We start from the raw sequence: 68903 nt of genomic DNA, 5'->3' as shown, positions 1-68903 counted from the left end.
TGTCAGGAGGACTGGTATCCCAGCCAGGGTTGCCGAGTCCTCGAGGGTTTCAATTAAAACCCCCCAAAGCACAAGGTGCCTACCCGTTGGAGAACAAAGGGCCGAGGGGCGAGCGCGAGGCGAGTCCGCGCGCGCGGCTGCCCTTGGCTGGGCCCACCTCGGAGTCGGGGGCGCGAGCAGGGCCGACTCCGGGCGGGAAGGGAGGCGGCGGGCGCGTTGCGGAGCCCGCAGCCCCCGCCTTCCTGGCGGACAGAAGGAGCCCCGTCTTCAAGCCAGAGCTGCCATGTTGTATTCGCGGAGAGCGCCAGTAATTTGACGCTCCCGAGGCAGCAGCATCCCAAACCCAAGAGCCCTTAGGGGCCCTAAGTGCCGCACAGCCGCGGTCACAGCCCGAAGGGACCCCGGGGCGCAGGCAGGAGCACAAGCGCTGCAGGCGGCCGAGCCGGCGCGGCCGCGGCGCCGCAGCGTTTCCCCTCGCCACCTTCCTTCCAGGGGCTGCGGGGCTGCGCGCTCGGAAGAGGCTCGGTTGCCAGTAGCAACCACACGACGGCGATTTGTAGCCGGGGCTGCCGCCGCTGGTACCGCCGCCGCCTCGTACACCTCGGTGTCCAAGCATTTGGAACTCTGCGGGTTGCCCCGGTTGACATCTCTCGTCCCCGCCCCGGTTCCTCATCCTCCGGGACCCTCAGCTCCGTTCAAAAGCCATCTTCTCCGCCTCAGCCCTGCCCCCATGGCAGACAATAGACAAATAGGCTCGGAGCGCACACAGCCGGAGCAGGCACCTGAGCCCCCAAGATCCGGGCGCTCGGCCTCGTCCTAGCCCCAGGTGCCCTGGTCTCCAACTTGAACCGAAATCCTTTGTCAATGGCCAGTCCATTAAAAAGCTCTTCTCGACATCAGCAATATGGATGATGGTAAGGAAAGAAGTCAAGAGAAGACCCCCACTCCCTTTCTAGTAACATCGACACAAAGAGCTTAGGGTTGTGCCTGCCCTTAGGAACTGGGGCTTTCCTCTGGGTTAGAGCCACAGGCAAACGCTACAGTCTTCCCTCTTCTTTGTCTACCACGAATATTTTACATGAAATTCATGATATAGCAGCTTGCATAGCTCAGACATTACCTCCAGATGCTTGTTCTTATACACATGTGGATGGAGCACCTTTTCTCTCTCACTTCATTTGATGAACCACACCAGCTCTTGGCAGTGTGGGCTGAGTGGTCTGATGCATAAAGAAAATGATTGACTTAGGAATCTTTCTGCCTTTTCTAATATCTGGCTCTAGGACACTGGTTTAATTTTTAACAGAACTCTTACTAATGTTGTAAACAGGTTTTTATTGAAGAAAAATCTTCAAAGTATCCAATAAAGTCTTCTATGAGCTATTAGGATAACCCGGGAAATATGCGAATTGCCAAATTTCACTCCTAATAATTGTCCCGGCCATAAATAGCCATTAAGTTAGTCGAGTGTTCTTCCTAGATTGAAATTTAATGTAAATTACAGATGTTATAGAAATTTTGAAGTTTAAAGCTCCTTGAGGACAAGCACCTGTCTTATTTATCATTATATGCTCCAGAGTCCTTTTAACGTAACAAATATTTGTTGAATCTCTAGAAGAATCCAGAATTTCAATAACTCTTATGAGAAATAAAACTTACTAATTACTAGAAAGCTTAGATATCTTTAATGAATTCAATAAAAAGGTAAATATTTACCAAGCTAGTAGCTCTAATCAGATATCCCCATTCATGCATATTTTTACCTAATTATATTTCAAATGTGGTAGATTGTACTAAAAAATATCTGACAGATGTTTCCAGAATTCCCAGAATGATAAGGGCTTGTAACTTTACTATTTTCCCACCAAAGGTATCTGGAAATTGGTTAAATAGGCATAAGTAAGATGATATTTTAAAGTGACTGTCATACAACACAGGTGTGGCATTAACTGCCTTCACTGTTCAACAGAAACTCTTAGTATTGGATACTGCAAATCTACTAAGACAACACACCTTGAAGTATCCTATTTAATTTAAATAATCTTTAAAACATACTGAGAATGGTTAATATGTCTTAATCATATCTGATGGTAAACTTAAATCAACATTCCTCCTAAAATGCCTCTTAGGTATGTTGTTATAAAAGGGTTTCATCTTTAAGCTTCACCAAATGTCAGGTTCATTAAATATGACAGTTTACTTAAAGCTTAGCACTACTTGGCCCCTGGAGGCAACATAATGACCTGTAGCTTGCACAAACACCACCCCCCACCACCACTACCACCTGAAAAATAGGAAAGCAAGGCTTTAGTGAAAAGTTCTTCCTATCGTCTTTCAAGAAAGAAAAGCCCCAACAACTTGCTTTGGACCAAGTTAAAGAGATTATCTCCCTTTTTTCATTAAAACTGTCTTTCAATGAATTAATGGATAAGATCAAAGTGCATTCATATTCATGTGAATTATCGCTATTGACTTGAATAATGATGGATTTCATTGTTTTATTTAAACTGAAACCAGCAATGCTGCTGCTTTTGAGTCTACACCTCTAAGGCAGTAGAATTTCTTCTGAGGACTCAAACGCCAAGCAATTAGGTCTGACAACCACGTCATTTCCACAATGTACTTCCATACAGAGGACTTTTTTAAAAATTGGAATTGGTAACATTTCTATAGAATCTTACTGCACAATTTTTGACTCCTTCCCAACCTTCTGAACAAAACTCCTAAGTTCAATAAACACACATCCAAAATATTTCAATATAAATGGTACTGGGAAAAGAGAGTGATGTTTAGAAACATCTAGTTGTTCATGAATCAGAAAATTAATGCTATCAGTAATTAACTCAGGAGAATGTTTTTCCTTTGAATGAGATTCATTATAGTTTGTTTTCTACTGTAACTGAAGAACTCAGAGTAAGCTTGGGAAAATGTGTTTACCAGCTGTTCTTTCTAAATATGCCTCATGACAATTATCTTAAAATATTTTCACTTGGGTTCTCTTCAAACTATCTCATCATTTTCTAAGGAGACAGAGGTAACGAGATCCTGTGGACCCCACTCACTTTTACCAAATAATCATTCTGCTCAAATTATTCACCAATTAAAGTTCTTTATCACTTTGGAAACACTTGAAAGGAAACTCATTAAAGTAAGTTTACAACATAATAATATAAGCAACTTTAAAATAGGCATAAGGAAATGCTTTTTTATGAACTTTAATATACACTATCCATAAAGACTCTCTATACTTAAAGACAGAGCTTAGTGTAACCAAGACTATTATATTATCATAGTCAGCAATGGGTTCTGGGAATATCCTTTCCAAGAAAACTAACTCACATCTTGGTTGACATCTTAGTTGGTATCATTCTTAAATGTTTTACATATATTTAAAGCATTATGCACAAGCATCTTTTTTTTTTAAATCTGTTTTTATATCTGACTGTGCTACAAGAAGTCTGTATCTTCACTGTCCCCACTTGGTGTCCTTAGTATTGCAAGGCACTCATTAAGCCAAGAGTTTGTTAGTAAGTTTGATTCCCTTTGGGACTTGACCATAAATATATTGACATTACTTGTATACGTCTAACTTTTTATGTGTAAACTTTAAGACCTTTGTCTCTGACTTAAAATAAGCAATTACTTATTATTTCACCAGGAAAAAAAAAACACTCCTAGAACAAAAAGCATTTCTTTACAATTCATTTCCTGCCTTACTAATGGGAAAGACATTAGTGTTTTCTTCATGTAGGTAGTCATAATCTTTTCGTACGTTGTCCATATGAGAACTTTGTCACTTTAAAAATAAATATGAGGCAACATTGGAGGAGGTCAAGTAATTCAGCATTAGCACTATTCAGATGTTTCCCTGAAATATCAAAAATAAGATGATAGGAGTTGTGTTGTATAGCTTACTTGAACTAACGAGGATGCAGATCGTAGTGCAAAAGAAATTAAAGAATGGGAAGATGTGCCACTGCGTCTTCCAAATTTAGCCTACGTTTTAGCGGAGCTCTCTCTCGGCTCTGATAATCTCTAAACCGACTTGCACGGTGGATAGCCTGTGACATTTTTGTGAAAGCAGAAACCTTGAGCACCTTCTCTTTGTACTTTTGCAGTATTTTCCAGGAGCTAGAGCATACAATTATTTTTCAGAGTAATCAATGAGCCTGAAGTTTTGGCTTGGGGACTTGATGTAGAGAAATGACGTCAAAAAGTTTAAAAAAAAAAAGAGGCTCGCACATGCGCAGTGAGATACAGCTTTTTTTTTTAAAGTAAGCTTTGGGCTCCTCACCCCGCCTCTGGGATCCGGCCTGCGCGGCGGGGTCGGGAAGCTGGCTGATGTAAGGTGGTGTAGGATTCCCACACCCGACTCCCGGCAAAGAGAGTCTCACCGCCCCCAATATCACCACCACCACCACCACCGGGGCTCTCTTTAAGTCCGGAGAGGAGAAAGTCAAGGGGAAGCAAGGCCGACCCAGGCGGCCGCCGCGAGCTTTTCTGGCTGCGCAGAGCTGCGGGCCTCCGCGCCCGGGGTTCCGGTCTCTGCCGGCTCCGGGCTTGCCCTGGGAGTTGGCCGCACCATTCCCCGGCCCACCGGTCAGCCGCGCCGCGGGGAGGCTCGGGCCGGGACCTCTCCGCGGGAGCCCGCGCGGCAGTGCGGTGCTTGCTGGAGGCCTGGCCGGAGAAAGCAAAACGAAAGGACAGAGGCCTTCTTCATCTTGCAGCTCGCTCCCAGCAGACGCTGGCTGCGACATCCACGGCCCCTTTTCACCCCATCCCCAGGCCGGCAGCCCGCGGGGCTGCGAGCAAGCGGGAGAGTGGGACCCCCCCCTTGCTCGCACCCGCCGGCCCCCGCTGCCCCGGAGGCCCCGCGGGAGGGAGGCCGCCCGCGCCGAGCCTGCGCCGCGCTTCCGCACTCGCGCCTTCGGGCCGCGCGCCCCCGCCCCTTCCTCCTGCCCGCGCTCCCGGCCCTGCCACCCCTGCGCCCTCTTTTCGGCGCAGCCCAGCTACCGACGGTGGTGGCCTCGCCGGTTTCTGATCCGAATGACAGCCTGACCCCAGCCTCAACCGATTCCCGAGCCCCCTCCCCGGTTAGAACTGCGCGGAGACCGCGGAGGTGACTGTTGGAGTTTGAGAAACTTCGGCCTAAAGGAAAAGCCAAGGACATTGGCGGAGCATCACGTTCTTCCCTTCCTCTGGGGCCCCAACAGCCCATCCACACTGAACGCAGTTGCCTGCCGTCGAGCCGGGGACCCCGCGCCCATGCTGCGCGGGGATCCTCCTGTGTTCAGTTTTGCGGCGTCAGCCCAGAACTTTCCGCTCCGGGCTGGCGGAGCTGCAGCGCAACCCTGGCGGGACCTGCGGGTCTTGGCCCGGATGCCGGCTTGATAGGGTCCGGGGATCTTTTCTTATGTGGCACCTTCTATCTTTTGTCTCTTAAGTCCTCTACTAATAAAGAGATGGGAAAGGACTAGCACTGACCTTGTCTGGGACAAGTACAACAAGCCCAGGATTTCAAAGGGGGTAGGGGGGCCTGTGGGTGTTGAGAGGGAGTGGCTGACAGACTTCTGTGGTAGGGCGCCTAGAGGGTATCTGATGGTGCGGGGGTTTGGGTACAATTTTAAAGAAAAACGCAGTCAAGTCTTTAAAAAGAAGATATTGACATGATACACACACACACACACACAAAGCAATAATTTGGTTTTTATGCATGTCCCATTGCCTTAGAAAATACTATGCTGTACTTAAGACTTGTACATTAGAAGCATCAATTTTTAGTATCAGTCACTTCGTGCCATATGGTGCCTTTGGAGGTGAAGTTATTCATGTGTGGAATCCCCCTGATCCGGTTTACTTTGGTGGTGGAAAAGATGAGTTCGATTTCTGCATCCACTGAATTACTGGAAAAGGAAGCCATGTACAGGAGTATCTAGAACTTTGGGACCAGCAAACTCATTGTCATTGTAGCATTTTATTGGCCTTAACACAAGGAAACGTAAGAATTTTAAAATGTAAGGAGTTGACTTAAAAAGGCTTGAAAAGCAAAGAATGGGATACAAGACACAAACACAACCCCAGCATAGAAATGTTAATCTTCCTCTCCTGGATGGAACTGTCTCCTCTGCTCTGTTGACAAACTTGAGAGCACATCCCGTTGGTTTGCTGAAACCCAAAAGTAAAAGCCTGACACTTTTTCCCAAAAGGGGCAGAGCAACATTTAAGATGTCATATGTTCGCTTTCTTCAGTACAGATCATATTCTGAGTCCACTAACTTGGTTATAGGGTATTATTATGCCTTTATTTTTTAATTGAAGTATGTAAATATGGAGTTATATAATTAATTTTAGATTTGCTGTTGGCAAAATGATTATTGTATTCTCATAAATTACATGCAGTTGCCAAATGAATGCATATTTAAATACCACCATTATGTTTTAATTCTTTGGGGGAGGAGGGAAGGAGATTTCATATCTCGATAAAACTCAGCTAAGTTTTCTTAAAAACAAGACATCTTTTATTAGTTGACTGATGTTTTGGATACTCTCACCTCTTCCCCTAAGCCCCTCTTCTTTGCTCCCAAAGCACTAATAGCGCTGAGTGCAATTATAGCCCTTAGAACAGGGCAGACTGCAGCATATGCTTGTTGAATGAATTAAACTTTACTTAAGATGTCTGTCTCCCACTAGATTTTCTGTCCTAGAAGACAAGCGCATTCTTTTATTAGCAAAGTGTCTGGCACACATTGATATTTAATGTTTTTGTCTTAGATGAGGAATATATATATATATTCCTTAGAATAGGAATGTGTACACACACACACACTTGATTCATATCAACAGCAATTTTTAAAATGTGGATATCTAATTAGCACATATAAAGCTTTAACTTTTAAAATTCAACTAAAAACTAAAAAAAAGTCTGTTAAAATTAGTAAAATTTAATTTTAGGCGTGTGTAGAATATATTCCCATGATAATAGGATTTTCTGAATTTCCAGAGCAGATTTTTAAAGAGAAACAAAACAGGATTTTTAGACTGACTTTATAATATTGTCTTTTTGAGTCTCATTTTCATAAAAAGAGAAAATAAATGCAAAAATGATTTTGAAGTTACATGTAATTAGCTTTGTATAAGGAGCCAAAGGCTTCCACACAGATCTTTCATGGAAGCATTTTTGCAAGTTCCTGAGACAATATGTTTCATTCTCAATCAAATGTATAGTTTAATGTGTCAAGTACATTGTATATCTGTATTTAAAGTCACTAGCGCTTCAAGAAGAGTAATCTTAAATAGCACTCTTTCTAAAAAAATTGAAATATCCCTTTGAATAGTTTTCTTTCTCACTGCTTAACTGTTAGAGGTGTGAATGTCATCTTGGGGCATACAATTAGCTTTGTAAAGCAGAATGGTATTTTAAAGTTAGTAATTTGAAAGTGGATCAGAAAATATAGATTGGCTTTCTTGTCAGTAAAGGTAATCTTTCAATTTTTCCATTCTTTACATTTAAATTACTAACAATTCATTTATGTTTTATGATTATTCTATGTTGAATTTCTCCATTTAATTTTAAAGACTTTGAAAAAGAAAGCCAGAAGAAAGAGCAAAGATCTAGCTTGTTTAGGATGTCCAATTTCACTTATAAAGTAGGAATTCCTTATTTTTATCAGGAACAATTCAACCCATAGACACTGTTAATGACAAATACACAGACTCTATAGTTAAGAATAGTTTATATAGCATTTGAACTTGTTTTCAAACTTTGTAGTGTTCCATAAGTAGACTGTTACGTTTATAGGTTTAGACATTTTTTTGCTATTGAACTTTTATCTCAACACTTTCAAAGCAGAAAATAAATAGTAAAAACAACTTCTAAAAATGGCAGCTCTGGTAGCTTAGGAGTTTGAATTGTTTAAGGACTGAAACCAAATATGGAACTTTTTAGTTTTAAGGGGATTTCTTTTTTCATAATGCAACAAGGAACTGAAAACAAAATTACAATGAAGGTTTATGCAATTTTAATTATTTGTCCAGTCTGTTTCCCTCCACACACACCACACACATCTCTAAATTGGAACACACAAAAACTTTAATTTTAAAGGACCTTTCTCCTTGGGGAAATGTGGAGATCACCGTGAAACTTTATGCCTCAGGGTTAAGTCAAGGGATTGTGGGTGTCAATGGCTTCTGAACTGCAGAGTTAAAATATGAACCTGTTCTGGGGGTAGCAGGGTCCTGGCTGAATATACTTTTTCCTCCCTCTGAAGTCCCAACTATTTGGGGCTTCACAAAATACCAGGACTTCATCAGAGAGCTCAAGTCAGAGTGATCTTTCCAAGATTATTATATAGCACTCACCCCAAATATGAGACCAGCTAAGTTTGCATGCTCCCTTCTCTTAAAGAACAGATATCAAGAGGTTTCCTGTCTTGGCACTACCCGTCAGCAGCTGTGACTAGCTGTTCACTTGACACCTGGTGAAATTGTAGTTTCTGGTGGAGAGACATTTAAAGTTGATACCTGTCACTGAAACATTTGGTATACAGTTTTCTGACAAGCTGGAAATCAGTAATAGACTACTTAACTTTTGTTAAAAGGAACTGGGTTAAGAATTAGTTAAATAAGCTAGGGAAGCTGGTTAAGATAATTTGAATCAGGACTTTCCAGGTAAAGATTCTCCCTCTCTTTTAGAAACATTTTTCAGCAACAAAGTGAAGCCTAAGTTTAAAAGACAAAGTGTTTAAAAATCACATAAAAGTGAGGAAACAATTAAGTTAGCAGTAATTTGGAGAAAGTCAGAGGACAAGACGTTTATCAGATTGTTTCTTCGTCTGCTTTTCTCACTGAATCTCTAGGAAGGCTTATTAAATGCTTTCTATACGGTATAGTTAAAGATATGAACATAGTTGTCTTGACCCTCCAGGAATCCTGAAACCCGAAATGCCAGGTGTGTAAAAGCAGGATTAAAGGGGGAAACATTTGACTTTGAGGTTGCACTGACAAGAAATGAATTTATGAGATTTACACAATGACACACGTGTGATTTCTCTCGACCGTCGAAGCCCAGGCGACTGCATCGCCGCAGTTTGCTCATCTCCCTGCATTTGAACCGGTTCCCCGGGCGCGTGAGGCTCCCTCCGGCCCCGCCGCGGTCCGGAAACCGCGCGGGTCTGGGTTCGGGTAGTGACACTCGACGGCGCACGGCTCTCGGCGCAGCCGGGCCAGCTCCGCACCTCCGGGGACCCCCCCAGGCGGAGTCCCCCCCGCGGCTGCGGACCAAGCGGGGCGCCGGGGAGGGGGGCCCCGTGACGTCACTCCCGGGACTGCGGTTGCCGCGAGACCGCCGCGTTCCGGTTCCGGCCGGTTGCCCCGGAGACGCGGGTACACAGAGAGAAACGGCTCCCGTCGGAGGCCGAGTGGTCGCCGCGATCGCCCCCTCCGCGGACTCGCCGGCCGGGCGCCGCCGAGCTGGTGGCGGGCGGAGGGCCGTGGGCGCCATGAGTCAGAGGCAGGTGCTGCAAGGTAGGCCCGGGCGCCCCGACGGGGGGCGGCGGGGCCCGGGGCCGCGGGCGGCGCGCTGCAGCCTGTCTCTCCCGCAGTGTTTGAGCAGTACCAGAAAGCCCGGACCCAGTTCGTCCAGACGGTAGCGGAGTTGGCGACCAGACCCCAGAACATTGAGACGCTGCAGAATGCGGGTGAGCCCTCACCCCGAAGCCGCGTCGCTCCGTGCCCCTGGCCTCGCCCCGCCCGTCGCCCCGCATCCCTTGGCGCCCCAGCCTCGCCCCGCACCTCCTTTCCTAGTGGCCGGGGTCCTCGGCCCTGCCTCGCCCCTACCCCCGGCATCCCCGGCCCCTCATCGCCGGTGTCCCCTGGCCACCCTTAGCCCCGGGTCCCTGTCGCCTCGCTCCCCTCGCGGCTGGGCCGTTGCGAGCGGCAGGATGGGGACAGGAGGACGGCGTCCCTGAGTTTCTCCAAATCACTGCGAAGGCTGTAGAAGCGTTCTGTCTCTTTAGCGGGTCTTTGCTGCTGAAGTTTCCAAATTGGCTTGAGAGGGGCCCGACGTCCTTATTTACATCTTTATCGCAACCAAGCAAATGTAAGGTTGAAAGTCAAGACCATAAGAATTGCCTGGAAATCATTTTACGTGAATGTGAAATCTACCCTAATCAGAGCCATTTTATCCGGATGCCCTGCCTTTGATCACTTTCGACTTGACTTTCTCATGCCAAAGGAATTCCGGAGCGGTTGACACGTTATTTCTAGTCTTGCATTAGTGAAAGAGCAAAGATATGCTTAAATATTTTCCAAGAGTTTCAAAGAAGGCAGAGACCTAGCCTTGAGAAATCCTTATGGTGCTATTATTCCACCTCTGTCCAAAGTCACGTAGACTCTATAGAGAAAGGAAGAGTGTGTGTGTATGTGTGTGTGATTTTTCTTATCTTTTATCATAAACAGAGAAGATAATGGTGGTCCCGTCTCTCCCTGCCTCTGTTTCCTCCTTGGCTCTGTCTCTGTCTCTGATAAAGAATGATTCCACCACTATCTGAAGGTCGCATTTTATCACTACTGTGTTACAAGAAATCTTCAGTTTATAGGATGTGATCATTAAAACTCATTTAAATTAGCACAGAATCAGAAGAAAATTAAGAACATTTTTCAGGGCAAGAATGTTTAGACATAATGTTTAATCTGGATTTCTGTGAGGGGCATTACTATTGTGCCTAGGTGGTCATTTCTCTTGTCACTAGGAGGGGTTCTGGTGCTTATACATTGCATATTTTAATTTTGGTGGTGGTAGGGGATGTATTTAGAATAGGGAAAGTGAATTTTATAATCATTTTTTAAACTGTTAATTTTGAGATAATTGTAGATTCACATGCAGTGGTAAGAAATAATATGGAGATCTCATGGACCTCAAAACTGTATCACAACCAGGATGTTGACATTGATAAAAATCCATCAGTTTCTTTCGGGTTTCCCCAGTTTAAGTGTATGTGTGTGTTTAGTTCAAAACAATTTTATACCATGTGTGCCCATCACCACTGTAGTCAAGATGCCACTTTCATCACCACAAAGATCCCTTGTGATGCCTTTTTATAACTACACCCAATTTGTTCTTGTCCCTAACTCTGGGCAACCACTAACCTGTCCTCCATTTTAAAAATTTCAACTTTGATAATCTTTTGTTCCACAGCTGTTTCACCTGGACTGGTTTTCTTTCCTATGCATGTGTGTGTGCTTGTGTGCATGCATATATACAACTCAGAGTACCCAGAGCAGTGCTGGTCACACAGTGTTGCATATACACTATTGTAACTTTATTAAAGCATATTACATTTTTTGAATGCACTTATTTTTTCAGATTTTTTTCCCCTCAGCTCTACTCAGTAGCCTTTGTGAATGGACACTTGCTATTTACAAATGTTTAATTTTCTTGACAGTGTGTATACAGCTAAACTAAAACATGATTTTTTAAAAAGGGGAAATGATTGACATTCTTTTAGAAATTTGATACTGAAACAGAGATGTACAGATAACACTTAAGATACAGAACATCATGTTTTAGTGTAATAGTGACAAATTATCTCTTCTCATAAGTGTACAGTGTAGAATGTATTATGGAATTTAATCAATCCAAACAGGCTAAATCATCATCAAAGTAGAAGTGACTTAGGTATAACATTCTTTTTTTTTAATTGAGTTATAGTCAGTTTACAATGTTGTGTCAATTTCTGCTGTACAGCACAATTAGATACAACATTCTTAAATAGCCACCTGTTTCCACTTATTGTCTGGCTTATGAAGGAATGGAATACAAAAGGAATAGAACTTAATATTTTGAAGTTACACACTTGACTATTATCTTGATGGAATTACAAGATTTTTCTTTCCCCTGAGGAACTTATTTTTAACATATTTCATGTTATCTAAATTCAACTTAAGCACCCTTTTAATAACTTTAAATAGAGACAGATAATGAATATTCCAATATATTTATTCTTTTAATTAAAAAATCCCTATAAGCTTTGTTGTGAAAACTTGTCTTAATAGTTAGCCATCCAAATGGTTCATTTTTTGAAATGCACCATCGACTTAAAAATACATTTGAATGAGCCACAATATGTGTACATCAATTATATATTTTGATTAAGCTTTGTTGTTGTTTTGTGTTTTTTTTTTTTTTTGCCCAGTCAGGTGACTTCATTTTGGTAGCATGACACCAATGCATTTTTGTTCCTGACTTTAATATCATACTGTCCACATACCTAGGAGGGTTTTGTTTTGTTTTCTCACTTTTCTCCCCTAATAAACTGTTTAAATAAATATGTATCATGGGTCCAAAATAATATGAAAAAAGTTTTCCATATAGGCATCATGATTAATCAGTAGTTGACTTGTTAAGAAGTTTTTAATTCATTCAAGGTGAAAGGAACCTTAAAAGTAAAAATTGTCAAAGGAGTTTTAGTTCATTTAAAATCTCTGATCTTTTCCATTGTGTTTTTGATGTGCTAATGAGAGAATTTTCTTTATTAAATATGTCCAAAGTAATTATAAAGCAAACAAAGTTTTACAAGATATCTTCTTCAGAGTATTTGGACAAAAATAAGTTTGAGTTGTCCAAAATTGTTACTAGCAAGAACTGTATACAGTGTGTCCAGAACCTAGAGTTTTTTTTTCTTTTCTCATTGAGATTTTCTTCCTTATAAATCAAAAGAATGATATGTGAAAACATTAAAAAGTTTAATGTTTGTTATAAAGTCTCTTTATGCACCCTCAAACCCTGTATGTTTGAACCATTGCATCTTGCAGCTATTTAAAAATGAATTTGGATACTTCCACTCTTTGAATAATTAGTAACATGACTGCAATGATAGAGATAATACCCTGTTAACTTCTATCAGTTGTAGAATTTCAGCAATTGAAGGTGGTTGTTGTAAAATATAAGAAAAGTGTTTTGTGGTATATTGGAGTACGAGGCCACTCTTAGGTTGGTTAGAAGGTTTGTTTTTTTTTTAATTTTAAATAAGCTAATAAAAGCTCCAGGAACATGATTTTTAAATTGCTTAGCTATATAAAATAAAGTTCTGAAGCAGTTACTTATGTAAGAAGAGTGGAGGGTAAATTTTTAAATAATACTTTGTAATATTTCACTTGTTACCTGTAGCAAAATGGTAAACATGGCAAATGAGTATAGTAGTTATGCACATTTTCAGAAGAGTAGAAATCTAAAAGGTTGCCTAATACTTTAAATATGCATCTGTATGAAGCTAATTTGCAAATTGAGGCAATTTATTTGGTTCAGAATTCAAGAAAAAAAGTGATATATGTTGACATAAAATGATTTTAAATTACATGTGTCTGAGGCAGGGTGAAAATCTTCAGATTAATGATCTAGGACTTCAGTTTACTATGAGAAGGAAAAGCCTGTAGTGTACTTTTATAATGTATTTAAAACATATCCTGAGAGGTACAGGCACCATGATTTCCTTACAAAAACTACTGTTCCAAAGGATACTGGAACTGAAAAAATGATTAGTAAAGCAACTTCAAAAAACTTAACCAATTATGCTATTTAAATTTGATGTATTTTGTCAATATAAAAGAAATATTACAGTTGTGAATGTATGTAATTAACTCAGAGCACTGACTTTTTTTAAGGACAGGGATAGAGTTGGTTTTTTAAAAATATATACTTCAGTGGAAAATATTCTAGAGAACTATAAAAATTCAGAACTTGTGTGCATCTAACAATATATCCTAAAAACAAGATCTTTCAGAATTTTAGTCTGTGTTGCAAATCATTGTTCCTTCATGGACATTCATCTGTTTTGTTATCCAAGCATTGGTACATAAGTAGAAAATACTATAGCCAGAGCTAAGATCTCACTGTTTTCTTAGGAAAAGCTGGGTGACTAAAAGGAATCCAAGCTCTAGATGAACATGTAAGAGTGGGTTTTGGAAATGGCAAATGATGTGGGTTAAATTTTAATGCCACAGATTAAATGTTTTTAAAAAGTTATTTGTTTCCTACAAACACTTCACATTAAAATTTTTTTTTTTGAGGCCTTTGCTCCTCTGACTAGAACCTTTCCCTCCATTTCTTTGCCTGCTTAGTTTCTACTCATTTTTATGACTCTATTTGGAGCCTGATTCCTCAGGGAAACCTTCCCTGAGCCCTCACAGTGAGCTGTCTCTTGATTTATCTTGCCTTGATTCTGATACTTCTCTTTCATCATCCTTATCACAATTGTAATGATTTAGTTTCTCCACTAACTGAATTCCATGCCCAGCACAACGCTTAGCCTAGAGCAGATGCCAAACGTGATTCAGCAGAACAAGGAAGGAGTCATTGTTTTTCCAAGTGTTTGCATATCTCTTAAAAGATGAGATTTTTATTAACAGCTCAGGTTGATAGAATGGGTATCTTCTTTCAAAGAAGGGTGGATAATTGCCCGCATCACAAAGTGAGTTAGTGGCCATACTGGGACTAGAACCTGTTTCTTACTTGCTGTCTGACCTTGTGCTCTTTCTATGTTGCCTCATGGGTAGGATGTAAGTTATTCCTAGATGTTCTGGGAGTTCCGAATAAACCTCACTGTTAACTGTTAAAATGAGTCATCTGTTTAGGCCTTTGGGTACCAATGCCCATCCAGTCATTGTGCACAAAGTTCTTTTGAGGTCTCCTTGAGGACCATCACGGGTTGTTGAGTGGAGGCCGGATGCAGAGGACCAACTTTAGTTGATACATACCTGGAGGTTTGAGGGAGTTGAAGTTGTATTTAGGGCTGAAGCCGGCTTCAGAGCTCTAGAAGACCTTTTGGCTTGCTCTGGCTTCTAAGGGAAGCCTTATCAAATCAGAAGCTCTTTAAAAGCACCCGGGGAAAGTGTGTAATCCACTGGCAGTTGAGAACCAAGAGAGTACTTCAGAGAGCTGTTAGACTGAGTCCCACCATTATCAGGGAGCATGCTGAGAAGGCTTCCTCAGACCCCAGGGTGCCCGGTGCCCTGTGATAACTGCCTGCTCTCCAGGCTTTCTGAGAACACGTGAGGTAGAACATGAGGAAGAGGGCAGCCCTGGGTCTTCGTCGGTTGATTGACGTGAGTGTGTACTCAACTCTTCCCTTTGGTTTTTTATCTAATCATACATTGTGTGAAGGGCTTTTCTTCACTGTTCACTGGGAGCAGACCTTCGGGGTTTCTATGGAGTAGATGTACTGGCCCTGGGAGAAATCCTGGGTCATACCTTGAGAAAAAATTTGGCCTTTTCTTGTAATGGGCAGGATGGCCATCTGAACACAAGTCAGCCTTCTCTAATTTCCAGAGTGAAACATTGGTTTTGCTGTATACCTCAAGTTTTCTACTATGAAGGTGGCTCACTTTTAAATTTATTGTTTATTCAAGTTCTAGTAAAAATCTTGTCTCAATTTGCAAATTAGCTGTTACAATAAACCAAGTTCTATTAAAGATCAAGTGATATTGATATTGTGTCCATGTGTCTCCAAAGGAAATGATCTCTATCCACTTTTCTGTATATTCTATCTCTGTGTCACGTGAGAATCATTATTAAATTATGTACATAGACTAGATTACATTATTTTTCCATAGAAATGTCTTTGTAGAATTAGTCTCGTAATATGCCCCTGCCCTTCTTCAGGGCTTATTTAAAAACAGATTTTTTTCATAACTTTAAAAATCTATCACTGAAGACATTGTCCATTCTGCTGTTAAATTATTTTTAATATAAAGATATACTCATTTATTCTACCAATCTTTCTTAACTATCATGTGTCAAGCCAGGCCTAGGTATAAAACATCAGGAAAAAAATTGTTCCTGTTTCCTTTTATTTCATAAAGTGGCTCCCTTTTTAAATTTTGCTGCCAGGAAACTCAGTGCTATGTTCAGAGTTCACTTGTAACAACTCTCCCTAAATTACATTTCTAGTAAAAAGCAACAACCCTAAAAACCAAAAAACCCTTTCCATGACATGGCTCTCAGTTACTCTCTTTGTATCCATACCTTTTAATCTATCTCAGAAAAATTTTAAGTAGGTAGAATATGAATAAAACAAACAATTTCATCTGAAGATAGATTTTTGAACTGATGCCTTTCAAATGTTTCCTCTTCGAATATTACCCATGACATCTCTTGGAGCAGGCAGTGCTTTTAGAATTGTCCTTTCATCCTCTGCACTGACTCCATTCCTAGACGTTCAGAATTGTCCTTTCATCCTCTGCACTGACTCCATTCCTAGACGTTCCACTCTTCTCCGGGTAGACGAGTGTAACAGGTGTGTGTTGCAAAAGAGAAAGCACACTGACAGAAGACAGGACTAATTTAAAATTTGCAGCTCTCTAGAAGACTTTTAAATTAAAATAGAATTATATTTATGTGGGGTGGTTAGATGAGGGAATAGGTTAAATGACCCACTTGAGTTCCTTAAAAGATTTATGAATTTATGATAACAGTGACATTTATGTACCTGACCTCATGTAGTTAAAGAAAAAACTATGAAACATGTTATCCATTTTGTTACTTTAATTAAAATTTACCTGGAAAGAGAAAAATGCACATTAATTTTCACAGTTTGTTCATTCATCATTCAACACACATATACTGAGTGTCCAAGTGCCAGGTTCATGCTTAGATGCTGACCATGCAAAAACAGAAGGCAGAGACTCCATCCTTAAGGAGCTTATTTGCTTATGGAGGGATATATAAATAAAGTACATTTTGATAAGTGCCTAATGTATAGACACATGGAGCACACATGAAAGGTACCGAACCGAGCTTTAGAAATGAAGGGCACCGGTCATGGGAGGCTTCTAGGAGGAGGTGTTATGTGTGCTGAATTTCCTAGGAGTTAGCTAGATGAAGCAGAGGGAGAGGAATCTGCATTCAGGTAGAGGGACCATTAAGTGTAAAGGCAAAGAGGCCAGAGAAAAGGTGGTACTCTGTAGAAAAGGCGGATGTTTGGGTGTGGCTGGAGCTTCTGGGGAATGGGACAGGGGAGAGGCAGGTCAGTGGCTGGAGAGGAAAACAGGCCTAATTAGGAAGGCCCTCACCTGAAGTTTGGATTTATCCTGAAGTTACTGAAAAGTTTTAATTAGAGGGATGATGGGGTCCATTTTGTGTTCTAGAGAGATGATTTTCGTGGCAGGGTGGAGAACAGACTGAAGGGGGCTGAATCAGGATGGGGAAGGCCAGGTGCCCATTTCGCTACAGCAGTCGTGCTGGGTAAGGGGTCTGCACCACTTGTGACTCAGCAGAAGGGGGCGGGCGGGGGCAGGTGAGGAGGGGGGAGTTCAAAATGACTCCAAGGCTTCTGGTTATTTAGGCAAATTAGCACCATTCATTAATGGAAAAGGGACACAAACAGCAGCCAGAAACGGTGTTTCACTCTGTAACGGCATTGAGGCTGCCGTGGGAGATCTCTGTGCCCGTGGTAAGCAGTTTGGATACCGGGTTCTGGAGCTCAGGAGAGAGATCTCAGCTGAAAATAAAGATCTGGATATGTGGAGCTTACCTGTTCATTTGAAAATATATTGAAAGCCCATTTTTTATTTCTTTATGTAATTATAAACATGTTAGTTCCAATCATTTTGCCTAAAGTATCATGTAAATTGAACAGCCCATTACTTTTATGCTCTGCATACTCACTCAGGGAAAAGCTCACATGTCAACAGTGGTGGCTGTGACCTAGTCAAGAGTCACACTTGCACTGGAATGGGATTTCCGTCTAACACAGCAGTCATGGAAGAGACCAACAGGAATGTTAGTGGCAGAATAACGTGAATTCAACAGGTGGTGTACATTCTAAACCTGGCACAGGGGCCAGTTTTCACTGGTAAATGGGCTGATTGATATTGGGGAGCAGAAACAGGAGGGCGTAGACTCTGGAGCTATAAATAGCATCTACCTCATAGGATTGTAATGAGCATTAATAGGTTAATACTTATAAATTTTTAAGGGATGTGCCTGGCACATGGTAAATGTTCTTTAAGTGTGTGTTCAGTCAGTAAATACATACATAACATGCTTCCTTCCCTCTTAGAGGAGTTGCTGGCTGCCAGAGAGTCAGTGGTCTCTGTCCCCTCTTCCTCTCAACAATGGCCTGTGAGGCGTGGCAGCCCTTTGCTCACAAATGACTGAATTAGCAGTGAATCACCAAACAAAATTCAGAGGATACTATAGTTAATGAGAATAAATTTAAAAGGAGGACATAGATTATTCTTGATCATCAGAGTTTCTTGACTGTTTTACCATTGCAATTCAATTTTATGTGAAAAAGACGATCCATACATTTTGTGATTCATTCTGACCCTTTGAATAAATGATAAAGCTCTTTGTGTTTTGTCAGGAATATAACATCTAAAAATCATGATTGACTTTATAAAATGGCAGTGAAAAGTTGTTTCACAGAAAACATGCCAAATATATATGATACCAAAATTTATTAATTCTTAATCAAATGCAGGCATAGTGGCCAGGGGTATATAATCATAGAGGCTGAAAGAAATCAGATCAAGGCCTGGAAATTCTTACTTGGAAAAAAAAAAAAACAGGAAAGGGACAAAAATATTTTAAAGTAAAAACTGACCAGTGAAGGAAGATGAGAACATATTTTATATCAGTGTCATGAGACTTGCTTCAGTAAAACTATAGACATGTAAATGTAATAACTTATGATAGAAATTAAAGATTTAAAAGCACAGTAAATCTGATAAGTGTAATTGGAGTTCCCTGTAATAGGAAACGAGGTGGTGCTTGTAGTAGCAAAATCAAAGGGGATGGTGGTTTTCTAGAGTCAGGACCACAAGTGTTTCAGTAAGAGTTAGATGTGTGTTCAGAACTGTGCCAGGTAATTTGAGAAATGGAAAAGAAGTATAAAACAGAGACACTGCTCTAGAAATGTTATTTTATTTAGGAGGTAAGGCATTTTTCCCTATAAAACGAACTAGAGAACCACATAAATATCAAAGATGCCTTCTATGCTTTGCACAACTTCAGCAGTGCCATTTGCATCATGTGAATGGCAAATCCTGGATTTGTGCAGTAGACAACCTGCCCAGCCATCCATGGTAGGCCTGGGAATTATTCAAAGTCTTCATTTTCATTTATTTCCTGAGAGTGAGTGGTGCAAACAATAATGCTCCTCATGGTTTCCCTTAGAAAGTAACACCACAGAAATCTTAATTTGACCTATAATAAATTTGATCTGGTCCCAGCCAACCTCTCCAGCTTTATCTCTTGCCACATCAGTCCCCCTCCCCTGCCCTTTATGTTTCAGATCAATGTGCATTTATCAGGACTTCTTCAACAGTCTGCAACAATCATGCATCACTTGTCCAAGCCAGAAACTTGGAGTATTAGTGATTCCTCCCTCTTCTTCACCACAATCAGTTTGTCTGCTAAATATCTCCTTAGACCTTTCACTTTCCTCTTTCCCTTTGGCCATTGCTATTCTCCAGGCTGTCTTCACATCTGGCCTCGGTTTCTGCTACAGCTTCCCAAGCGGTCTTCCTGCCTCCTCACTTCTCTCTTTCCATCCTTTCTCCCCAGTGTAATCAGAGTGAGCCTTCTTTACAAAGTGCAAATTTGATCTGTCACCGCACTGACATTAATGCTCAGATTAAATTCAAAATACGAAACTCGTCTCTCATCTCTTAGACTATAGTCAAACTGCGTTCTCAGTTTTGTCAACATATCTAGCTCTTTTTGGTTCTGACCTTCATGTATACAGTTCTTTCCAGTTGGAGTCCTCTCCAATCCTGCCCCTCTTCACTCCCTCCAATTTTTTTTCAGCAGACAATTTGCCTGAGAGCCTTCAGACCTCAATTTCTTTATTTTTTTTTTTATTTTTAAGGGTTTTTTTGGGGGGGGGTGCTGGGTAAGTAACTAGGTTATTTACTTATTTATTTGTAGAGGAGGTAGTGGGGATTGAACCCAAGACTTCCTGCATGTTAAGCTTGCGCTCTACTGCTTGAATTATATCCTGTCCCCTCTCAGACCTCAATTTAGATGTCAGTTACCCTTCGTGCCTTCCCACTGTCCCTCACAGCCTGGGTTAGATGCTCTCCTGTAAGTCTGCAAGCATCCTCTACTTCCTCAGTTGCACGCGTCGTAATGTGTTGCATTTGTTTATCTCTCATGACCCCTTTATGAGTTCCTTCAGGTCAGAGACAATTGTCTTATATAACACCTTGTGTATTCTTGATATTTCTTAAATGAATGGTGAATTAATTATTCCTTAGTAATTCTAAAATATGTGATAGAAAAGGCTCAATCCATGGGGCGGTGCAACCTTAAATATGTCTTCATTACAATGGAAGGTATTGATGAATCAATGAGTCATGTGTGTTAATAATAATAAAATTGTTGATGGAAAACATGGTCCACAAAGGGAATTGATTCCTTCAGTGCTTTTGTTGGTCAAATACTTACTGGTGTTTATTTTGTCCCAACTGATCTTTCTAGCCCTTTAGAAATTTTAACTCATTTTAATTCTCGTAACTTTCTGAGGTAGTCTTGGAATTTGTCACCATTTTGTGTACGAGGAAACTGAGACACAGAGATGTTAAGTAACCTCCCTGAGGCTTCACAGTCAAGAAGTAGCGTAGTCCAGATTTGAACCCAGTCTCCCTCCAGACACCTCAGTCATTTGTCTCTCAACATAGGCAGTCATGTAACAAGTAGGGCAAGATTCCTTCTATTTCTAAAGCATGAAGTTTCTTTTATGTTCTCACGGGAGCCCAACAGAATGCCTGAGTAACACTGACAGTCAAAGGTGAACCCTTTGCTGTGTATCAGTTAATTGTACGCAGAAATCACTTCCAAAACTTGAATGAACTGTAGTAGCAAATTTCATAGTAAATAGATATATAGAAAGTAGTTTCAGGTTAAAATAAAACATGTTGTTGGAATTTTGAAGTTTTAAAGGTTTGTGAAATTTACAGCAACATATTTTTAACATATTTTGTGTTTATGATAATTTTGAATATTATAGGAAAGTGAAAATATATAGTAGAAATCATTTCATTTTTAAGCGTAAAAAAACAAAGAGGGACATCAAAGGATACTGTCAGAGAATGAAAAGACAGCTGACAGAATCGGAGAAAATATTTGCAAAGCATATATTTGATAAGAGCTTAATATTCAGAATATATAAAGAACTACAACCAACAACAACAAAAAATCCACTTCAGAAATGGGCAGAAGACTTAAAACGATTATATTTCTCCAAAGAAGATATACAAATGGACAATAAGCACATGAAAAGATGCTCAGCATCGCTAGTCATTTGGAAAAATGCAAATCAAACCTCGGATAGATACCACTTCACACCCATTAGGATGGCTACTAAAAACAACAATGAAACATAAGTGTTGGTGAGGATGTGGAGAAATTGGAATTCTTGTACTTTGCTGGTGGGAATGTAAAATGGTGCAGCTACCATGGAAAACAGTTTGGTCAAAAAGTTAAACACAGGTTACCATTTGGTCCAGCAGTTCCACTCAAATGGATATTTGTACACCAATGTGCACAGCAGCCTTATTCACAGTAACCTAAAGGTGGAAACAACCCTAATGTCCATCAACACATGACTAGATAAACACAATGTGGTGTATACATACAATGGAATATTATTCAGTCTTAAAAGGGAATGAAACTTTTATACATGCTACAACACGGATGAAACTTAAAAACATTATGCTAAGTGAAAGAAGTCAGATAAAAAAGAACAAATACTCTGTGATTCCACTGATATGAAGTGTCTAAAATAGGCAAAATCACAGAGACAGAAAGTAGAATAGGGGCTCCCAGGGGCTGAGAGCAGGGGGATGGGAAGTTACTGTTTAATTGGTAGAGACTGTCTGTTTGGGATGATGATAAGTTCTGGAAATGATAGTGGTGATGGTTGCACAACACTGTGACTGTACTTAGTGCCACTGAATTGTACACTTAAAACGGTTAAAATGGTAAGTGTAACATTATGTTTATTTTACCACAATTTAGAGGGGAAAAAAAAGATGAGCAGTAACCAGGGCAACCAGAAATCTTTACTTTGAGTTAAACGAACCCAAAGACCTAGTTTGCAGGTACTTGTCTTTAACGGAACAAAGTTGAGACATTAAATATCTTTATAGAACTCCTCAGACTGAGATAATATGTGTATAAATTATACAAATGTAATATGAGAATGAGTGAGTTGTCTTTTTTGTATTTGGAAGTGCTTGATGTTTCTTTCCTGATTTATTTACATGCAGTTGGTAGGCAAAATTAAAGTGACTAGGCCCATGTTGTATTAAAAGAGTTGTGATCATTTTGAAGCTATTTTATAATCCCCTCCCCTAGATTATTAGTAGGAGCTGCCTTTACTTGTGTATATGATCCTATTTCTTGCCACTTGCTAAACCCTCATCTATTTTTTGAATGAATGACTGTGGGCAGGATCAACAAGGCTGTTTTTATTCTTGTGTTTTGCATAACTGGATGACGATGAATTAGAAACAATGTCTTCAATACAGCACTGGAACAAGAAATATAGAAAAGAAACTCAAAGTCGGGATGGGGGAAGACTGTAAAGATCTGGCCCACAAGTTACATTTCAGAAACATTTTCATACCATTTTATCAGTTTATATGGAGAAGACAGAATTGTTTTGTAGATATTAGAGTAGAATATATGAATTATTTTTACGATTAGTTATAATATTGGATAGGACGTGCAGACTCCTTCAGGGGAGGCCCCAGTGAGGTCATTAGCTGCTGCCCAGAGACCCTGTCTGTCAGATACTGTAGCATCTCTTCCGATTGTAATGTATGGGCTTCCATTTTCATGCATTCACTCAGCAAGGATCAATCATCATGGATTCCTAGTGGACAGGCAGGTAAGGAGAAATTTCTTTTTATGTTATATGTGCTTCTCTTTTTCCTTCCTTTCTTCCTTCCTTCCTTCCTTCCTCCTTTCCTTCCCTCCTTCTTCCCTCAGTTCCTCTGGCATCATTTTCTGTATTTTTAGGACAAACCTGCAATTAGAAAAACGAAGCCTCTAGGCTTCCTCCATGTAAGAGACAAAAACATGTTCCTGGGGCCTGATGACTGTGAAGCACTAAGAGGCAATACAAGGACTGGAAATTTGGGGCAACGTTTTCTCCAATAAGAATGACCTTATTCAAACATATTTTAAATGGAAACTTTAGCTTTTACTTTTATAGATCCAGAGATTTTAAATGTTTTAAGCTTCTTATTGTGCTACTGTCTGAATGAAGGAATATGAGGCAAGTGTGGGAGAGCGGACGCGTCTGGATGGAAGCCCCACTCTGACACTGATACAGGAGCAGAGGGAAAGGAATTGGGTGCCATTTTGCTGGCCTTGTTTTTCCCAGGCTGGATACAGTAGAAAAAGGGAGGAGAAAATATATAAAGTAGAAATTTCTGTTGAGTATATTGACAAATGAAATAGCTTTTGGGAGGTAAAATATCCTGTTGCTAAAATGGCAAACTAGAAATATCCAACATTGGGAGACTTGTGGTATATTAGCTCTATTAAGCTGTTGATGATCATGATCATCGGAAAAAATAATATGAAACATATTTGTGATTCTTTTAAAACTATTCTAAGCATACTTGTACTTTATTTTTTTGGCCTCATTAACATATTTATTATGAAACTTAAAATCTATGATAACAAATTTAGCTTTTCTCTTTTAGAGTATTGACTCGTTTTACTTAAAATGTTATATACTCACTATAAAAATATCAAGTTATATTCATCAACAAAAACAACCAACCCAACTAAAAAAATGGGCAAAGGACTTAAACAGACATTTCAACAGAGAAGCTGTACGAATAAGCACATTCAGCATCATTCATGCAAGGGAAATAAACATCAAAACCGTACAGGGATAGCACTTCATACCTATTGGGGTGGCTACTCTGAAAAAATAGCAAGTGTTGAGGAGGAGGGGGAGAAATTAAAACCCTATGCTTTGCTGCTGGGAGCGCAAAATGATGCAGCCTCGGTGGAAAGCAGTTTAACAGTTCCTGGATAGTAGTGATGATTACACACCATTGGAAATGTATTTAATGCCACTGAGTTGTACACTAAAAATGGTTAACATGTTAATTTTTATGTTACGTATATTTTACCACAATTAAAAAACCTAAATGAAGTAATAAAGCAACTATAGAGAAGAAATCAACAAATCATTTTAAATCCAACCTTCTAGAAGGAACCCGTGTTAATATTTAGTAGTCATTCTAATACTTTATCTGTGCTTTACACTTTTTGTCATGAGAAATGTCAGAAATTATCTCTTTAAAAAAGTGTAGCGAATAGTGTAAGCAACACTTAGGTCCATGGACATGCTGATCTGTTTAACACGAGCTGGGGCCTGGGCTGTGTGCCTGCAAAGTTGACCCACCTCCGTGGGCTGCAGACTTGTACCTGTGGCCTTACGGAGACTGATCTGACCAAGCCAGCTTAGACATCAGAATGATCGCTAACCTGGAACTACGAAAAACGGGAGGTCACATCATTAAATGTTTCAGTGATAACCATCATTATTCTCTGCTCATGTTATTTGGTAGTATTATTTATCTTATTTTGGTCTAATCCTAAATGTTGTAAATGTTTTCCTTTTATTCTGTTTCACATGTTTCTGGATATAACATTATAAACTATATATATATATATATATATATATAATATATATATAATGTTATATATATATTATACATTATAAAAGAATATTGGTAAGATGTATTTGCTTTTATAGGTCACTGGGGTATGTTTTTAAAGAAAAGAAAAGATATAATAACATCAAGTTGAATAGCCTGCTATAAATTAAGTTTAGAAAGTCAGGGAGCACTTTGTTCTAGTTTGAACTCTGTCATTACCTTTTTTGTAATCTTAGACTAAAACACCATCATCAAGGCACAAACAGCAGTGGACTATTTTGCATATTTTATAGTAAGGCCAAGTTACTATAGAGTTGGAATACCCAATAAAACGACCCAAATGCAGTTATTTTCCCCCACCGACTCAATTTCCCAGACACATTATTTATTTAGTAATTACAATAAAGAATGTCTGAATTTCTAACCTTGCTCCCCCATTTTAGTTGTGTGACAATTTCCTTAACCTTTCTCAGCCTCCATTTTCACATCTGTAAAACAGACATAAGAACAGAGCCTACTTCATAGGTTTGTTATGAGAGTTCAGTGAATTAATACGGAAAACAAATCCTTAGAACAATGCGTGCACATAATAATATATAAGCTACTTTTATTGTTGTTGTGATAATATTCCTACTATGTGTTCATTCAACCCTAGAATAAATATTATGAGAGCCAGTAACATGATATACTTCCTTATCTCAAAGAATTTATTTATCTGGAGTTAATGTCAGAAATCTGAATTTGCAGCCCTTTATGAATGTGAGACCCTAGCCAAATGGCCCTCCTGGCTCACCTGGCCCTGAAATAGGTCCTGATAAAATTTCTGTAATAGACTCCAAGTTTTCAGTTGGAATCGGAGAAAAGACCCAACAGTTGGAATCAGAAAAAACAAACAGAAGTCTTGATTGAAAGGAAATGGCTGATCCGAGGCCTGAAAACAGGATTGTCAGAGGCTGTGGTGGGGGATCCCAGCTCCCCACAGCCAGCTCCACACGCTCGGTCGGCCTTCTGCTGTGTGGTCACAGCGTCTCTCTGCCCTCCTAAGGACAGCCCCGTCATGTCGCACAGCTAGTGTCTGCCAAACCAGGGATTTAAACTCTCGTTCTCCAAGGCCTTTCTTACTTCCATGCTAGGCTGCTGCTCTGATAATTACATGTTGTATGATTCTATGCCTTGGCCAGTTAGGCGCTGCTTAATATCCCGTTAGTTTTTAGTGATGATTGTTTTGTTTGTTTTTACCGATGTTTTCCCCTTAATTTTCCTATCTGCATATGCACTGAATTGTATGTTTGCTTTTTAATGTAAATTTTGCTGATTTCTGTTTTCTCATAACTCACCTCAGGTGTGATGTCTTTGCTGCGGCCTCTTCTTCTGGACGTGGTCCCAACGATTCAGCAGACTGCTGTGCTGGCTCTGGGGAGACTGGCTAATTATAATGACGACCTAGCAGAAGCGGTTGTGAAGGGCGGCATTCTTCCTCAGCTCGTTTATTCATTGGCAGAACAGAATGTAAGAAGTTTTAAAAAAATTAGTTACATGGGTTTTTTTTTCCCCTTTTGTTTTGGATTTTAAGATTTTTGATAGTTTGGGTACAGTTGCAAATTTGTAGGCATAGAAATATTAGGATGTTAATATAACCTTCAATTCTTTGAACTGCACAGAATAATATCTTTAGGGTATTATATCTTTGGAGCTGATTGGCAGCTTTTCTCTATTAGTGTTTATATAAGAAGACGACAATAAAATTTTTAATGGAATTATACAGAAGGCCATATTCCTATATATGGGCATATTAAAGTTACAGGATCAATCTCAGAAAGGTATATGGAGCCCTGGGCAAATAAGAGACAGCTTCGAAGCCAGGGGGAGAGAAGCATCCAAAAGGAAGGAGAATGCATGTAAAGGAAGGTTTGACAAAGCATTTTTTGTCAAGGAGACAAGCCTGCCTAAGCGTCATCTAAGCGCACCTCCATTCTTCCCCAGCCTATCTGGCTCCCTCTGTGTTTCTAAGAATAGTCAAGGACCTTCCTCTAGGTAGGGTCTCGGACTGTTCATCCCAACCTGCTGTTTTACCATAACCTAGGGATATATGTTTCTTGACATGTCTTTAAGATTAAATTCCTATTTGTGTAGCCAAAGGACAAACAATCCAATTCAAAAATGGGCAAAGGACTTGCATAGACATTTATCCAAAGAAAATGCATGAATAGCCATTGAACACGAAAAGAGGCTCGACAGCATTAGTCGTTAGGAAATGCAACTCAAAAACCATAAGGAGATAGCACTCTACCTACCAAGATGGTCACAGAAAATCAGAGAAAGGAAAAAAATAAGTGTTAGTGAAGATGTGGAGAAGTCATGTAAAATGGTGCAGCTGCTACGGAAAGCAGTTTGGCAGTTCCTCTGCAAGTTAAACACACCACATGACCCTGCAATTCTATTCCTTGTTATAGTTCTGAAAGAATTGAAAACAGGTGTTCAAACAAGACTTGTACACAAATGTTCATTGCAGCATTATTCATGATAGCCATAAGAATGACTAGGTTAAAAAAATGTTACATATGCATTACAATGGAATACTGTCAGCCATAAAGAGGAATGAGGTTCCGATACATCCTGCAACATGAGTGAACTTGAAAATGTTATGTTGAGAGAAGGAAGCCAGACAAGTCTACATATTGTATGATTCCATTTATATGAAATATCCAGAATATGCAAATCCATAGAGATGGAAGGGGTCAGTGGTTGCCAGGGCCTGGGTGCAGGTGAGCAGCAGTAAGAAGCAGCTGCGTAACATATAGAGGGGTTCTTGTTGGGGTGATGAAAACATTCTGGAACTAGATAGGTGTGGTTGCACAACCTTGTAAATGCACTGAGTGCCACTGAATTGTGTGCTTCAAAATGGTTAATGTTATGTGTTTTACCAAGAAAAGAAAAATCCTAATTGTTTGAAAATGTGCCTTAATTTTTAGATTGGAGAGTCATTTGCTAATGACTGTCTTATCCCTAGAAGGAGTTCTAGAAATCTTACTTTTCTTGTAGGCGCTCCTTCTATCATCAGATGCTGTTAGACTGTCCTCTTCTCTGACTCCTAGCTCCTTCTCTGAGTGCAGGGTCTGTGTTTGGTGTCCAGCGTAGTAGGTTCTCAACAGAGAAGTTCTCTAAGTGTGAATGAGTGCCCACTAGTTACAGAGAGACAAACAGTGCTAGGGCCGAAGTGAGGGCAGAGTGGGAGTGCAGGGCACTGTTCACAGGCTTCTGCCTCCTTCCCCTACCTGTCCCTTAGCCCATTTCTCCCAGGAGATTTCATCTCTTCTTTATGAGGGGCAAAGTCCTCTGGTTTTGCTCTTCCTTCCTTCCTCCCTCCCTCCCTCCGTTCTTTCTTTCTTTCTTTCCTTCCTCCTTTCCTTCTTTCTTTCTCTTTCTTTCTTTCTTTCTTTCTTTCTTTCTTTCTTTCTTCCTTCCTTCCTTCCTTCCTTCCTTCCTTCCTTCCTTCCTTCCTTCTTTCTTTCACAATTCTTTCAGCAAGGAATGGGAGAGAAGAGAGTTAGGGATTTGGGAAGTGGACATCAGGAGGAAGGAAGAATGAGGTCAGAAGAGTGTGAATTCTAGGCACTATAGTTAGTCTGACTATTGGTGCCCAGTAAATCGTCTGTGAATTTGGAAATTCTGCAATATCAAAAGTCAAATTAGCTTAAGGGAATGACAAGAACTGTATCACCATTAATTTCCCACAAGTATAAGAAAATAATTTAGGGAAAGCTACTTTAAAACTCTAATTTTTTTTATAATAAGTTAGTAGATATTTGGTTACTGACATGTTAAATTAGACTTTATAACAAGTATTTTAATGTCTATGTATGTTGCTATTTAAGAAACTAAAGAAATATATCAAATCAAAACATTGTTACTAACATAGTATATTTCTTATACTATCAACATATATCAATTTTTGAGATATAATGTGTTAAAATATGCTTGATATATTGTCTCTCATATAATTTTTATTGAATCTTAATATTTTAGCCTACATAAATAGAATGCTTTCAAAACAGGTACTGTAGTCACCTAGTCACTTTTTAGTAGTCACTGGAAAGAAATAGAAACTTAGAATCCAAAATAGGGCACTTACTGGGGTTCTATTAATGAAACCTAGCATTAGGAGACCATCACTGTCATTATGCTAACCACGAAACAACAGTGAGTGTTATAGACAAATACTTCCTCTGCATTTATTTTAATTTTTTTAGCTATCCAAAGAAAACATGTTAGCCTTGTGTTTCAGTTCTATTTCTTAATCTGATAAAATTTACATGTAGAAAATATTATAAATATACGAAGCATTACTTAAAATTCATATAATGGTAAAATTTTTATTTATCTTTTTAAAAATGCATTTCTTAGAAGGGTTAAATAACATATCCTACTCTTGGCCTGGTTTAATTGCCAGGAGAAGTTTTAAAATGTATCATGAATGTTTTGCCTTTATGTTTACCTGATGATTGCTAAGTGCGCCTCAGAACATAACAGTTGTTATTTCGGGATAACATGGGACCCCGGAAAGGTTAGTTGAGGTCATGCTTAGAGACTGAGGGCAAGTAAAGGAGATGAGTTTGTCAGGGGACAGTTTACTTACACACACTCACAATCCAAGAATTCCCACAGGACAGACCTTTCAGTGCCATGCACATACATAAAAGCTCATTATTTTATGAACTTGTAGGAACTATAATGTTCATATTTTATCTTATACAATTTCCAGATCCATGTTTCTGAGTAAAACATTTGAAATGTGATCAAAGACTTTGTTTTAGTTACTGAACAAAAGCAAGGGGGGAACATCAAAAATTTAAAATGATTTAATGATTTTGCAGGATACTTTTCATCTTTTGTATTTAAAAGCTGTTGAGCTTTTTTTTTTAATATCAATGTTATTTTTACGTTGGTTTTGGTCTATTTTAACTTTTAGCTCAATTCACTGAGTTTTGTCTATTTATCTTTGTAGCGGTTTTACAAGAAAGCGGCTGCCTTTGTGTTACGAGCAGTTGGTAAACACTCCCCTCAACTAGCTCAGGCGATAGTGGACTGTGGAGCGCTGGATACACTGGTTGTATGCTTGGAAGATTTTGACCCTGGAGTCAGGGAGGCTGCAGCCTGGGCATTCAGCTATATTGCGAGACATAATGCAGGTAATGGGCCTTATTATAAAATAGGATTATTAAAGTTTACATTAATTAAGTAAATCTGGTTTTGCTTAGTTAACCATAGATTAGATTTTAATGATGTTTCTATACATTATGGGAGATAGATTTTGAATGATGACCAAGTTGTTTGGATCACAGATTCACACACACACAAAAAAACCCTACATTTCAGTCTTTATCTTAGCAGAAGAGAAATTTGGAGACAGAAAGGGAAGCAGGGAGGATAGAGGGAGAATGAGATATTGATTGATTCTCAAAGACGTTGGTAAATTGGTTCAGTGACAAACTTATTTCAGTCATCCCTCAGGGGACATTGGGTCTTTGCTCTCACTTATGGTAGGGTGTTGCAGACCAGCCAGGAGCCATGTCGTGTGAGTGAATAATGTTGAAAAGACATAAGCATGGTAACTTTCAAGAACATACTTGTGTTCGGCCCGTATTGTGCAGGAAGGAGGAGAAAGAGGAGGAGCACCTTCTTTTATAAACTGACAGCTCAGTGAAGGCATCCAGAAGGGTCCTGGGCCTCCTGTATGAAGGCAGTGCTGACACAGCTGGTCAGAGAAAAACACACAGGGAACAAAATTGCCCCCACCACTTTACAGAAGTTGCTAAATAATATGAACCAATAACACAAGAAAATGACAGTTTCAAAACAAATGTATGTAAAAATAACTTTACTAGTAATCAAAGAACTGCATATTAAAACATGAGTGAAAGTATCATTTCCTACCTATTATTATTCGGGGGGAAAAAAAGAGTAAAGCACAAATAGAGCCAAGTGGCTAAGAGCACTGTGGCCTTAGACCAGATCTGAGTTTGAGTCCAAGGTCTACTACTCAGGTGCTGTGTGATCTTGGACATGGCTTTTAAACTTTCAGAAACTCGACTTCCTCATCTGCAAAAGAGGAAGTACCGCTTCAGAGCTCTGTTGTGAGGATGATGAGATAGGTCGGTGCTGGGCACGTGGTAAATATCCAGTAAACATAAGATATTAGCATTAATAGGGATGGTCAGAGAGGACGCGATGGTGTTCCTGCCCGCTGGGGAAGGCACTACAGGTTGTCTAAACTTGTGGAAAGCCGTTTGGTAAAACTAATCTAAATCACAAAAGAGTTCATGGTTACTCTAAAAAGTCTGCTTTGGGAATTCATCCTAAGGAAAGAATTCCACAGAATGAAAAAGCTGCATTCATACAAATGTTATTGTAATGTTATTTCTAATATCAAACCCCTCACGTATTTGGCAGGAATTTAGTGGTGAAATTATAGTACTTTGCTTAATGGAATCTCATTCAATAAACTAAAAAGGTAATTATGAGTCCTATGAACATGGAAAAGTGATTATAATGTGAAAAAATTATATATTACAATTATAATAATACAAAAATAAAATTTTATATGGATGTAAATTATAAAGAGATATATGTTTATGTTACTAGGGTGATAGAATCAGGGATTCTTTTCTTTTTTTTCCAGATTTTTCAATGTGTATGTAGGTATAAAACAATAGCTACCATTTATTGAGTAATTACTATGTGCCTGGCTCTGTGCAGTATGCTTCAGGATATGATCTCTCTTTAACTGCAGAGACACTTAGGGGAGGTGTGTATGACTCTCCCAGGTAAACAGAGGAAGAGAGTGGAACTTAGGATGCCTGAGGTTATATTAACGGTGGAACCAAAATTTGACTCTAAATCTGTCTGACTCCAAAGCTGTGTGTCAACCACTGTACCATACAAGTTTACTACATACTTCTTTTTTAAAAATATATTTTTATTGAAGTATAATCAGTTTACAGTGTTGTGTACAGCACAATGCTTCAGTCATATAGGAACATACATATATTCATTTTCATATTCTTTTTAACCATGTTACTACAAGATATTAAATATAGTTCCCTGTGCTATACAGTATAAACTTGTTGTGTATCTATTTTATATATAGTAGTTAGTATCTACTATGTACCTCTTGAAAGAGTATTGAGGAAGAATTCAAAACAGAAACAGGAAGTGGCTGTCCCATGGCTATGTTTAATTTGGTTTTTAAAACGGTGACACTATTGGAGACAAAAAAGAAATAAAATGATATAAAAGTAAATCAAGAAAGAAAATTATCCTCATGCTTAGAATGATTTAGAGTTGGTATATTAAAATTATTTCCTTAATATCTAGATTATGGTTTTCAAGGAGGTTCATCTTAGGACTGTTGTTTAATACATGTTGATTGAGAAAACTAAGGCAGTGTTTTAAATCTGAAGCTGGTTATCATGGGGAAACTACATGAGTATATTTAGCAATTTTTTTTTTTTAATGTCAGAGGACTTTCTAGCAAACATTGTAACATGAGTATTTTAAAGGGTGGTTCAAAAGGGCTCTGAGGGACAACTGTACAGACACACTCTCAGGCAGGTACCCACAGATAACCTTTGCACACCTCCCTTTGTTGAATCTGAGGCTAAATGGTTATAGTTCATGAATAGGATCTGTCTTAGGGATTCCATTCCAATTTCTTGCTATAATCTGGCTCCCACATGGAATTCCCAGTGTAATTTCAATACTTCACAGTATTTAGGGGCCTGGGACTCAGAAGCTCCCAGAAGAGATTCCCGCTATAGATTTTTCAGAAGGAAAGGGAATTGTTATCTAGTGAGCAGAAAGTCATCGTTCACATCCTGAATATCAGAGAAAATAGAAGATTTACCTCCAAATAACCTAATTTCTTTCTCAGTGATTTCCTAAAAATAGAATATATTGAGATTAATGGGATTCATTCAGTGTTTTCCTCTGAGATTTAGTGGTAAAATGTTTGATTAGACAGTTTAGGAAACAGAAACCTTAAAGGAGATGCAAAAGACATGTACATTTAATGGCAATAGAAGGAAACACTTTTGTGTATAGGAAACAAAAATAAAGTAAGCAATTAGAAGAGAGAAAGCACTGGGCATCATCTGACTTTTCCTCATCTGAAGAATACAATTTCTAAAACTTACTTCTGTGTATAGATTTTAAAACGTTTTACAGATAACCAAAGGAAACTGGGGGGCTAAAAACCAGAAATGGCATTAAAAAAACCCTCTGCAGACGGTCTCCTTGAATCCCTGTGATTGAATCACCAGTTACTGAATACACCTGAGAATACACACCTCTCTGACGATAAACAAGCTATTTCTCTGTATTTTCCCTGCTCCCTAATAAAGGCCGAAGTAGGGTTCTTCTCGGGTTGGCGGTCTCCCTGCTCCCCTCCCGCCGCACTGTCCCCTCCCAGCAGCAGCAGCAGCAGCAGCAGCAGCCTGTTTACGCTGACCTGATGAGGTCAAACCTCTCATACTTCCAGGCACTAGTCTTGCTTTCGGAGAGACGGGTGGGGGGTGAGGCCGGAGCCGGCGCAGGCGGGAAGCTGAGGGGCGAGGCGGAGGGAGGTGGGCCCGGTGGTCTGAGCGCTCCCGCCCGCCCGGAGGGCCCAGAAAGGGCAGGTCCCGGGCCCGACCCTCCCGCCCGGCAGCCTGGCTCCGGCCTCGGCCTCGGGACCGTGGGCCGCGCCGCGCAGGAGCGCGGGGCAGCGACGAGAGCGCTGGGCGCCGCGCGGGGAGCAGCGGTCACGGCGGGGTTCTGTAGGAGGGGTCTGCGCATTTGGGCTCAAAACCATGTTTTCAGTGTTTGTTCAGGAGCTTCGCTAAAAACGCTGACTCTTCTCCACTTTGTCTCCTGAAAACCTCGGCTGTTCTCCATCGTGGCAAAGAGGAGTACATCTAGTCGGTGTTCCTAAACAGTTTAATTATGAACCTAGTTGTCATGCATTACAGATGAGGAAACCGAAACAGAGAGGCTAAAGGACTTACTCTGCTCAGACAGCAATTTACAGCAGAACTGCCGGCAGTTACTCAGAACAGTGGTCTTTTCTGTGAGAAGGGGAAAGGCAAGTGCTGGAAAGCTCTTCCTTCTCGGCTTTGAGCTCCTAGTATCTGAAAGCCTTGCCGGATGCCCCTGTTTTTACTCCCTGGTGACTGGTTCCCACGAGTGTGACTAGTCCTTCTCCTGTGGACCTGATCTGTATCCTTAGACCCACTTCAAATGAGAAACGTCCTTTCCAGCTCAGGAGCAGTTAGGAGAGGCGCAGTGCTCACAGGAACTGGCTGGTCTGGATGCCACAGGGCACCTTCAGTGGACTGTCTCCTAGGGACCAAATAGACGGTGGAAGGAAGGAAGCCAGACAGAGCTGGCCAGCCTGACTTTTCCACGTCGTGTAGAATGATGAAATGGTAAAAGGAGAAAATAATTGCAAAATTCAGAATTTTTGCAGATATTCTTATGCCATGCATGCCACCCACATACAAACACCAGCAGTCCAAGTTGTGTGGAGCAGGCTTTAAACAAAATCTATATATTAGTGACAAATATCTGAGACAACTAGGGACTTTGTACTGTATGTCTTAGCATGAGGCTGGATGGGGAGAGGGATCAAGAGCCAGATAATGAAAACTTGGTTTAAAAAGCCCTAAAGATAGCTTTCTTCACTGATGCCTGTAGATGACAATGTTGATTTCTGTGGCATCTTTTTCTTTTTATAACTTATTTTATCTTGGAGGGGTTGAGGGAACACATAAGCAAAGAAGCAAATGATGTATATGGGATTATACATATTATATATTACACCTATTTTGATCTTAATATTTATTTCTATGAATATTTTTCTATTTATTTAGATGTTGGTGAAAAAGGTTAAAAGTGAAAATAAATGTCTCTTCTATGTTCTTTGGATGGAGAAGCTTAATGTGTTGAACAAAGTAACATTTTCATTTTACTCAGTAGTTACCTAATTTGTTAGTCATTATTTAGGGTTAGTTTGTATACTGGTAAATAATTGTGTGTGCATTCTTCTGTGTTTTTATTTCTTGAGATTTTTAAACTCATAAAGTTCTCTAAGCTTTTTGTTTTGTTTTTTTTTTTTACAATTTTTTGGAATTCAGAATATGGAGCAATAAAATATAATTCTGTAATCTCAGATCCCTAAGTCACTGAGATCTATAACTTTATATATGAGGCTAGCAAACGATTTCTTTATCTCCACCATCATCATCATAATCATCAAAACGTATTTGAGGCACTTATGTGTATGTTACCATGTCTTTCTTACTGTACAAAGTAAAATAAGTTGGCTAACATCTCACCTCTAAGCCTCTACAATCTAGAATCTGGGCAAACACTGAACAGAGATGTACCATTGTCTGGGGAGGATGTGTAATACATGGGGTGATACATCAGACCAAGTAAGAGATGGATCATTAGTTATGTTTTCACACCATGGCAGGAAGGGGAATCTTTACTTTCTTTTTGAGACCTTTGTTTCATCCAGATAACCACTGAGCCAACTTTGGGCATAGAAATAAAAAGAAGTAACATTGACAGTGCAGTTGTAGGAGGAAGGAAAGCCCTCGGCCCCACAGAATACTTCTCAGTCTGATGGCACCTCACATTCTTTTAGTCTGACGCTGTTTTCTGTTTAGTTCCAAAGCCTGTGGGAGAATTGTCATTCTGTGTGTGTGTGTGTGTGTGTGTGTGTGTGTGTGTGTGTGTGTGTGTGTGTGCGCGCGCGCGCATGCGTTCTGAGTGACTAAGAGAAGGGTATTTGTATCCTAGTGGTTTGTAAATAAACCACATTTGAACAGCGCATCATACCGTATTTTGTGAGTTTGAACAGAATTGTTTCTTGAACCTGGTTTATCTTCCGACTCCTAGCATATGAATCCTCCTAGCACCTGTTAGATATTGAGGGAAAAAACACTTTTATTTACATACGAATTTTTAGAAGTGCACTAGGCTTAGAGTACTTGACCGAAATTTGAACATACGCCAATTAAGCATTTCACAAACAGCTATGAGAGTTTAGTTATTAAAAGCTTAGGACTTTGTTAGCATAAGAATTGTACTTTGAAATGTCATGTTCGTCATCTTATTTCACCATAAATTTTAAAATCCATAATCTGCAGGAAAACAGTTGCTGTATAATTATCATGTTATCTGACTGATTTTGCACAGTTAATTTTCGGGTATACTTTGCTTTTGTCTGTGGTTTTAGATGAATGAACCAGCTTGCTATAAAAACGTAGTACAGGTTAATTGCATCAAACCAATTTTTTTCAAGATAGGACCTCTGACCTTGAGAAGTTATTTAACCATTTGTGTCATGATTCCATTACTAGCCATGGAATATTTCTCTGTATCTTCTTTGATTTCACACTACAGTTTTACCAGTATAGTAGCCAGTAGTCACATGTTACGTTGCATACTTGAACTGTGGCTAGTGTGTCTGGGGAACTAAATTTTACTTACTTTTAATTAATATAAATTAAAGATAGATAATCAATTCAACTATCAAAAAAATTTTAGGCATGATTGGAACAACATGGGCATATGAATCTACTTTTTCAACTGTAAACCCTTTGAAATCTAAATACTACAGATCAAGTATTTCCAGTGAAAATTTAAGCAGCTAAACTGAGATGTGCTGGAAGTGCAAAATATTCACTGGATGTCCAAAACTTGATGTGAAAAAAGATGGAAATAACTCATTAAAACTTTAAAATACTGATTATGTGTTGAAATTATAATATTTTGTATATATTATGTTAAACAATGTATATTATTAAAATTCATCTCACCTACTTCTTTTTACTTGTTAAATGTGGCTACTAGACGATTTTACATTGTACATGTGCCTTATATTCCTGTTGGACAGCACTGTGCCTGTGCTGCTCTGTGGCTTTTTATTAAAAGGCAATATAGTACATAATGCTGTGGCCTCAAAAAGTCACACTTAATATTCATGCTTATTAATGAGTGCCACTAAACGGTAGTAGGCAGCATGTTAAGGAACATGGAACTAAACTTATCATCTGGGGACAAGTAAATGATGAGTCAGCTTTGAGCAGTCACTGATGTAAGGGCTGAAATGTATTTTATAAGTGGCCAAACTACCAGACTCACATTGTCGATGCAGACACGCTGATAATCCCCTTTGGAAAACAAAACTGCAGTGCCTATTGGGTTGACCTGTATGAAATTACCTACGTTCAATTGATTTTGACTTAACAAAAACAGCAGTTTCATGTGGTTTTGTCTAAAAATATCAAGAACCTCAAAAAATGTCCACACTCACCCCCTCGGTAGCTTCATCTCTGGGCCTCTATTTTAAGTAAATACACACATGCATGCATATACATACAGATGTATGTATGGTTGTATAACCTGGGACTTAATATGTGTATGAATGTAGGACCCGTGGTGGCCAGCCTCCAAGACGCCCCTCCAAGATCCTGTGTCCTGGAATTCACACCCTTGTCCCCTCCCACATCGTAACAGGACTGGTTGTGTTACCACTGGAATGCAGCAGAGGTGATGGTGTGTCACTTCTGAGAAAAGGTGACCAGCTCTACAAGATTAAGGCTTCTGTCATGGGAGCCTCTCCTCACCTGCTCTGAGGAAAGCCAGCTTCTGTGACATGAGGACACTCAGGCAGCCTGTGGAAGGGCCTGTGGCAAGAGGAACTGAGGTCTCCGACAGCCAAGGAGCCGGAGCTTCCAAAGAAGTACGTGAGTGAGCTGGGAGTCAGGTCCCCCCGCTTGTGCCCTCTGATGGCCGCAGCCCCAGCCAGCAGTGTGACAGTGACTTCATGAGATGCTCTAAGGCTGAACCCCCCAGCTACGCTGCTCCTGGATTCCTGACCCACGGAAAATGTGAGACAATAAAATGATGTTGTTTCAAGCTGCTGAGTTTGGGTCATTTGGTTTGTAGTTATGCATAATTAATACATAATCTTTTTTTAAGGCATCACTGAGGTGATTTTTTTTCCACAAGTTTTTAAAATTTTTGTTGTTATTTTTAATGGAGGTACTGGGGAGTGAACCTGGGACATCATGCATGCTAAGCAGGCACTCTACCACTGAACTATACCCACACCCCCAACTAATACGTAATATTAATGCACAAAGAGTTTCGGTGTACTGCAGTACATGATGGCAAAAACCAAAATCAAGCAAAACAAGTGTCCTGAATTGGGGGGATGTTTAAGTGAATTAATGGCATGGTTACTCAGTGGGATATTATGCAGTTATTAACAGTGTTGGGCCAGCTCCATCCTCAGAAATAAAAGGGGACAGTGGAGGCCCACGGGTAGCTTCGAGGAACCACTCAGAGGGAGTGCCACCAAGAACTGCTGACCAGGGAGCACTTGTATAAAAGCGCCATGTAAACTTTCTAACCATCCATTTCCTTTCTGTTTCCTCTCTCCTCTGTGTGTTCTTGTAGAAAGTCCCACTGGAGCACTGGTAAACCCCTACTGTTCAGCCTCCTCCATCAGCCTGTGCTCTTGAAGGCAGGAACTTATCTAAAACTGGGCTGGAACAAAGACTGAATGTCAGTGAATTTGAATAATAAAATCTGCATTTTCCATTTAAGGTTTCTTTTTTTTTTTTGAAGCAGAATGCAGATTGTAGGTGGAGTGAAACTACAACTATGGTTGCAATATTATATAAAGCAAGTGGAAACAAATGTAAAAATTTCTAGGTGCAAAAAATGTGTTTTGTAAAGATCTGTTTCCAAGTAATCTATTGTCGTTTTCTTCATTACAAGAGCACTCCAGACCCTCTCTGTAGTTTTGTCTTTTCCGATACGGCTGAGTCTCAGCTGTCTAGTAGTTCTAAGTACAAAACTAAGAAGTGCTAACTAAAATTGGGGTTTGAAAAATTGCCTTATATCTTATGCTACCTGTTGTCTTCCAGGGCTACACCCGAGTCTTTACCTTTTCCCACACTCTCTTTCTCTTGTCTCCACTTTTGAATTTTTTTTTTGTAACCATATTTTGAAGGTGTTTTTCATATTTGAGCCTTGTGTGTGCTGTCCACCCAGCTGATTGTAATTTCTTACTAAGTAAGGCCCCATTAGCTCCAGATCAATGGTTTATTTGACTTACTTGACTTTTCAAAGGAGCTAGAATTATTTAACCTTCAAAGCGTATGTATGTATGTATGTATGTATGTATGTATGTAAACCCTTGATCTCTCAAACACTCAACCCATATGGAAGGGTTAGACAGCAGCTCTGAAGATCGAGGGGAGAGAAGTGTGGAAATGATGAGTAGGAGAAATGACATTTGTGGGGGTGGGGGATACATAAAAATCATGCATTAGACTTCTTCATAATAATATGCAAATTCCCTTCACCTTTTCTCACTCCCACCTGCAACTGGAAATGTCAATTTCTCAGCTCAGAATCTAGCTCTAGGGAACTGCTGTTACCTATGGAAGATGTGTCAGTGAAGAATAAAGGTTTTTGGTAGCCGGCTTCCATGCCTGCCTCCTCCTATTCACATCCTTGGGTAGTCTCCTTCTACACTGAGCAGGTGAAAAATAGCAGAAGTTATGGCATCTCACTTGCAAGGTTAGATTATGAAGGACTGCAGCTTTTGTCTTGGGTTCTCTCCTCTGGACCACTCTCTCTGGGGGAAGCCTCCTCACAAGCAGCCTATGGAAAAGCCTGGAAATGGGGAGGAACTAAACCGATGTCTTCTCCCAGCATTCCCACGAGTGTGCTAGGAAGAAGATCCTGTAGACCCAGGCGAGCCGCAGATACCCGCAGCCCTAGCTGATGGCTTGATTGCGACCTAGGGAGACATCACAGCCTGAACCACCCAGCTAAACTGCTCCCAGATTCCTGATCTACAGAAACTATGAGATTATGTTTCCTGTTTTAAGCAGCTAAGTTTGGTGTGATTTCTGACATAACAGCAGATGAACAAACCAGTTGTAAACAGCTGGGTTAGACCAAAAACTAGACAAATGTCTTCTACTTTAGAGGTGACATTCCTAAAATCATACTCGAGTATGGTCAGCATATAAGCAGCTTTGGTGATTGCAACTCCATATTTGTTTTCTCTATAATTTCACTGAATCATGAAAAATGTGGTTAAATAGGATGACTGATTATCGTAACATAAGGTTAACATCATAAATGGTAGCCAAGTCTTAAATGTGGTTTTTAACCTGCTTTATTTCAAAAAGGTCTTGAGGTGATACAGTTAAGTACTTCAGAGCCAGATATAAAACCAGCCTACCTTTAAACTGATGGGACCACCTAAATGCAAAGAGGTGATGATTCATAACTTTCTTTTACTTTTAATGAAACAAAATATAACTTTTTGTAGGACTTAGAAACAGGCAGTTAAAAATCCATGTTCGGAAAAATAAAAGGCAATAAAGTAAAAAGGAATTAGAGTTTCTGAGTTGTTTTAATTATTTTTGAATTAGTGTGCTAAAGACACATAGATTTTTTTCCTCTTTTTTCCTTTGGGAGAGTCTTTTAATGTTGAGTCTTTTTTAATGAGTTCTCATGATGAATCCCTTAATGTTGCTCAAGTTCTTCCCTCCTACATTTTCACTATGAGCAGAAAAATTAGTTGAGTATCATAATGTATGTTTAGATTAATCCTTTTTTTTTAACAGGCCAATTTTTAGCTTTTCATCAAGTTCTTGGAATTCACCTCTGAATTTTCTTATACGACCACTATAGTGGTTCTTCCTTTATGACTCCAAAACATGTCTTCAAGAATCAAAAGTAGAAAGAAAGTCACCTTTTTACCTCCCGAAAGTCCCCACAGCTCATTTTAGAAGGTGTAAGGTTTAAGCCTGGGGTTGTAAAACGGTGACCCACAGATGGACGTATTTTATTTGGCCTGCGCTATGTTGTCTTATGCAGTGTTTTTTTTTTTTTTAAGTTGCTAACACTTAAAACCCGGGCAATTTCACGTTAAAAAATCAGATGTATGGCTTCTCTTAAAAAATCCAAAGATCTGACAACAGTAGTCCTATATCCCTGAGTGGCAGCCCCAGGCTGAAGCTGAGTGGTTGCTCCTTGCAGCCGCTGCGTGTAAATTTCCAGTTTCCTAGCTCCACACTTGCTATTTTTGTTTCACCTTCTGACTTTGCTTATTTCAGCTACTTGCCTGGGCCCTGTGTTTACCACTCCTGATCTAAACAAATGTAACAATTAAGCCACAACAATTAAGAGGATGGGGTCAAAGCCATGGTGAGCCCTGTTAAAGCAAGATCCCTTTGCCCTGATGCCCTGATGTACAGCCTGTATTATGCTGATGGGCATTCCTGTCTGTGCAAGTCTCTTCTGATCAGCAGAAAATCACTTCTAATATTCCACTCATCCAGCTTTAGATAGTACTAATTTTATGAATGTTGTTGATCTTAAAAGTCCTCCCTTTTATCCGTGTCTCTTTTAATATTAAAATTATATCTAACGCTTGTCACAGTCCCATAGAAGAGGCTGCCTCAGTTCCTCCACTCAATAGTGAGATATTCAGGAGGGTGGACAGAACTAGCTAGTCCTCTGCTGAGAACACTGGCCATCACATTTGAGGACTGTATATTTCATTGCCTTCATGCATGTAATCGATGGCTTTAATTATTATTTATGAATAAGGAAGGTGCTATTGGAGGGTTTTATTTCCTCTGACAATTTGAAGTCCAAAAAAATTGTTAAAAATGAATAATCCTTAACATTTAAAAAATGTAACATTTTAACTGCAATAAGGGCATGAATTAAGATGAGGGAAAGTGTGAAAGAGTAAATGGATAATATTTCTAGTACGTGTTAGTAATTCTTCAAAGAATATGTATGCACTCTTTCCTAATATTTTGTTTAAAAGACACATACATTCCCACCATTTTTTAAAGCAGGATACTTTCTGCCTTATTGAGATACAAGCTAAAGTCTTTATATTTATTTTTCCTTTTTAATAGTAGTGTTAGTATAGTTACTCCCAGCAGTAGCTGTATGTATAGTTGAAAGCCATGTTTTATTTTTAAAAAATAATCATGTTGTTCATGTGTAACTGAAAAATTGTGCTCTACACTGGAATTTGTCACAACATTGTAAAATGACTGTAACTCAATATAAAAATGTTTAAAAAAATCACGTTGAAGAAAATTTGGCAAATAGAGAAGAAAAATATATCAGTAGTACCATCGATACCATATAAGTCCTTTTAGTAGAGCTTTTTTCTCTGCATCTTTTTGCATATCTACTTTAATCTTGCTTGTCATCTAACAGTAGATGATTATGTCCCATGCTCTTGCATAAAATATATAGTTTTTAAAAATTAATTTTTTGAAGATTCATTTAAAATTTAAAATAAGGCTAAGATATTTTCAGGCACTGAAGACAAATTTCTTGACTCACTGCTTTTATTTTGTTGATCAAACCTTTTACGAGCATCTGTACATATCAATCTTTGATTTCCTAAATATAATAATTAATTGAACAACACAAACTCATTTCCAAATTAGATTTAAGAATGTATCCTGTGAGATTTCTCCTATGGGGAGTAACTTTTAAGTGTACCAGAATTTTGTATGTGTTGTGGTTACTACTGCTTCTTTTAGGGTAGAAAAGTATAGGGAAAAAGAAAATGAGAGAAGCAAGTAAGATGGGAAGCATTGCCCGAAACGGCAGCCGTGTATGCATTTCCCCAAACAGTCCACACACCTGATTCCCAGCTCCGCTCTGCACGGTGGTCTGTTTGTATATTCACCCTGAGCAGAATCTGCCAGCGCAGAACACTGTTTCACTCTGTTCTGCTTCCCCGAGATCTAGCTGAGTTTCTAGCACATATTAAGCACGTGATGAATACTCAATGACCAGAAAAGAGAGGGAAATATGTAGATACAACAAGCCTGAGAAAGGATAGAATTGTATCATTGTGTTTTGGGGTAAGTTACAGAATCTCATACACAAGTGGCTTAAGCAATGTGGACTTTTTAAAAAATTTCACAGGACACAAACTTCAGAGTCAGGGCAGTTCCAAGGTTGGTTATGCAGCTCAACAGTGTCATGGAGGACCCAGATGGTTTTCATTTTTGTACTCAGCCATCCTCAGCACATTGTTGATTTCTTCTGTGTTAGTTGCAAGATAGATGTAGGCGTTCCAGATGTCATTTGCAGGCAGACACGACCACGTCCAGTAAAGAAGAGGCCGTGTCTCCTCTTGTATATCTCCATTTGTTACAGAGGAAAATCTCTCACAGATGCTTCTAGCTGACTTCTTCTCAGGGTCCACTTGCCAGGACTGATTCACAAGCCCATGCCCTGACTGACACAGGCTTGTTAGGTGGATGCCAGCAGCGACTGGCACAGGAATAGCAGAGGAAGTGACAGTAGGGAAGAGGACAAAGATAAGCCACAGGGAAAAGAGCAGTGACCGGGGCAGGATGAAGCCGTGAGCCTGTGGGATGTTCAGGCCTATTGTACTGTTACCTGATATGCACTGTCTTATGCACCCAGTATCTGTACGAAGGTGGTAGGACCACGTCATCTATGAGTGATGGTGTGTGCCACCCACAAGCAGACCTGGGTTTTGCAGGACGATATAAATTGGAGTTGTAAAGTATATGAAACTGCAAGCACAAAATTGCTAGGCCCCATCCAGGTCCTTGGAAACTTCACTCCCTTCAGGCAAACCCTTCTTTGGTGCCATCCGCTGCCCTTCCCGCATTTAATATCACTGCTCCAGAAAGAATGGAAAACAGCTTCGAAGGGGAATGGGTAACAAGTCAGAAGAACCGCTTGCTGTATTGTTAACATTATACAGTCCAAGGAGAGGAAGATATGGCACTCAGTTATTTGAGGAAAGGATAAAGTTTTTATTAATAGTACTTTTAAACAGTTGTTTACTGCATATTCTTTACTCTTAGAAACTATGTATAGAAGTGAAAATCTATAAATAGATGAACTAATCCTTTCAAATAATACTCTTTCAAAATAAAGTGTTTAGCCTATTTAGAATTGACCCTTGAATGATGCAGGGGTTAGAGGTGCCGACCCTCCCTGAAGTGGAAAATCTGAGTATAATTTATAGTCAGCCTCTTATCAGCAGTTCCTGCATATCTGTGGTTCCAAATCCAACCAACCACCATGGGGTAGTACTGCAGTATTTACTATTGAAAAAGTCCGCTTTCAAGTGGACCCACACCGTTCAAACCCAGTGCTGTTTGGGGTCAACTGTATATATGTATTTTTTTTCCAGGTACCCTTAAATATATACATATAAAGTTGATGCTACCATACAACACCTGTATAATGTGGAATGAACTGAATTAAGTAACAAGTTCATCATTAAGATAAAGTATAAAAATTTTACATCTAGACATCACAGGACATCACACGTTGTTTTCCTCCATTTCCCTTGGGTGCGGGTGGCCAGACAGAAATAGTGAGCATGTGTTTCACCTGCTGTCTTTTTGGTCTTCAGGTGATTGCAGTAGAGCCTCAGAGATGCTTCTGAGGAATCTCTTCTATTGATCTGTTAGACTGATATTCCAGTCTATTGCTGCTATTGTCCTTTTTGGAAAAAACCCATCTTCCTCTTATCTGCATCTGGTTCTTGAGATTACAAATTAACTTCCTGTTGTATTGTCATATTTCACACTAGAGTTTGTAAATTGAAACATATTTGCTAATCAGTGTAGTGTTAATTTGTAGACGTGTCACCTGCACCAGTGCCGATTGAGTCTGGCAGATAATAACCTTCCATTAATACCTGTTTAATGAAAGAATGAATGAATCATTTAGACGATCTTGGGACTTCTAAGATAATTATAATAATTGAAGGAAAACAAGTGTTGGACACTAACCTGCATTTTCTAACATTTTTTTCTTTTTTTTAGAAAATGTGATATTACCAGTCTTTTGAAAAATTAAAGACTATTTTCTTTAAAGACTGTGACATGCTCAATTGATAGCTTGGCTATTAAGACATAAATTTTCAAGGCACTACAAATCTGAGAAAATGAGAACATAATTTGAAAGGAAGAGATTGTAGAAATGAGTATATGTGATTTAGTAAGAGACACAAAGAGAGTAGAATCTGTATGTACTGTGTTTTATGCTTCTCAAAAGACATTTTTTACACATATATTGTATGGATCTGCCTTCTTGACTCCTGTTCTCTATAATGTAAAAATGTGGTTTTTTATAGCTGTTATTCTTGGGCACACAAGTAAATCAACATATACTCAAAACATATGCTTTCTGACATGTAAAATTAAGAGAAATTTATTTCTTTATCTAACATTAACATGTATATATATTAAAGTATGTTGTTCAATTGTAGCTCTCATTTTTGAAAGTGTTTTCATGTGTACAATGAAAATGCATCTTTTAATTTTTCATAAAAGTTTTAAAAACCTTTTAAAAGTACTCTAAGATGAAAGGAATTTAAAAATCGACATTATTGGCACAAGCTTCATGTTAATGTTTACTTATGTAAATAGCACAAAATACTGCCTAATTAGTGTGGTTGGTAAATTTTTGGTACTTTAATTTTCTCTGTTATTGTAAACCATGCATAAAATGCTTGCCTATTGAGAAGCGCAGAATTGTCAGAGCTTAAACAGCTGACATCTGCTTACTCTCTTAAAAAAAAAAAAAAAGAATAACAAGCCATTTCAGCCTAATCTACCTCAAATGTGTTCATGTAAATTGAGGTCCGTCCATTGACCTGCATTCTTTTCAGCTCAGGATTGGTCCACATGGTTCATGAAGCCAGGAAGGCTGATTAGAAATGCAGATGTCAAGACAGTGAAGTACGCCCTCCCCTCTTCCCTTTGCTGTCTATGTCAGGGTGAAAAGTGGCTTGTACCAGGGTCAGTCACCCATACTCACTTAATTACTTTCCTTGGACCCACAGAACTGTCACAAGCTGTGGTGGATGCGGGAGCCGTTCCTCTTTTGGTGCTCTGTATCCAGGAGCCAGAAATTGCTTTGAAAGGGATTGCTGCTTCAGCCCTTAGTGATATAGCAAAGCATTCTCCAGAGCTGGCGCAGACAGTGGTGGATGTGGGAGCGATCGCTCACTTAGCCCAGATGATCCTGAACCCTGATGCTAAATTGAAGGTATTTAAAAATAAAGTTATCCAGCAAACAAACCAGGCTTCTGATAATCTGAGAAAATGAAAATGTGTGCAGCTTATTATGCATTTAAAAAATAATTAGTAAATTATCATGGAAAAGAGATATGAATATATTATGTACTTGGTCCTTTAATGCATGAAAATTATGCTGTAAGGATTAGACAATAAGGAACGTGACTGGGAAAAATGTGTGCAATGCTGAAAACTAGGAGTAGCATCAGAGTTAATATTTATAGTTAAAATAAGGAATCAGAAAATGATTGAATCTCAGGGTTAGAAGAGACCTAAAGGTTTTCTAGCCCACTAGAATATTGAAGTTTCTTATGAAAATTGCCATATTTATATTAGTCTTTTTATAGTTTTCTAAAATCTAATTTTTAGTTCATAGTCACCAATTATACTTTTATATTCTAATAGTTATATTCTATTAGGTTTAAATTAGTAGTGTTAATTAAGCAATGGAAAGTTCTTTAAAATGGTATCAGCAACATGCCAAAAATATTAGTTCTGCTTGACCATTTTTGTGTTACATTACTGCCTTTATTGTAATTATTTAAGTATTGCATACTTAAGAAATAATATTCATCCAGGGATCATTCTTTGACCAGCCTCAGTAGACAGAGGTTTAAATAGTCAGTAGTGTGAACTAAGACCTTTAACTTGGGAATTAGGGAATTTAAGAACTTGAGCTTTTAGGTGTAAGACTAGGATGTGAGTGCCTCGCGACTCAGAAATCTTAGGCCACGTTGGATATGTGATTATTTTTTCCCTTTCATAAAGGAATTTGCCTGTACATAAAGCTGTTTAAATTACACCTGAGCTCTGCAGCGGACTCTTCATGATGTTTTGCTTTGGTTTTTGCTTAACAGCGTCAGGTCCTTTCTGCTCTCAGTCAGATCGCAAAACACTCTGTGAATATGGCAGAAATGGTGGTTGAAGCAGAGATTTTCCCTGTTGTACTCACGTGTCTGAAGGACAAAGATGACTATGTGAAGAAAAATGCTTCCACTTTAATTAGAGAGATTGCAAAGCATACACCTGAGGTAAAAGAAGGGGGGAAAAACAGTTTCTGATTACAATAGTATATAGTTAGTTTTAGTTTTCAAGTAAGATGTCAAATTATTCACAAAGTCCCAGGACGATGTCACATGTTCGGATTTCTCATCCTCAGTACTACTGACCTTTGGGCCACATATTTCTTTGTTGTGGGAAGCTGTCCTGGGCACTGTAGGATGGGTGTTCAGCAGCATCCCTGGCCTCTGCCTGCTAGATGCCAGTAGCACCCTTCCCCTCAGTTGTGACAATCAAAAGTGTCCCATATTGCCAAATGTTTCCTGGTGGACAAAAGTGCCCCCAGTTGAGAACCATTGGGTTATATCAACGGAGTTTCAATCTGAAGTCTCAGGTTTTAACCATTTTCTACTTTCCATTTCTAGATTGTAGGGACCGTAGACTTTGTCATCCCATCACTTTAGGTCACCTGGGTGTAGTGAGAAATAGTGCACCCCTAGATTGGGAGAGCCCACCAGGCCCCCAATCTGGTGTAACCTAACAGCCACTTGTACATGGTGCACCCGAGCACTTAGATGCAAAAGGAATAGAGACCAAGCGACCGCGGGTGGATCCTGAAGTATCTTCTTCTGTGTATATTTTGATGGATCAATTTCATTTCACTAAACTTTAAAAGTCCTCATCCTTTATTTCACCCAGCGTCTTTATCTGGCTGAGATTTTTTCAAGATGGCAATGCCATCAGCTAGTGACCATTGCTAGCAAAGGAGGGATAATTAGGCTGGACTATTTCAAGTCTGACCTTGCCTTTCAGCATTCAGTGAGTGTGACCAGTCTGCTTCATAGTCACGCACGGGGATGGGGGATTTCAGCAGTTAGCTAGTTACAAACTGGCCCAAGGGTTAGTGTTTGGATGAGGAATTTTGATGTCCACAATGACAGGGATAAAAGTTGTGCCGTCGATGCATGAAAAGTCGAACCATGGAGAGGCTCCTCACAGGGAGCCTTGTCTACAAGCCAAAAATAGGATCGTTATCCTTGCACAGTTCTTTAATAAATATAATAGTTTCACTAAATGACATTTCAGATTTTACCAGATGCATTCTAGATCCTAAATTCCAAAGTTTGGCAATGCTAGAGTACCATTTAAAGACCACCGTACCCTTTAGGGTCATGGGTTATCCAGCTCTCCTCCTCTTCTCAGCTTTCGCAGTTGATCGTGAATGCAGGGGGAGTTGCTGCTGTGATCGACTGCATCGCATCCTGCAAAGGGAACATCAGGCTGCCGGGCATCATGATGCTTGGCTACGTGGCGGCTCATTCTGAGAACCTGGCAATGGCAGTCATCATCTCCAAGGTTTGTTTTGGCAGCATTTTCTCTAATGATTGCAGTGAGGGACTCTAAGACAGAACCACAGATGAATGCTCTTCCACAGGATGTGAAATACAACCGACCAGAGTCAAAGAACTGCCAGTTCTTTTCAAGTTAGTAAGTTTCCCAAAGCAATGCTTGAAGTAAGGCTTACTTGGCAGGAAGTTTAGAGTTCTACTCAGTATTTAATATCAATACCTCTGAGTATTATTAGTATTATCTGTACTTAAATATTGCATGCTTGTATCTTGAAGGATTGGCTGTATCTATTTAGAAATAATGTAAAGCATACTTTGATTAAAGACAGCTATCGTAAAGGACATGCCCCATGGTCATTTTCATTATTCTCAGAGGTCTGTACATCCTCCCCCTTCCTGCCACTGGGAAGGCTCCCTCTCCTGCAGCTTCCATGAGCCGGTTTCTCTGTTGGACTGAGGCAATTCAGAGCGTGTTGCTGTTGCGGATAGCAACATTTGTTTCCTTGCTCTGGGGTCTTGGCCCTATCTCAATTTACAACTTGGTATTAACCCACCAGATTGTGTAGCCCTGGCTCATAGTAGGTGCTCAAAAAAAAATTTGTTGAATGTACTGATCTCTCAAAATGTGCTTCAAAGGCTGTGTGCTCCCAGTGTCTCTGGAGACCCTCTAGGGTATGGATTTCTTATCAGCATGGAAAATCTGCCTCTGTATGTTAAACAGAAGTGTGGTTTTTTTTTTTTTATCCCTTGCTAATCCTCAGGATAAAAAAGAGCCTCAGATCTTTATTTTCTACCTATTCCTTGATAATTCTTTACTTCATTCCCTTTTTATCCTGTGCTTTTCCTTTTGTCCTTCTATTACCAAAGTCTCTGATCGTGGCCAGAGCAGCAGCACTGCTTTCTGAAGGGTCACCGTGGGGATGTTTTTGGGATTTCTGATTCTCAGTCCTTTTGTGGGTAGCCAGAAAGTCTGCATGTAGGAAGGAGGATGAAAGGCACAGCTATTGCTTTTCCTTCCTGTTTCTTCCCCAGGTGAACCAGGAGGCGCTCCCCTCCTTTGGCCCGGGGTCACGGCTGGCCTCTCCCACCTGGTTTGTCCTTCGTTCAGTTGAGGATTGAGGTGGGGGCAGCAGCGGTTTGAGGCAAACCACACAGCACTGTCTCAGGCTTTTCCTTTTCCAAGTGGCACTGTAAGGACTGCCAATGAAGAAATATGGCACATTTCCTCAGGAGTTTGGTCTTAAAAAACCAAATGTTAAGTTGGAGGGAAAAAAAATGTATATATGATCACTTGGCCTTTGCTGTGGTAGCATGACCATGTGATCGTGGCTTTTGTGGTCCTCAATTTAAAGTGATAATTCTTACTGTCTCGAGTTAGAAAATTATGCCTATACGGAATCTGGAATTATAATTTGATATGGTTATTTGAGTCTTCCTTGGATACATAAACTGTAATGTATTTGAGGTCCTTTAGTTAATTCTGTTTTGACTATTTAGATAAAATTGAAGTTTGAAGTGCAGAATATAAGCACATGCCATCTGTATAACAAAAATACTCATCTCTGCTTTGATAATCACATGAAAATGGGCAAAAATATCATTTAAAAGTTGACCAAAATTAACAGAAATTTACTATTTCAGGAAAGGTTTTAGTGAATATATTTCATCTAAAATTCACTTAAATAGAATCCTTGCTCATATTAGTCATTTGATTCTGGATCTAGAGTAGTTATTTTGTTCTCAGATCTATTGTACTTGGTGAAGAGGCAATTTTTAAAAGGATTCTAAGTTAACTTTTTTGACAAAAGAAAAACAAAAGGTTTTAAAGTCCTTTGCATTTTTGACTTGCCACAGTGGAATCTGGTTTTGCCTAAATACTAATCTGTGGCATCTGTTTTTTGATTAAATGCCTCTGTTTGGGGAGTAAATGCTAGTAGAGATATTTAGTTTGGTTGGATTGTAACAGATAATTAAGATGAATTAGTTCTAGTCATTTTATCAACTTGAAAAATGACAGCCCCTGTGAAGCGCTCATTTATTGAACCGTTTAGGGAAAAAAAGGATCAAGACCAAAACGATTCCTTCTAATGTTTGCGAAGCAGGGAAGACTCTTTAATCCCGCTCGAGATTCCTAACACTTGCTCTTTTGATCAACGCTGCAGGGTGTGCCCATGTTGTCAGTCTGCTTGTCGGAGGAACCAGAAGACCACATTAAGGCTGCTGCCACCTGGGCCTTAGGACAGATTGGGAGACACACTCCCGAGCACGCCCGGGCTGTCGTGGTCACCAATACGTTACCTGTTCTGCTTTCTTTGTACATGTCAACAGAAAGTTCTGAGGATCTTCAAATAAAAGTAAGGGTTTAATTCTTCACTGTTTTAATGAAGACTCACTCTTAAAAATATGTACTTTAAAATGTTTTAATTTTCCCTACGGACAATATTGCTTTTCTGTGTTGAGAAAGACATTTATCAGAAGAACTGAGGTGACTGAAAATGCATTAGTTTCCCTTGACTCTAAGAATCAGAGAGGTATTTTAAATTAAGTTCTCGACAAGTACAAAGTTGTTTGTACAATGAATGTCTGGTTGCTGCCTTCTACATTTCTGTGGACTTTTCTTATGAAACAGGGATTGAATAATAGAATTTTGGAGGTGAAATTGGCCAGAGAGAACTTTAGTCCATTTTACATTAAAAAATTGAGTCTAAAATAATTTTAGGTGATTTCCAAAGGTATTCCTGAAGCCATGAGCTACCTTTCCTGACTCCAAGTCCTCCTGATCATTTTTTTTTTTAATTTTTATTTTCTCAGGGAGGAGGTAATTAGGTTTATTTATGTAGTTTTTCTGATGAAGGTGCTGGGGATTGAACCCAGGGCCTTGTGCATGCTAAGCATACATTCTACCACTTGAGCTATACCCTCCCCCTTCTTCCTGATTTTTTAATTATATCTTTGTTTCTTAAAAGAAAATTGACCATAAGAGTCACTAAGCATTTTAAATCATGCATTTAAAAAAAATCAAAATTTCTGAAAAAAAAACGTTACTAGCTACTAAAATGATTCATAAAACATGAATATAAAGTAGAATGAATTTTTAAATAATTTAGTCTCAAAGAAAGAAAAATATTTCCCAGAATGCTCGCTATTAGGAAAACATGAAACTTTTTGAAAGCCGCTTTCAGAATTCACTTGGATTGGGGGAATTACACAGAAAAGACAATAATTTAAAATAATATCAACAGTAAGTTAAATTACATTTGAATTTTAATTAAACAATAAAGTAACATAGGAAAACATATTTGCTGGAGCAACTTTAGATGGTAGAGTGAAGCGGGTGGTCTTTTTGAACCACACAGTTGAGGGAATCTGAAAGTGATGTAGGGAGTCATTTATTTGGTTTATAAATTTTATAAAAGTGAATTTATGTTGATTTGATTATGTGTATATGTTTTTTTCTCTACAAATTCACTGAGGGAAGTTGATTTCTAAGATTAAGCCTTTTTCAATTTTTATAAGACTTTCTAGATCAAAGCAATGACCTAATAGCTTTAGGGCTCCACTTACAAGTCTCCAATCTTGAGTCCATTCCTTGGCAATGCTTTGTAGAGAGTAAGACTGACAACATGCTAAAGTCTTTTCCTGTTTAACAGTTCTGTACATCTTTGACTTTCTGATGAGAAACCACAACTCCATTTCCAGTCATGAGCTGTCCAAGTACAGCTGACTTACATATGTGTAATTTTAACCCATACATGGAGTTCTCTTTTTGCCTCATATTTCTTTATCCTATTATCATCATTGTCTTTCTTCCTCCTTCTTCCCTGTCCCTCTCCCCTCCTTCCTCCTCCTCACTTCTCATCTGCCCCAAGCACAGAACCAAGTACAAGCGGGTGTGGAATTCTAGTGGAGAACACGAAGCTCCTAGAGCAAAGGGGGCAGGCTTTCATACTATAAGGAAACAGAATCACCACCAGCCGTGGCCCTAGAGCTGCCTCAGGGATGTCCTACAGTCACAGGGGGGCCCTTCTTCAGCCCCACCTATGGTAGGGGGCAGTGCCACGGGGTATCACTGTGAAATACAGGGTGCTGGGGAGAGTGGGAAGGGGACATGCAGGCGCCTCGTCTTTTACTTGTGGTGATACAGCCCCTGTTGCTGAGGGGAGCTTTTCTACACAGTAGAGTGGGTCCTCTCTGTTTTGTTTCTATCTGTGAATGGAGCAATTTCTAGCCATGTGCTGTAGCAGCGTATCTGCAAATGCTCATTGAATGATGCACATAATAGAATATTTCTCACTACATGCCTGTACGCCATGAAACCTTTCGGAGAACGTGAAATGCCTGATAATAACTTTCTACAATAAACCACCTTCTCTCATTTGTTGATTGGAAGTAATAGGACATATTAGTTATCTCACAGTTTAATATATATTAATTCTTATACTAATAAAATATGATATATATTAATTTATAATCTATAGCTTTATGCTATAGCTTTATTTCCACATAGTTTAAGAGCTCAATAACACACTGTACCTTTAAAAATTTAACAGGAAGACAACTGTCAAGGTATTTTGATGGTGAACTAATGAAGGATAGTTTTTCTGACAACCATTTTAAACAATGAAACTCCAGGTTAGACCAGGAAATTCATTTCATTTTAAAATTCCAGGAACACAAGACATGAATTTTTGTCCTGCTTTCATTGATTACTTACTTTGGTATGTATTTTGCTTTGTATTCCAATAGAGTAAAAAAGCCTTAAAGAATATCCTGCAACAATGCACCTATTTACCAGCTATTGAGCCATTACTGTATGACGCTCCTCCCAATATTCTGAAGCATGTGGTTGGACAGTTCAGTAAGGTAAGGGCTGTTCTCTTAGCCTGGAAGTGGGGGAAGAAAATTAAAATGAGGTATTAGCTCATTTTTTCCCCGTTGGGTCAATATTGTCTTCTGCAAGCTGGGGGCAGGGTTTTCTTACTTCTCTTTCATGGGTTGTATTAACAGGGAAGGTAATATAGTTTAAAAAATGAACATAAGTTAATAAAATTCACACTTTCTTCTTCCTCACATTTTCCTCACAACCTCTGTACTGTCTTTTTTATGTTCTTGGAGAGAGGAAAGAGTCAACATATGAAAACCTTGTAATGCAGATAATTTATATTGATAAGCAACTTTGGGTAATTTTTCCAGTGTCTGTTAGTCTCATGCATCTGAAAGATCTTATAAAGAAAAGGTAAAAGGTCTCTGAGTCACCAAAATATTTTTTGCAAAGTTCATGCACTTTACTGGAGATGCTGTCAGTCATTTTGAGTTTATTGACTTATTTTGTGAACACTTTTAACAAATGTGGCCGTCATATTTCTTAGGTCAATGCAGATTAAAAGTAGTAAGGTAGAAAGTTTGAGCTGCTGGAAGGGGTACAGCCAGTGGGGCTGACTACTGACAGCAGAGGTTGAGAGAGAGAGAGAGAAAGTGCTTTCCCATAGCCATGGATAGCCAGGATGGGGACGCTAAGCTATCGAGAACTGGCTACATTGTGCTCAGGGGACTGGATTTAAGCAAATGGCATCTTTGGAGTTAGTGTCCCACAGTGGCTGTGAGCTCAGGCTCTGGAGTTGGGTGGCCTGGATTTCCTGTTTCCCAGCTGTAATATTTTTAGCTAAGTCTTGACCTCTTTGAAACTTAGTATAATTACCCATAAAATGGGGCTAATAAGAGAACCTATTTTATAGGGTCATTGTAAAGATTAATGAGATGTTATATGTAAAGAATTTAGCTTAATCCCAGGCACATATCAAGCACTCAAAAAAAAAAAACCCACAAAAACCCCAAAAGTTGTTTTTAAGAAGTAAAACACTGATGTTTTAAGGCTGATTTTTAAAAATTAATAAAAAATGAATGGTGGGGTGGAAATTCATTTGAATAGTCAGTTATAACGCTGTAGAAAGGAGGTCCTACTGCTTGTGTTCTGTATTTCTACAAACAATGAACAAAAGTATATATTGCTAGAGCATTTAAACTAGGCCCTGCAGCTCCCTGGGTCTAGTTCTAGGTACTCATCTGAAGATAATACTGTCTATAAGCAGCCCTCAGTTCTCCGAACCCTTTCCATGGTCTCCCACAGCCTGGCTGCCGCTCAAGGACCACAGTCCCTGAATGGTAGAAGGTTTTATGTTGTTGAAGGCACCTCAGTGTACAATTCTCTGCATCTAACACTTACGATCTGTCTTCCTCCTTCTAAGAAAATAAACTTTATTCTTTCTGAGTGCTCAGTAAGGAAGTGACCCGCTAATTTGACCAGTGAAGGGGGAGGGAGGAGTAAGGAGATGAGTGGTTCATCTACAGACAGGGGGTCACCAGCTCTTGAAAATGAGAAGCTGACATGATTTCTCCAAGCTTCATTTTATAGTCTAATCTTTTCAGCTACTGAGTGAGATATTCTAGTTTTATTGAACTTGCTATGAAAGTGAACACTAACCTGAACTGAGTTCAAAATAAGTCACTTTTAAAGTAAATCAGGGGGGTTTGTAGAAGTCAGCCAAAATCAAATGAAGACAATACTGCATATTATAATACTTTTATAAATGTGCCTTTGGGAATATTTGCTTCAGATGGAATTTTGTGTTTTCATAATCTAAGGATCCAGAGCCCTAGAAAGAGATGGGAAAGCGCTTTCAGGCAGAAGGAGAAAGATATTAATTTAACCTGGCTGCAGACAGATAGGAGGTAATAAAAACTCTCCAGGCCAAACAAAATATTTTAAACAGACACATCTGTAGGCTATTCCATTTGCTAGAAATACACATTAGTGTCAACTTTTATTGTCCAGTTGATGTGTATTATCATTTCATTAGCAAGATCCTTGTGTAGTTTTAAGTATTTGTTAAATGCCTATGTGTACCTGGCACTCTGTTAATCATTAAGCAATAGACCAAGAAGAATAAGACCAAGTTCTTCTTCAAGGAACTTTATAATCTAGCTGCAGGCATGAGATAAAACAATTAGAAAACACTTCAGAGTGCTAGACTTCACGATAAAGTTACTTATTTATTTTTTTCATTTGAGAAGGAATAAGTGAATGCAGCCTGAGGTATTCAGGGAGGACTTTAATGGAGGAAGTATAAGTGAAAAAAGCTGGTCTTTGAAAAAAGAGTAAGGATGGAGGGGGAAGAAAGGGTGTTTCTGTTAGAGGCAATGGTAGCAATGACCACGAAAGAGCAGTAATTCCCCACCCCACCCTCCTTGTCTGATCGTCCTGTTGGCTTGAATAATTAACTTCGTCTCCACTGGCTCTTTCTTCTAAACACAACAACATCCACTGTGGCTTTATTTAGTTCTCATTGGTTGCTTCTTAAAATCTACCCTTGGATTTGTTGATTCCCTCCTTCCCTGATTTTTCTTGTCTCTAACATCTCAATTTCCTTTCTCTGGCTACTCCTTAGTATGTTCACTCATTTGTTAAATGTGTGTAGAGTGTCTGCTAGGCTCCAGGCACTAGAGAAATGAATGAGTGAATGGTTTCTTCCTTCGATGACATTTACATGTGACAGACATATAAAGGGATAATTAAAATATTACATGGCATGTGCACTGATAGGGGTTTAACAGAATGTTGTAAGAGGTGAAAAGTACCTAACCCATCCTGGGAAAAGAGAGTAGGGTTGTCCCAGAGAAAGTTTCTTGAAGGAGGTGACACCTGAGCTGAGTCTTACAAGATGAACAAGAGTTAGGCAAGAAATGGGGGACATGCATGGAGGGAGGAAGGGCATTCTAGAAAGAGGGAACAGCATAGGCAAGAAATGGCTTGGATGTACCCTTTGAGGTTATTCACACAAAATTCAGCATGGAGATTGGTGGAGAAGGAAGCTGGAGAGGTATTTAGGACCTGAGTCACAGAAGGCCTTCTGTGCCTTGTTAAGGAGCTTGCCTTTAATTCTGGAGAGACCTCAAGTGGTTATAAGCAAAGGACAGACACCACTTGGCATCTTACATATATGAGTGGATCTCCATCACCTTTGTTCCTGTTCATTGCCTTTATTCCATCTCCACAACATAAAAAGTTAATACATTTCTAAAAAGGCCACATTTTACTTCCAATCATCAGCAAATTGAGGCTCATTATGTTACAGGTATATTGGACATAAATTCTCTTTTATATTTCCTCGGATGTATTACTGCTTTTCAGTAGCAAAAATCCAACTTGGAAAAGAAAAGCTGACATTTTTATGTGCTCCACTTTTCAAGGTGCTGCCCCATGACTGCAAAGCTCGAAGGCTTTTTGTAACAAGTGGTGGACTTAAAAAGATTCAAGAGATAAAAGCAGAGCCTGGATCTCTCCTTCAGGAGTACATCAACAGTATTAACAGCTGTTACCCAGAAGAAATAGTAAGGTGGGAAAAATGGACTTTGAGAAGTTCAAAGTTATAATACAGTTCTTCTATATCTAGATTCTATATCTACTTTGAAATCAAAATGTGGACTTTGAAATACCACATAAGACCAATGTGTACTACTCTCTTGATCTCTTTTATCCCTCAAGTTAAATGATGCTCTGATTGACACGTACATTTCCAAATCGAACTAGAATGTCATTTGAGACATTTCTGTACTAATTTAACACATGCTTTATTGAAGAGTACCCAAATACAGAGTTCAAGTTAAATTAACAATCCTTAATGTGAACCTGATTTAGAAAGAGTCTGATTTTCACCGTTCCCTGCATCTTATTTTTCTGCCTTAAGCTCACTTTCATATCAATGAGAGTATTACAAATAGAAAAGAGATGTTGAATGGCAAAAAAGAAAGTTACTATCTATATTTGAAAAAAATAAATAATGTTCATGAAATGCAGGTGCTTGATAGTAATGTAGCAGGAAGCTCTTTTCTTTTTTGCAAATTAGATACATTTTATTAGGAAGCTATTTTCAAGATTAATTTTTTAAAATGATGTTGGTTTGCAGAGCATTAAACCTAAGTCTCAGTCCTTGTAAGACTAGAGGAGAACTAAACCACTAAACCCCAAATAAATAAGAAGGTTACCAAAAACAAAGTTATCAAGCAACTGAATCTTGAAAAGTGTCCACAAAACATACAGAATTAAAGGCCGTTTTTATCTATATTTTTCTAATACTACACTTATTTCTTATTTTCTCTTAATTGATATTGGAGAACATAAATTCCAATGTTTAAAATTTGTTACAATTTATATAAGTTATATAAACTATAATTCCTGTTTAACATCAGTGGTTTTTAATACATATGGTCCTGCTGATTTTAAAAGCAGAAAAATAATTTTAAGATTGAAATTTGTTCTATATTCACATGTATTCTGCCAGTAAATTCTTTCCAAAGGTACAAGTTTATGCACTTTGGGGAGGTTTATGAGAACTTCTTGACCAAAAGAGTTTCAATAACAGCTTTGAAAATTAATATATATATATAAAATACATCCCAGGAGTAGTGTTAACATGTATATCCACTATATATAATATATGAATAAAATAACATACCCACAGGGTTATATAACATATAAAATATGTACAAAACCAGTAAATGAAGGAAATAGGAAAATCTTTTATCAAGAATATAAAATTAATTTTTATACATGGAATGTATGTCCCTTCAGGAAGAATGCTTTCAGTGCAATTTTCTAATATAAACAAAATTATAGAAAAATGAAAAAAAGCAAACTAAAGGGCTCCCCAAATGGAGTGACCTATTAGAATCAACCAATGGAAAGGTACTTCCTTGAGTAGAAGTCTTCTTTCTACTCCTTTCTAGGATTATTTTACAGAGCACTAGGGGAAATCAAAAACTCGTATTAGAATTGGATCTGCTGCTTTGCCAAAATACCATTGTAAATTCCACTTCTTATATTCTGTGATCTGGGATTTCATTTTAAAAACTGGCTAATTATGAAGAATTTTGGTTCGCCGACTGTTTCTAGTTTCTGATATTTTTTTTAAGCATTAGATTCTGTAGAACTTAGAGGAGTTTTATAGAATTCTTTGAAACCTTGTCTTTCTATGAAAACAGACAAATATGATCTCAAAAGGGTTTTATTTTTTGCTATCGTAATTCTCAAAAATGACTTGGTGACTATTTTAGAATTATTCCTTATAAGACACAGTATCAGTGGATACATTCTCTCAGCTGTTTTCAGCCTAAACATTTATTTCATATTACCTCCTAATTTTAGCAATCTTTAAAGATGTTTAATAAAGGTGGTTGGTATGATGAAAGGGAAGGGGCCCAGGACTAGATGTCAGAAGACCTAAGTTCTAGTCCTGGGCCATCCTACAGCCGGAAAGTATGTTTGGAACTCTTGTCTTCTGGATTTCTGCCTAAACTGGGAAGGGGAGGTTGCTCTTAGGAAACATCTAATTTGGGGGCGGGGGGGGGGAGGCGTGCATACAGTCTTCCAGTAGGCACATTTCTGGTATGATAACAATAGAATAGCCCAAATTCTACCTGGGTCTAGGGTGAGGTTGATTCCCCTATATTCTTAAAGGCCATACAGAGGTAAGTCGAAATAGCAGTGGTTGACAGCAGAAGAAAGGAATTTCCAGGGCTTTTGGGGAGGTTTATTTTGGTTCTTTCATAAGGAGTATGGCTAAAAGCTCAGACTTAGGTATCAAACAGATCGAATTCCTATCTCAGTCCCAACTACTTAGTAATGTGACTTTGGAGATACTACTTAACCCTCTTAGCCACTTTCCTCATCTGTAAAATGTGGATCGTTACCTACTTCTTAGAGTTGCTATCAGGATTAAGTGAGATAATGTTTAGCTAAAGGGTTTGCGCATGGGAAGAATTCAACTCAGTAAATATTTTATAGTCCTCTGTGGGTGCCCCTATTCTCTTTTTTATATCCAGGTTAAATCACATTATTAGGTGGATCAAACTTAACATTATAATAATACCGGGGAAACTGAGTAGCAGCACTTGGCCACTTATCATTTTTTCACTATTTGTTTTGATGATAAATGTATATCAAGCAAATATTTGTGTCATTTTTTTGCCAATATAAAAGACATAAACAAAGATTCTGGTTAGATTTAAATTGCTTTTAATTGCTAATGTAGGGGTTCCACACTTTTTTCTAATGGAAAGCTACTTTTGAATGCCTTAGCATCAGACAGATTCTAACTGGTAGGGGGTTTCTGACAGTTAATGGACAACCTGATGTACTTATTTACAGGATCATATACCAAGATAACGTACATGTGTGCATTTATGAGCAGTTGGGTAGTGCTAAATTTAGCATTCTGCTGATGGGGGTGAGCAGTATAAGTCCTCCCTTAGCACATTTCCTACCCTGTGGGGAATCCTGGGGATTGTGGCATCTCCAGGTCCCCGGGGAGGGAAATAAGCAGTGGCAGTTTGCTTGGCAATTAGCCAGGTAAAACCTCAAGGATTATTGGTAGATTCTGATTGATTTGTTGGGGAAGCTTTATTTTAAAGTAATGCTATCCAATAGAAATATAATGTGAGCCACATATGTCATTTAAAATTTTCTAGTAACCATATTTAAAAAAAAGTAAAATGGAACAGGGTAAATAAATATTAATGATGTATTTTTCTTAGTCCAATATATCTAAGTATTATAATTTCAACTTGTAATTAACATAAAAACTATTAATGAGCTATTTTACATTTTTTTGTCCTAAGTTTTTGAAGTCTGGTAGGTAGTTACCACTTTCTGCACATCTCAATTCAGATACTAAATTTCCTTAGAAATACTTGATCTATATTTAGCTTATGTTAAGTTTACAATTGAAAAGTATATTCACAAGTTCTTACAAACACACCTAAATTTTTTGCAATAAATGAATCAAATATCAGTTTTTAATATTTAATTAAAATTAAATAGACAAAAATTCAGTCCCTTAGTTATATTTCTCGCATTCACATTCCCCTTATTTCTAGGGCTTGCGAACCACACAAAGCTAGTGGCTACCATATGAAACAGCACAATTTTCAAGTTTTGGTTTTCTAAATCTACTTTTTACCCTTTCTCTAAAAAGTACCTATCTTGTGTCTAACACATTTATAAGACCTGGGAAGGTGAAGACTGATTTAAAATTTGTGACTAACTCAGTGAGAAACAGTTATAACTTCCTTCATTTAGGAGTACTTTGAAGAGACTCACTGTTGGGGGACAATTTTTTTGAGGGTAGGAAGCCTTTAGAGGAGAAACATCCTTTAAGGTAGCTCGTTATGCATGCATGTATGTATCTGTTTATCTATGACTGTTTGTAAGCACACTATTGAGAAAAACAGCTCTGTTTTATCCACCTTAACCTGACAAATTGTGGAAGAAATTAATGTAATATAAATTATGAGCTTTTAAGTCAGGCATTTGAGGATAAAGATAATTAACAAAGGATAAAACAAGTCTTTAACATTAGGTTTTGTTTTTTTTTTAATTTGGAGAAAACACCTTAGAAGGTTTAATTATTTTGAATATTTGGGGAAATTTTTAATTACACCTACCTAGCTTTTTTATCCATTTATTCTAGAATGTCTGCCAAAATTTTTGACATAATTTTATATGCATATAAATTCTTTCCATGGTTTATGAAGCACCCCACAATGCATTAATCAACATATGTAATACTTTTATACTATATATTTTATAAAATGTTAAATTTGTAAGTATAAATTTATAGTACTATAGATGCCCCAAACCAATGAAAATGATTAATTTCCTAGGTGTGTATGCTGGGCTGTTTGTAAACTATTTATTAAATAGTTCTTTAATGTGAATGATACTCCCAGAAATTTTTGGTCTTGTGAGTGACCAGATCTAATTAAAACATACATTGAGAATAATCTATCTGTAAGGCAGTCAGAACGCAGGCATTGGTTAGTAATGATAGACTGTGTTGTCTAACTTGTGGGAAAAACCCTATTAGCTGTGATAATCAAAGCAGCATCAGTCACTTGACATAATACAGACTAAGTCTCTGTAATAAAATACTGTCACTAGATCCAAGTTTTCTGCTTTGGAAATACCCCTTCTTTGCCACTGCAATGACACCACTTAAATGTCCTGCTATTTACCTAACATGGTCTTCCTGGATCATCTCTAACCTCATGCACAAAGCATTCCTGGAGCATCACTGGTCAGTGTATTTGAAGTTTCCCTCATAAGATTATTTCAAATAAATATCTAATGTTGAATCTTTTGTGCCTACCGTGCTGAATCTTTTCACACACACAAAGATCTAATAGAAAATTTTCTTTTTCAGGTATTACTCTCCTGGATATTCAGACACACTTCTGCAGAGAGTGGACAGCTATCAACCACTTACTCACTGAACAAAGTTGTAACTATACAAATTCATAGAAGAATGTCTCAAAATAGTTGAACGAAATACATTCTAGGTTTATTCAATGGCAAATATCTTTGGATTATATTTTCTAAATTTAGGTAGTACTTTAAGAATTAGTGGCTTGAATATATGTGGAACTATTCGTGGTCATTGGTATTGGATTTGTTCTAAAGGTAAATTTTAAAAAGACATTAAAGAATCTTAAGGCATTTGTTATTGTTCTGTTAAAGACCACACACACACTTTCAACTAGATGGAGATGAAAGAGGATGTTCAAAAACTCTTAAGATATTTTGAAAGAGGACATGGATGACAAAGTACAGGGCATTTGAAAGACACACTGATGTTAGTTGTATAAATGTGCTAACCCAACACATGGAATCTATGTCAGTTTTCCTAAGAAATTAGGAAGCTCTCCTCTTCATCCCAAGTTTTCTAACTCCTTTGTTATTCTACCTAAACTCTACCCTTGCCTTTCCTGGGGCTGGAGAGGGTGGAAGTCAGTATGAAGCATTATACAGACACGCTTTTCATTTTCACTGAAAGATTTCCTCTGAGTCTAGCCCTGCTCATGAATAAACAAGGAAGCAGGCAAGTAAGATCCTCAGCGTTCCCTTGTCCTTGCTTCACTTTCCCAAGTTTCAAAAGTCAGATTCAAGGAATAATTTGAAAAGAATACCATCAGACTCAGGCTTCACATACATTTTCATCTACGGAGCTGAAAGGGTGAGAGGGAGTTGCAATGAAATTTTAAGTAAAAGCAGCATTAGAATTGTCTCTTTCATTTTTCGTATCTAGTGTGTTTCTGACCTTGGGGAATATGTGATTAGACTGAGGAGTTTTAGTTGGCATGTGTGTCTTTTTTTAAAATCTAAAGGGACATTCCTTACAGTGATGGCCGGGGAGGCCTGGAGAGGAGGTAAATGGTGACACTTGGACACAGTGTTTCCGTCTGGTTGGCTTTCAGGTTTCCTTCTTGGACTCTTTCTTCTTTTCCCCTTCAAAAGAAAGCTACCCATTTATTTTTGGCATTTTCTGGATTTACCTCTGTCATCATTTCCCAACAGTGAAGTTTTGTTGCATCTTTTTAAAACTTCATCATACCCAAGATTGTCTCATTTCTTTTTACCTTGTATCAATCTAGGATTGCCTCTAGTTTGACTTTTTAGTATGTTTTTTGGGCCTATTTTGTTTCCTTGCAGTAATTTCATTGATCCATTGCATAAGAGGATGTAATTTTTATCTGCAATTTTGTGGATCCCCTTTTCTCTTTCCTGCCTGCCCAGCTTCTCCTATGAACATTTTAGCAATCTGAGAAAATAAAAGTAGTTTTCACCTGTCTTCATTAATACTATTTTTCTTAGATGACAGTGTTAATCATGACAGAAACTAGTCAGTCTATCTGGGATAAGACCTCCTCAAATGTTATGAGAATGGTGAATTTCCTGTTATGTATTTCTTGCTATCTCGTGTTGTATTTGAAATTTTTCACTTCTTAACATCATACTTATCAAAGAGTTTTAAACTAAGAAAAATAAGATATTTAATAGAATTTGGATGGGTGCTTTAATCTGATCATATGTAATTTATTTCATATGTTATGAAATGTTTCTTGACATGAAACACTTAAAGCAAAATAAAGCTTTCTTTATTCTTTGAAAAAACTCTATTATGAGGCTTTAAAAAATATTTTTCTACTTGTGCTAGAGGAAAAATAGTGTCTCTCAATGATGCTATCCTTTGATATTTTCACCCCAGTTTGAATTTTGTCAATTCTAATTCTCTGGGCTGACCAACCTGCCTTATTGTTTCCTCTGCCCCCCGCCGCCCCTCCTCCGCAGTTTATTTAAAAATCAACTCTCATTAGGATATCCCATTTACCTTATATGAACAACAATTTATTTTTAGGGCTTTAGCTCAGGAACAGAATGGTTGAATTGTATTGTTGGTTAAACCTTATTATTACTCATTCAGTTCACCTGTTGTGGAAATAAGTGCACGTCTATCAGTGATGCTTGAAAGGAGATGATAGAAATCTGGGTTCTAGGCATGTCTGTTAAATAGTAAGAGTGATCATTCTTGCTCAGCTTACTCATAAGATGCTTATAAAGATAACTTGCAATGATGCATGTAACAATTTTGTAAACTGTTCCATTCTGTGCAAACCAGTATGTGATTTATGGGCAATCTGATAGTCGATGACAGATTACACATTTTGGCCAGCACTTGGGCACCCAGGCCCCATACTCTTAGATAAGTGGAGTTTATACCAGATGATTTATGATAAAGAAAAGCTAAATTTCCTGCCCTCATGGAGTTTTCTAATATAAACACATTTGCCCAGACACAGAGAGTAAAACAAGCACAGGACACAGAGCACCAAGCGGGCATTTTCCATGCAGTGTGTGAAAGCAAATGACCACCTCATATTTACAGGAGGCTGACCTGTTTTTCTAACCTTTCCTCTCCAACCACCCTCTTAAAGACAGGATTAAAGATTTGCCTGTTTCTAAACTTGATTTGAGGTTCTGCTTAACATAAACCTTGACCTTAAATTCCTGGGTGAGGCCATCTCCAATCCAAGATGTCAAGTTTAGAAACTAACCTTGGAAGAATGAAGGATTTGTCTGCTGTGTTTTCAAATCTCCAACCCTTTCCTTAAATTCATAAACCTTGACCTTAAATTCCTGGGTGAGGCCATCTCCAATCTAAGATGTCAAATGTAGAAACTGACCTCGAAAGCATGAAGGATTTGTCTGCTGTGTTTTCAAATCGCCTAACTTTGATTAAGTTAGATGCTAGCAAATGTTGAGGCTTGTGTATACTGTGCCTTATTTTGCCACAAAATTCACTGTGTAGACAAGACTAATTTGAAGCTCTTCTAAGTTTCAGAGATTAAAAGGATCAAATGACAGTCTTAACTGTAACTGTTGTACTTACCACTTAGTTAAGGCACTTTGGACATTTTTTAGGTTTAAACTGGCTTTTATTTTTTATCATTTTATTATTGCATAGTTGATTTATAATATATGTGTTATGCAGTCAAATATAATAATTTAAAATATTTTATGTCTTATGTAGGTATACAGCACAGTGATTCAACATTTCTATAGATTATACTTCATCTAAAGTTGTTATAAAATATTGACTGTATTTAAGGTGCTGTTTAATATATCTTCATAGTTTGTTTTATACATAATAGTATGTACCTCTTAATATTACCCTTACATCTATTTTATCTCCCTCCCCTATTCCTCTCCCCACTGGTAACCACTATTTGTTCTCTATGACTGTGAGTCTGCTTCTGTTTTGTTATATCCATTCCTTTGTTTTAGTTTTTAGATTCCACATAGAGGTGATATCATACGGTATTAGTCTTTCTATGTCTGACTTACTTCACTAAGTATAATACCCTCCAAGTCCACCCATGCTGTTGCATCTTTTACCTTGTTTTGTTACTGACAACTGTAAGGCGGGAAGGAGAAGAGGAGGAATTAGGACCATTGATTTGCAGCATGTCTTACTGACAGTTAAATACAGTGGTTTGTTCTGTTTTCTGCCACTCGAGGGTTATTTAATTAAATTCATGACCTAGGATGCTAACCAGCTGCACATCTAAAATAATTGCTTCTCTGTTGGTGAGATGTAAAGCTGGGATTGATTTTTCCCCTGGCCGATGGCTCTCCTTTCTGAGTCATGAATGTCATCTCCACTCTCCCCCCACCTCCCCACATAATTTGATCTCTGTATTTGATCCCTATTTAGTATACACTTTGCTAAACAGATGTCTGAGTAATTAAAATCCCACATGGGCACACTCATCAGTGAGTTACATCTATTTAACAGTCAGCTTGGAAATTTCTCACCCCGGCTCTTCTCCCATCCTGGTGTCATCTGTCACTGGCCTCTAGCAGGCTTTAAATATTAGAGTTCCTGCCTCCATAGAACCTCTCTTTTCATTTTCTGATTGCATTTTCCTCAGAAGTCCCTCATCTCTTTCTCTTTCGACTCACCTGGATTTCTTTTCTACCAGCACTCACATTCTCATTGGATGAATCATCCTATATTTCATTCATGCCAGCACCAGCAATAATTTAAAAAAAAAAATCAGAACAATGATGGCGGAACCATGGATTGAGTGTCTTTTATTTCTTTCCCCTGAGGCACAGCCAAATATTTCATTCTGAACAATCCCCTCATTTTTTTTTAAACTATTTGAGATTAAATACTGGGAACCTGTTTGGTGGCTACAGGTCACTGAAGGCTTTTGATGGCCAAGATTTACAGAAGGAAAGAATGTGGACTTGGAGCAGGAAAAGGAAGTTAGGAAGGACTTATTACACAAGATTTACTCACTTTTGAGAGAGGATTTAGATAGAAATTTATGAAAATGTTTATACTTAAAAGAGGTAACATTCTTATAAATCTTGATACTGATATAACAATACATAAAACTTAGGTTAATGCTGAATTTATAATAGGTAAAAAAATTTCCTTTGCAGTTGATGATGCATATTGATTTTAAGAACATATTCATTTTGAAATGAGTACAGAATACATGTATCTTTTCCAATACCTATCATCTGAGACTTGAACAAAACCAGACAAATCAGTGAGCAACAATCATATAACAAAAGGATTCTTTATCTTCCTACTTTTAGATAGAGTTCTGGTGCATTTAACGTGGACCATTTTATGGATGTAAGTTTATCAGAACATGCATGTTTCTTGTGAAGTTCCTTTGTATTCAGGACATTGGGAAAAATAAGGTTATCAAAAAACAAGCAGAAAGTTCAGAGGTTAACTAATACTGTTTTAGCTCTATGAGAGCAAACTCTAAAACTATTTGTATCAACTTTAGTACCATGATTGTATTTTAAAACTGCGTGAAAATCCTATTGTGCAATTGAGCTTCATTTTGGTCGTTTAGACATAACTTCTAGCCTTGTTATCTGAACTAACAAAGGCCAGGTAAATAAACAGAGACATAAATTAACTACAGGATTCTTAGACAAACAGTGATACGAAGTACGAGCTGGTATTTCAGGAAGGTAAACGAGCTCAAAGTGGTGAGAAAGCTGTGAGTGTGATGGCTCTCTCTGTTTATCATCCAGCATCAGTACAGACCTGATAGCTCGTGAGCTAGGACGATTTTCATCCTCCCCACACTCAGGATAACCGCGGCTCGCCTGTTCCCCAGCTCTCTCCCCTCCACGCAGCTTGTGTTTAATCTACTTAAAGTCCAGGGCACTTCTTTCTCTGATCCAAGCCTTGTAAGTCTTGTTTTCCCTCCAGTCATTCCTTATTACATGTCTATCCACGCTCTGCTGGTCAGCTTCTTTCAGATCATTAAAAAAAAAAAAAGACTAATTCCAATAACCCATTTCTGGCTTCCCACTGCCTTGGTGTCAATTGGGGAGAATATTTTCTGACCTCCTTACAAAGTTGTGAGGGTCGAATGAGCTCTTGTGGATGGAAGGGCTGTACACGTGGTTACACGTGGCCAAGGGGCTTGGGCTCCAGCCCCAGCTGCCTGGGTCAAGGGCAGCTTCTACCACTCTGGGGGCTGTATGAGCTTCAGCCTGCTGCTTACCTTTTCTGTGCTTCAGTTTCCTAATATGGAAAATGGAGATCAAAAAACTACCTAAGTCTGAGATTGTTTAGTGATGGTTACATGAGACAATTCATGCATATTGCAAAGTCAGTACATGCTAAAAACAGCCTCTGTTTTAAGCCCCAGCAGGTGTTAGCACAACTGCAGGCATCTGTGAGCTTCCTCACAGCCTCCTCTCTCCAGTCGCGCCTCTGGGACTCGTGCTCATTCAGGCACTAAAGAAAGCTAGGCCATACCCCTTAGGCGTGGTCTGTGACATCTAAAGACACCTTTGAGGATTGGCAGGTACTTTCTAACAATTGCCTCCCTCTCAAAATTGTGTTCACTCTGCGTGGCTTGGCTTCTCCTCTAATGACTTATTTATGTTGGTATTTCAGTTTGTTGCCTGTTTGTACTTAAAGCTACAAAAATACAGCTTCCTAATATGGAAAATGGGGAGAGGAAGAGTATCTACCCCTAGGTTTGCAATGAGATTAAATCAAGCAAACCCCTTCCAGAGAAGACAGGGAAGCACAATATTCTAGGGGTGCTTTTGAAAAAGAAATTGGAAAAAAAGCATTTGTAATCCAAATACCATCACTTTATAAGCATGAAATAAGGTGGAAACACAAAACAAAACATGCAAAAAGCAAATATCTTGCATTCTAAAAATGGGATAAATGATTCTTCCAAATGAACTCTCCTCTTCAAAGTCGTTTGCTCTGAACTCTTAATATATAACCCATAATACAATGATGATGTTTTTGCCCAAAAGGTGTTGGGGTTTCTTCTTTGAAAAGGCTTTTAAGGACCTTGGTGCAAATACTAACTCCGCCATTTTGTATTTATGACAAGTATCTTTCTACTTCTCAACTTATTTAATGTTTGTCATCTTTGACACATACAGATGTTCTAAATGCTTATGCAGGTACATCTATATATCTTCCATGTTTTGTTAGTTTCTTCCCCACCCAAAATCACTTAAATACTCATTTACATTTTCTTTTAGTTCTTTCATAGTTTCGTTTTCACATTTGTCCCTTTAATCTGTCTAGGATGTATTTCAGTAAATAGTATGAAGTGAACATCTTATTGATTTAATTATTGGCCAGTTTTGCTAGTACTGGTTATTGAATAATCTACGTCCTCTTCATTGGCAATGCTTCATTTATGGGCATATTAAATTTTCTTTCGAGCCTTTTTCTGAAATATTAATCTATCTATCAAGCTTCTCTCAGTAGTTCAAAGTCATTGCAATTATTGTGGCTTTATAATATGTATTAACATCTGGTACATCTGGTGAATCTCCTATTACTATTCTTCCTTTCCCGAAGTATTCTGGCTACTCTCCTGTCTTTTCCTCCAAACGGAAATTAATTTTTTTTTAACTTCTAAAAAAGAAAATCTTATTGGAATTTTTATGAAAATCACAAATAAAGAATAGATACATTTATCTAGAAGATAACATAACAGATTTCTCAATCTATTTAAATCTCTTTACCTTTGTGTTTTTTCTCTTCTCTCCTTTTTTTCTCTCAATCCCTTCCAATTGTTGCCAATATTATTTTACATGTGAATGGAATCTTTAAAAAAATACATATTTCCCAATAGGTTATTACTAGATCTGGAAAAGTTGTTGGTTTTTAATCGTTATTTTATAAGAGCTTTTTAATCAGGTCTCTTGGGTTTCCTAGCAAAAGTATCATCTGCAAATAAAGGCACTTTTCTTCTATTTTCAATATTTTTACCTGTTTCT

The 68903-nt window shown here is 38.6% G+C and overlaps 1 protein-coding gene and 1 long non-coding RNA gene across 3 annotated transcripts; one reads left to right on the top strand and one right to left on the bottom strand.

The window, feature by feature from the left end:
• The first annotated feature begins 9368 nt into the window (after positions 1 to 9368).
• SPAG6 (sperm associated antigen 6) lies at positions 9369 to 61763 on the top strand. Of its 2 annotated transcripts, XM_072955073.1 has the most exons (11): positions 9369 to 9522; positions 9600 to 9695; positions 26024 to 26190; positions 29687 to 29870; positions 45632 to 45837; positions 46724 to 46897; positions 48069 to 48221; positions 50377 to 50568; positions 52961 to 53077; positions 56462 to 56607; positions 61471 to 61763. In XM_072955073.1, exons 1-11 carry the CDS (start codon positions 9498 to 9500, stop codon positions 61538 to 61540), a joined length of 1530 nt encoding a protein of 509 aa, XP_072811174.1. In that variant the 5' UTR covers positions 9369 to 9497; the 3' UTR covers positions 61541 to 61763. The 2 variants fall into 2 exon arrangements, with proteins under 2 accessions (XP_072811174.1, XP_072811175.1); XM_072955074.1 differs by lacking the exon at positions 56462 to 56607 and having other exon boundaries at positions 9377 to 9522.
• Positions 42114 to 45820, bottom strand: LOC140691445 (uncharacterized). Its single transcript, XR_012067068.1, has 2 exons — positions 45607 to 45820; positions 42114 to 44482 (listed from the first exon to the last, which is right to left on the bottom strand). It is a non-coding gene; the product is annotated as an uncharacterized lncRNA (long non-coding RNA).
• Positions 61764 to 68903: the final 7140 nt, after the last annotated feature.

Source organism: Vicugna pacos, chromosome 35 (genome assembly GCF_048564905.1).
Source record: "Vicugna pacos chromosome 35, VicPac4, whole genome shotgun sequence".
Lineage (NCBI taxonomy): Eukaryota > Metazoa > Chordata > Mammalia > Artiodactyla > Camelidae > Vicugna > Vicugna pacos.
Note: the sequence above shows the minus strand (reverse complement) of the source record. Positions and strands in the feature narration are given on the sequence as shown.

Bases quoted from the DNA above. Each gene is read 5' to 3' on its own strand.
- SPAG6 (XM_072955073.1), top strand. From the start codon at position 9,498: ATGAGTCAGAGGCAGGTGCTGCAAG. The intron at 26,191-29,686 runs GTAAGAAGTTTT...TTATCTTTGTAG, and splicing joins ATTCATTGGCAGAACAGAAT to CGGTTTTACAAGAAAGCGGC. The intron at 56,608-61,470 runs GTGGGAAAAATG...TTTCTTTTTCAG, and splicing joins TACCCAGAAGAAATAGTAAG to GTATTACTCTCCTGGATATT.